Here is a 72089-nt window from a genome sequence, read left to right as displayed (position 1 = left end):
CATACCACACTGTAGCAAACAGTCTTCATTAAACCATCATTGATAGCTAAAAGAAGAAAAAGCCTTTCGATATTTGGTGGCAGAACATTTTATCAATGAGTGGACACATATACCTGTACAATGCCTTAACATCGTATCCTGGCGCTGAAGCGCCATTAGAAAAGGGACATGGTCTGACATAACAATCTCGCTAAGCTGTAGATTCAGAACCAAAGGAATCATAGAGTTAGAGAGTAGGAAGAATGATTTTAACCCCTTGTTGAAAGGTCGGAATAGGCACACACAAAAACAATTTAGCTTGTTGCTACACACCATTTTGTTTTTACCAAAATACTTTTTGAGGCTTTTGCTATTTTTTTCCCACCAACCACTGCAGGTGAAAATGTCTTCACATAATTGAAACTCTTGTTTAATTCGAGTGGAACACTAGCTTTGGAAACATATTAACTGGTGAAATATATTCATATCTTCAGATTTAACCTTCATTTAATCTTTTTCATTCATTTTTTATTACAATACACACATAAAGTCTTATACTCTTCCCCAGGAACAAAACAGATAAAACATCTTTATCAGTGTTTTACCAAAAACTCAAAAATACACATTAGGCAAAAGCAACCATTATCAGCTCTTGCTGTACTTTCTCGCCATTTTCCCTTTGAAGCAAATGCTGCAAGTGTGTTTGATTACTCTGAGGCAGGCACTCCACGAGAGCAGAGAAGCATTGCCCGCTAAAAGAACAACCCCAGAACTGAAAAATAAAATGGTAATAAACTTTCTTTATCATCATTTTATTTTTCAGCACCCTGTCCTGAACTGAGAGTCAGAACTGGGCAGGGCAATTGCTGTGGAGTGGCAGCAGGGAGTTGTGCCTGACATGCACACTTTGAACTTCTCTAACCCAGCTGGCTTAAGACAGCTGAGTAAGAGAAAGCACACGCCTACAGCACTCTCGTGAGTGCTAAGAGAGGCCACTCTCACCAATCCTTGCGCTGCTTTCATGCTGGTCACCAGCATGAAGCTAGGAGAGACGACAAGAGGAGAGGAGGGTGTCCTAAGGTAAGTGCATTTTTGTTATTATTATTGTACACCCCTTCCGTCCCCCCCCATTGTAAAAACAAGCTAGCCACCACTGTGATTACTCCACACTGTCTCCTCCCCTTTTATGTTACTCCATTGCACACTGTACAGGTTTCTAGCTCTTTAATGCCTTTTTCCTCACTCCTACTGTTCTCTCTCTGCATTTGAAGAGGTAACCCACGGAGCCTCAAAATTCAAAGATGGTTCTTACGGAGTATTAACATAAATCATTGTGCTTTGCTTGTGCTATGCAGAATAGCACTCCCCTGCTTAACCAACATGAACATAGGAATCCACTTCTACCACTATCTCATTCCTGCTTAGAAAGAAAAACCAGAAAAGGAGTGCCTTGCCTAACACTCCAGCATGCAGTCAGCCCCAGTGCATCATGGTAAATGCAGTACTAATTTATTTTATATCCCAAAAGAAAACTGTAGTTTTTCACCTTAATAGGTGCAGCAATTAATGTAAATCTCTGGACATGTGTTTCTGGGTTCTGCCCTTAATCAGCAGAGAGCTTCTTTGCCTGTGGGGTTGCTGGAAATGCTGCCAAAAGTCCTCTCAGGTTTATGTACCACATACTGGCACGCAGGTGCTTCAACCAGAGCTCATCAACTCATTGGCTCAAGGGAGCCTTCTTAGACAGAAAAACCAGAAATGGAGCACCCTGTCTCACACTCCAGCATGCAATCAGCCCCAATGAATCATGGTGAACGCAGTACAAGTTTGTTTTTCATCCATAAAGTAAACTAAAGTTTTTCACCTTAGTAGGAGCAGCAAGCGTTGTAAACCTCTGGACATGTGTTTCTGGATAAGCCCTTCATCAGCAGAGCAGCTTTGTCTGTGGGGTTGCGGGAAATGCTGCCAAAAGTCCTCTGAGGTTTGTGTACCACTCACTGGCCCGCAAGTGCTTCAACCAGAGCTTGTCTGCTTGTTGGCTCAAGGGAGCATTCTTTAACAGAAAAACCTGAAATGAGCACCCTGCCTCACACTCCAGCATGCAGCTGTCCCCAGTGCATCAAGGTAAATGCAGTAGGCAGTGTAGGCAGTGTGCTCCCTTTCTTTGAACCTGTCTAATTGACTGCTCTCTTGAGTCACGGCTGATGAGCCTTGGGAGGCACCTGTGCCGTGAGTGGTACTTTAACCCGAGAAGACATTTGGCGGCATTTCAAGCAAGCCCCTATACCATGCTGCTCCCTGCTGATAACAGGCTGAGCCCATGTGTACAGGGATATACAGCACTTGCTGCACCTAAGGAGGTGAAATACCTTTTTACTTTTTGAATGGACTACAAATTTGACTGCATTTACCATGATGCTGTGGTATCATACTTTGTTGTCGGATTGTAGGCAGTGTGCTCCCTTTCTTTGAAACTATCTCATTCTTGCTTGATCAACTGTGGTAAATCCCAGAAAGGGGAAGTTGTGGTCATGATCTTTCCATCCATATTGCTCTTCACAGCTATTAAGATAATTGGTTATGTCTAGAAATCGAGTCAGAATGAATGATTATAGGGCTAAATTAATTAAGCTAGGAAGTAATAAGGAGTGAATTACTGTATGTATTATCTCTGAGCTCTTTGCACATGTTTGGCATTATTTGGCATGACTTTGAAGACCTCTACAAATTATTATATATGATCAAAGTAAATGTTTACATTAACATTGCTTGATAAAAACTATCATTTCTTCATGTTAATTTCTCTACAGTCTATATTGTTTGTTTTCTGTTCCTTTTCCTTGTATCCTTGCTCAAGCAGTAAGGGTTATCTCAGAGGCAATGTGTAAAGTACACACACACGCACAGTAACACAGTGAAAATACCACAAAAGTACGTCACACCAGTTTAGAGTAAAACAAGACCAAATTGCTAAAGAAATTCAACATACACAAATAAAGATACACATTTTCAAAGATTGAATGTAGTATAGCATTTGGAAACACAATAGCTCAAACTCAAAATGGCTTGACGTAGTTGCTTCTAACAGTACGGCACCACCCTCAAGGGAGCGTGACCAGCTGTGTATACCCTGGTACATTACCTTGAAAAACAATGAGAAAAAAAAGATGTTGCAATCAGTCAGGGAGGTGAGGCGTCGCTGTAGCCGTTGCAGTGACAGTCCCTTACTGTCAGCAGGGAGACAGAGGAGGTGATGCAGGGTTGGCAGCGAGCATTTGCTTCCTTGCGACAAGGCGAGTCAATGAATCCTGCAGGTCAAGACTTGAGGCATTGACTTCATGCAGTTACAATCACGCCATAGGACCACAGGTGCTATGGTGGAGTCAAAGTCAGGTGTCACGGATGTCAGTGACATGGCACTCTGGCCCTTTCGGGGAGCGGCAGTGAGCCTGCATTGCAGGTTGTGGTTGTTTCACTCAGTTGCGCCCACGACTCCGATGCAGGCAGCTGCTTGGGGTCAGAGAGTATCATTGGTTCCGAAGTAGTTCTGGAAGTTGATGCACTAATTTCTTCTTTGTTGGCTCCCAAGTGACCAGGAACTGGATTTGACACCACTTGGCAAGTCAAGACTCTCAGCAAGAGAGCCTGGGTGCTGGCAGGTGAAGTCTTTGATGTCCTTGATACTCCTTAACAGGAGGCAAGATCAGTCCAAGCCAGTGGAGAACTTTGGAAGCGGAATGTAGAAAGCCAAGTCTAGTCCTTTCACTCCCAGGACAGAAGCAGAAGCAGCAAGCAGCAGGTCAACACAACAAAGCAGCAGGCCGAGTGGCACTCGCTCCTACAGCATCCAGCTCTTCTTCCTAGCAGAATTTTCTCAGTCCAGAAGGATTCAAACTATGTGGTGTCAGAGGTCCAATACGTACACTGATTTCTGTCTTTGAAGTAGGCAAACTTCAATGAGAAGTCTTTGTAGTGTACAAGACCCTGACTTTCCTCCAAAAACACTCCAGGAATTTGGGGACTGCTTTGTATGAGGATAGGCACAGCCCTATTCAGGTACAAGTGTCAGATCCTCCCACCTCTCTAGCTCAGGAAAAACCATCAGCCTGGTGATGGGCCATCAGGATATGCAAGACACACTTCAACTCCTTCCTGTGACTGTCTAGAGTGAATGCACAAACAGTCCAACTGTTGTCCTGACCCAGACGTGTATGCCACAGACAGGCAGAGGCACAGAAGGGTGAAGCAAAAAAATGCTCACTTTGTAAAACTGTCATTTTCAAACTCACAGTTCAAAAACCAACATCACCAAAAGATGTATTTTTAAATTGTGAGTTCAGAGACCCCAAGCTCCTTATCTCTATCTGCTCCCAATGGAAAATTACACTTAAAAGATATTTCAAGGCAATCCCTATGTTACCTTATGGGAGCAATAGGACTTGCAATAGTGAAAAACAAGTTTAGCAGTATTTCACTATTAGGACATGTAAAGCACACCAGTACATATTTGACCTTTTAAATACACTACACCCTGTCCATGGTGCTGCCTTGGACCTACTTTAGGGGTCACTTACATATAGTAAAAGGAAAGATTTGAGCCTGGCAAGTGGGTGCACTTGCCAGGCTGAAATGGCAGTTTAGAACTGCACACACAGACACTGCAGTGGCAGATCTGGGGCATGTTTACAGAGCTACTCATGTCAGTGGCACAATCAGTGCTGCAGGCCTGCTAGAAGTCTTTGATTTACATGACCTGGGCACACACTGTGCACTGTATTGGGGGACTTATCAGTAAATCAAGTATGCTAATCATGGAGGAACCAATCACCAATACATTTTAGAGGGCATATGCACTTTAGCGCTGGTTAGCTGCAGGAAAGTGCCCAGAGTCCAAAGCCAACAAAAACAAGTTAGAAAAAATAAGAGGAAGAATGCAAAAAGTTTGGGGACAACCCTGCAAAAAGGGCCAGGTCCAACAGTACCCTACCCTGTGTACAGATTAGTGGGCAGCAGACACTGAACTCTGAATATTGTGTTTATTTTGTTGACCTTAACCACATAAAAAGGGAGGTCAGGTCATTTTAGAGAAGCAAATTGTAGGAAACACTAAAATAGCAATGGGCAGATGGTCTAAGGGATGGTACAAGGGAAAATATACTCCTTAATTTTTTTAATTTTTTAATGCTTTTTCAGCAAAACTTAGCTTCCCTAGAAGTAACTTTCGTAAGCTCTTTTAACATTGAGATAAAAAGATGTTTATGTGCCAGCAATATATGTTTTTTTGGCCTTGAATTAATAATCTGGTTGTTTTTCATCTCTTTCAATTTAACGTACAATAAATGGGTTTCATGACAACCCACTCTGGATTTCACAACAGTGGTTGATTTGAACAAAATATTACTCATTCTGTCTGTGATGAGATTAAATGATTATTTTTAAGGAAAATGTCCTACTTACAAAAAGAACATCTGTTCATTTAATGAAGTTTGAGCTCACATTTGTTTGAAAACCGAGATCCCGGTCCATTTGTAAGGTCAGCAATCGATGAGGAATAAAGCAGAACATTAATGAAGAAGAGTTCAAACCAAATACTTGGCGTAAGACACTGAGCGAGTTAAGAATTCCTCATAAAAGAAACATCTAACAGTATTCTCTTTATTGAGGATTGAAAAACTTGCGCAAACCTTGTTGCAATAACTCAGGATGAAAAAAAAAACATGCTGCGGTGCAAGCACTTTAATTAAGTCTAATGCCATGAGTAGGGAAGCTGAGGTGTGGCATATCAGGTCTAGAGGGCTTTGTAAGGTACCGCAATGTGTTCCCTGGGATTGAAAACAAACTAGACAGGTGCTTGGTGTGTTTATGGGATACCTGGACACATCATATATACTAGTGAAAGACACCCATAGCCTTCATGAAGATGAGGGACAGCTAAAGCCGAGATAGACTGCTGCTGAAGGCTATAGCAGTACCCTGCTCTACTGTATAGAATACAATACCCTGGGAGGACGGATTACAGGCTGATATAATACCCTAAGCAAGATTCTACCAGACATCAAATGTCAGGTCTATTAGTAGACAGAAGATCATGTCGTCATGTCCACCGTTGAGTCATCTGGTGGCTTTCTTTCAAGTGATGTCAATGACTATGGGTTTCTCAATTCTTTTAATTATGGCATTCGTTCGGGAACTCCCCCCTCACTCTTCACTGTTTAACAAATTCCCTTTTCAAAAAGATTTCAGGGCCAGGTTAATCGCTCCTCACTTATTTCTGGCAGGTGGGATAACGGCTTGAATTACATGTATTCTCTGTCTTGTGATATCAGGCAAAAAGCAGGGTAACATCTATCTGCGCTTAAACTTAGCGATTTTGTTTCCTATCCAGTGTGGCTACCTTAGCCTCTTGGACGATTTGTTTATCAACCTGCTCCATCAGTCTAATGTTGCGACCTTCCGCCACACTCTTAATTTTCCTGCTCACCTAAAGGTAGGAGATTCTAACACAGCTCACTTACTTAATGATCGTCACAATTCACAGGAATGTCCTGAATAAGCTCAGAAGGCAGTCAACTGCTAGGACCCTGTGCTACATACTCACCACCTCTAATGTTGTCCAAGGATACCAACATGCACCGCCACTTGTGTGTAAAATGGCTCACCCCAGTGCTGCTCCTAATTTGGTGTCAAGTCTTTGTTCAGTAGGACCAAAACGTGCTATCGTATGAATATTGGTCCTGCTGTGAAGTTTTTACCATGATGTTTTGTTCTATCGCAGGTAACCATATATAAAGCACAAAAGTATGATGGACAAATTTCTTCTATCCAACCATGGTCCACTGATGGTCATCCTCTGCATATGCCTAGGTTCCAGTCAACTACAGTACATTGACATATTGATTTTTGAGTTCCAATTGTTTTTTTCTTGTTTTGTGGTACAATGTTTGCTTTTTTTAATGAGTCCTGATCCCTATATCCGATATTCGGTGTCATTTTATTATTAAATGTTTTTCTTCTTTTTGACCAAAATCTTTGAAATGCTAACCATATTGGAATTGCTGTCCATATACCACTAGCAATTTTCTCTGAGGACAGCCTTACTGCTTGTGCCAAGTGTGGCAAAACAAAACATATTTGCACTGAAAGAAGTAATTCCAGATGATTTTGAAATGTTTTCTCTCAGATTAAATTTTTATTACAAGACGAATGGTCAGTCACAGTAAGTCAGGCATCACTCCCCGTCTACCGCCCATCCTCCCCTACATGTCCCCTGTCCTCCCGTTCGCAAATACACCGCCTTTCGCAGGCCACCAGCCGCTCGAAGGCATCTCCTAAAATAGTTCCTTGCGGAGAATTTGTACGCAAACCAGGTACTTTGTGCTTGCAAGAGACACTTGCTACTTTTTAAAGACTAAATACACTTATTATCATTTTTACAATGATATCTCAATGTATACTTATTGCATCTTGATCGTTTTGACCTGCATCTTACCAGATAAATATATATTTTTCTAAACACTGAGGGGGTTATTCCAACTTTGGAGGAGGTGTTAATCCGTCCCAAAAGTGACGGTAAAGTGACAGATATACCACCAGCCGTATTACGAGTTCCATAGGATATAATGGACTCGTAATACGGCTGGTGGTATATCCGTCACTTTACCGTCACTTTTGGGACGGATTAACACCTCCTCCAAAGTTGTAATAACCCCCTGTGTGTTTTATTTTTGTGGTGTTATACTGTGTTATTGCATGATTTATTGCACAAATACTTTACACATTGCCTTCTAAATTAAGCCTGACTGCTCAGTGCCACGCTACCAGAGGGTGGGCACAGGATAATTTGGATTGTGTGTGACTTACCCTAACTAGAGAGAGGGTCCTTGCTTGGACAGGGTGGTAACTTGACTGCCAACCAAAGACCCCATTTCTAACACAGTGCAACATTTCCCATCAAAAGAACATTTTACTTTGATCACCATTGCTTCCTTTAATGCAGCACATGTACACCACTAGCTAGCTCTGACACAATATAAGCTGATGTGAATGGATGCTAGTAACAGAGGTACTTCACACATTCAGACTGTTTACTACCACCACTACATACAAGCCACCACTGTATGGAGTCTTACTCACTCACTTAATTTCTACCTTGGCTGTACAACAATTCACCAGCTCCTACATTTGCAAGGTTTATTTTAGCAATTACTATTTCATTAATGTTGTCAATGAAAATTGACAGTGATTTCACTACTTTTATCACACATGCAGCCAGATGTTGTTAGCCTGTGCAACAATTTCAACACGCATGTTTGGAGTTGCACTGGTCTCTCCACTTATGGTACTGCTATTAGGCATGCACTTAGTACCTCAATTTAAGATCCCACTCAGCTTTGGCTTTACAAGAGATAAGAATGAAGTTGGTTTAATTCCTCCTCATTGTTATCACCACATTCAGTTAGTTACACCTTTTAAAATAAACCTCTTCACAGTAGGAATTCAGTAGGAACATTGCATTTTGGTACAAATACAGAATTTCAGTTAGATATTTTCTTGGAATAACTGACAACACAATAGTTAAAAAAAACAAATAAGTTACAATTTACAAAGGATCACAAGTGAATAGAAGACATATCCGATTCCACATCAAATGCTATGTATAGTAAACTGACACCTATCTGTCAATGATTTGGTCGTCGATGTTTCAGCTATGAGATTATGGTAAACTGATAATCCCTACTAGATATTTCATAAAACCACCATACAGATAAAGATAGAAAACCTTTTGCTTTGAAGAATCCTTTTCTGCCTAATTAATACACTTTTCTCTGAATTTGAACGTGAATTTTTGGAACCTGACTATTTTCCTCTTCTCTAAGTCTATGATCATTTTATTTACTCCTAGGGACATGAGGGTCAAGGATAAAATCACCAACAAGTTCAAAACTTTTCAACCATCCACTGCATTTCGAATTTCTTCCAACCACTCCCCCTGTTGCTTTTACAGTTTCTTGTTTGGTCGAAAAGAGTTTCAGTTTGTTTCACCCTTTAATTAAAACAATCTATATGCAAGAATTACCTCTTTATCCTCAGGCTTGCCATGATCCTTGCTCAGTTATATTTCTGAAACTTTGGGCATCTCTTATTGCATCTCAATTAAGCATATACAATAGTTTTGCTCTGGGCCACTTTCCCTAAACATGAAACAGCCTTTTGTAGTGCCCTATTTAAAAATAGCATATAACTGATGCTCATTTCAAATTACAGGCCAGTCACTCTCTTCTTCCTGCATCCCCTACGATCATTCAGTCCAAGGTTAACTCTGACTTCTGTGCTTGTTTAGAGGCTTCACATTTCTGAACTCTCAGTAATCAGCCTTCTGTCCCAAACAGTTCTAATCTCTGTGATTAGTGAAATTACCATGTTGGGACGCCAGCAACAATGCAGCTCTCTATTTTTTGTGTGCAGCCTTGGGCTGGTTGTAGGACTGACTATTTGGCGAATGGGGGACCCCGTGTTCTAGAGTGGATCTCTTCTTCATTATCCATTGCTTGTAAGCAGTTTCTATTTTCCCCCTTCCAAATGGATTTCAAATCTACACTTGCAGTTTCACACAGGGCTGATCATTTAGCCAACATGTTCTATTATTCATGTGGCAATAATTTTGACTTATCCTTTTTCTCTAATAATGCTGATGAAACACAATTCTTCCATACACCTAGTCCCACCAATACCAGTTTAAAAATTGCATCTCACTATTTCCCACTGGATGGGTCAAAAATCGTTTTTGCTAGATTCTGCCAAAACCAGAATCTTGTGTTTTATACTCAATTGTGCTGGAAGTCAAATTGGTGATTGTCGAAAGCAGCGTCAGCCTCTATCTGTGTTTATCTACCAGGAATTTTGGGGTCACTTTTGAACTTGAATCTGACTTTTCAATTCCATGTTTACAAATGTGTCTCTCTCCTCCTGCTTCTGTCACCTTAAAGTTCCCAAAAATCAATCAGTAGATTTGTAGAGTGCTACTTGTCACCTGTGACGGTATCTAGATGGTGGCAGGTTCCAGTTCATTAGCTTAATAACCAGGCATTTACGGACTTTCAGAACTCTGCTAGAGATGGGGAGGTCTGTGGATGAAAGGGTAGCTCATTCAATGTCTTTGCTGCTAGGTAGGAAAAGGAGTGACCTCCGCTTCTGCTACGTTGGATGCAGGGTTATGGTTAGAGAAAGGGACACAAAGCAAAGGTGTCTGGAGGGCTGATGGAAGTTCAGGTGATGGTTCAAATAGGCAGGTCTGCAGTTGTGTTGGGGCTTGTATGCATGGGTCCGGAGCTTGAAACGGCATCCTTTCTGTACAGTAAGACACTTGAGTTCCCTGAGGGAGGGGGTGGTGTGAGTTTATCTAGGGAGACCCAGGATGAGTCTGGCAGTAGCTTTCTGTATGGTCTGTAGTCATCAGGAGAGATGAGCTACAATCCCTGAGTAAAGATCATTGTCATAGTCCACAGTTCTGCAAAGTCGATCGTGAAGAGCTGGGCCCATGCCAGATTTTTAGCATATCCACATTTAGAAAAAAGATGTTTCAGACATCTACAGTTTACTAAATGTGGATATGCTAAAAATCTGGCATGGACCCGGCTCTCTAGGACCGACTTTGCAGAACTCTGCCATATATACCAATCGGCTGGAGATCAGGACCTTGGTGATGGTGGAGCTTTGGGATAGCCATTTGACTATTTTATTAAGCATTCTGAGTATGAAGAAGCAGAAGGAGGAGACTGAGTTGACCTGAGTCATCATGGCTAGTTCAGAATGATACCTAGGCTCCTAGCATGGTCAGTGGGGTTAGGAGCAGGACCGAGTTTGAGGGCAACCAGTATGCGTCCGATGTGGAGCTTTTATTTTGAAAATCCATACCTCTGTCTTATCTGTGTTGAGCTACGGGAAGTTATCCTTTATCCAGATGGTGGCATCTGTCATGCAGCTGTGAAAGATGGTCTTGGTGTTGGTGGTGTCTTCATAAAGGGAGAGGGTGAGTTGTGCATCGCCAGCATAGGATATGATGTTGAGTCCATGGGTTTTGATGATGCTGGCCAGAGGTGTCATATAGGTGTTTGCCGAGAGTGGGGCTGAGCGAGGATCCTTGGGGTATTCCTGCGATAATTTCCTTGGCTTCAGAGGTGAAGGGGGGAAGGCTGACGTTTTGCATTTTTCCAGTGAGGAAAAAGTCGATGAATGTGAGGGCGGCTCCTTGGATGTCTATGTTGTGCAGTCTTTTTCTAGGAGCCACAGTCTCTCCTTCGTCGTGTAGAGCTTGGATGTCATTGGAAGCTGTGATGAGGGCTGCCATGGTGATGTGGTTGCTGTTGAATCTGGATTGGGAGGAGTGAGTTGGAGGTTCCATTCCAGATATGAGGAGAGGTGTTGGTTGATGGCTTTTTAAAATATTTTGGCCATGAATGGAAGCAGGGTGATTGGTCGGTAGTTGTGTAGTTCTCTGTCTTCTGCTGGTGGTTTCTTTAGTAGGATATTGACTTCTGCGTTTTTTCCAATCCTTGGGGAAGGTGACTGTGGCAAATGAGGTGTTGACCAAGGTGGTGAGTATGTGCCTGATTCTGGGTTTGCCTAGGTTTCAGATGTGGTAATAGCATTGGTCATTTGGGGCCTCTGAGTGGACCGATTTCATGATGGAGGCAGAGCCCTGTGGGGTGAATTGGCTCCATTTGGCTAGTCAGATGTCTGGGGTGGTAGCGGGGTCATTGTGTCACTTGAAAAAGCTGGTAGCCTAGGACTTGGGTTTGAAGTTTCTGCAGATTTTGGGGATCTTGTTTTTGAAAACATTTGCAGGGTTGTTGCAGAGTTCCTGTGATGGGGTAATGTTGTTTGTTTCAGTGGAGGGTTGAGAGACTTTTTTGATGATGTTGAAGAGTTTTTTGCTGTTATTGGAGCTTGATTTGATGCTTGAGGCTAAGGTCTTTTTCTTTAATTCTCTTAACTGTCTGTGGTAGAGGTCGAGGTCTGTCTTGAAGGTGGTCTTGTCGGTTGGGTCCTTGTTGGTGCGCCATCTTCTCTTCAGTTGTTTACAGTGTCATTTAGCAGTTCTGAAGTCTTCAGTGTACCTGCTAGCCTTCTTGGCGGACCTTCTGTGGGTGTTGTTGCTGATAGGAGTGACACTGTTGGTGGAGTTGGTTATCCAAATGTTGAAGTTTCTGACATTCTGGTCTAGGTTGTTAGAGGACATGGGGTGGGTAGTATTGAGGGGCTTGCCCCATGTGTCCTTTGAGACCTTGCTGCAGCTGCAGTAGGGGGCAGTCTGGGGGCAGAGGTAATTGACCAGTAGAATTTGAAGCAGTTGTGTCACTGGCTCAGGTGGAACAAGCAGGAACTGGAAGCCACATGCAAGTGGCAGGCTAGGTGCCCAGGCCCCTACATACAAATTCCTCTAGTTCTTTCTTTTGAACTTTGTAAAACAGTAATCCAGGCCACCATTATGGCTAGCAGGATTACTGTAACTCCATACTTACCTTTTTTGAAATACCGTCTTAGTCACTTCCAAGTCATTCAGAATGCATTGCCTGCCTAATTCTGAAAATGAATAGATTGTGCCACATATCACCCCACCTGCACACCATCTTTCTACTCCCCATTGAAAAACATTATTTATTTAGAGTACTTTGCATATGTCATTGGGCTCCCTAACAAACTGGTCCGGTCAATGTCCAAAATATGCTCATATGGTATTCTTCCCAGACACTGGCTTTCTGATTCTACCATCCCACTTTGCATGGATTGAAAAAGAGAGGAACAGTGGTCATTACATTTTTTTTTAAATAACAACTGTTTATTAGTTTTCATAAGACTGCAATCTATTACATCTATTATCAGTTGGTAATTATAGTTAGGTCAGCTTTTCAGAAGACAGAGCATTTTTTTGGTTTGCTACTAACTTTGGCCCGCTTTAACCATCTTCACAAAACTTTCCCAAAAAAGTTCATCCAACTCAGCTCGTTCCTGGAAAGTTTCGGGGTGATCCCTCAAACCGGGGCCAAGAAAAAATAAGGTCCCAAAATGTAAAATCCGTGTGCATTTTACATAGACTTCTTTAAAGACAGATACAGCAAAGACTGCTGAATGGAATTATACCAAATTTGGCGGGGAGCTAGACCTTGGTCCACAGATTGTGCTTTTTGTTATTTCGTGTAAATCCGTCCAGTAGTTTTTAAGACATTAATGGTAAAAAAGTATTATATGTTTGGATTGTTGGGCTCGTGAGAGTCTAGAGAGCCTCCCATAAGAGCTCAAAATTAAAAATAGTGGCATGTGATTGGTTGAGAGGCCCATTTTTCCAGTGAGCATTCATGTTTTCACATGAGTCTTGGAAGCACTCAGATTGGCTGGCTGCTGGAATGTTAGAAATGAAATGGCTGCCATTACTGTTAACTGTGAAAAATTGGTGGAATTGCGGAAATTAAGTAAAAACGTTTTTTAAGGGGGTAGCAGGAGGGAAGGCTGTTCCCCTGGATTTAGAGAGAAGATGTCTAAGGGATAACTACTGTGAAGATGATAAATGTGTATTGTTTTTAACTAAGTTTTACAATCTATAAGGACTATCATGGGATCGTAGATGGTAAAAATGTGTAGATGAGTTCACAATATCGTTTATTAGTAGGAATGGATACTGTGGTGCTTATTTTTGAAAGAAAGTGTGTAAGAGATAAGTGTTGTGCTGAGTAGATCCCAATTTTCCCCAAACATCCAGTGAATCTCTCTGGGGATCATCAACAGTAGAAAGGAGTAAGGTATTGTTAGAAATGGGTTTTTTGGTTGGCAGTCAGGTTACCATCTGTCCAAGCAAGAACCCTCACTCTAGTCAGGGTAAGTCACACACAATCCAAAATTATCCTGTGCCCACCCTCTGGTAGCTTGGCACGAGCAGTCAGGCTTAACTTAGAAGGCAATGTGTAAAGTATTTGTGCAATAAATCATACAATAACACAATATAGCACCACAAAAATACACCATACAGGGTTTAGAAATATATATAATATTTATCTGGATAATTGCAGGTCAAAACGAATAAAGATGCAATGTGAAATTGTAGAGCTATCACGGAAAAGTGATATGAAGTGTCTTAAGTCTTTAAAAAGCAAACAAAGTCTCTTTCAAGCACAAAGTACCTGGTTTAAAGTGGAAAATGTCCGCAAAGGGCCGCAGAAGAAGAGATACATGGAAAAATGGTGTGTGTGTCGATTTCTCCCCTGCACACACGGACTTGCGTCGTTATTTTTCACGCGGGGAAGTCATGCGTCGTTTTCCGGCACGCGGTCAGTCTCCTTCTGTGGTTCGCGGGATTACCAGATGTCCCGGGGTATGTGCGTGGATTCTTCGGCTTGTTTTCTGGCTGCGCGTCATTCCGGGAGGCTTTGTGTCGAAGTTTCGTTCTCACGGCAGGCGTCGCGTCGATTTCCCCTCTGGAAGTCGGGCGGCGTTGTCCTTGGGAGGCCATGCGTCGAAGTTCCGGTCGCCCCGAAGGCATCGCGTCGATCTGCGTCGGTGTGCGGCGATTTTCTCGCCGCGGAGCTAGCTGTGCATCGAAATTTTCAGCGCACGAAGAGTTCAAATGAAAAAGAGAAGACTTTTTGGTCCTGAGACTTCAGGGAACAGGAGGCAAGCCCTATCCAAGCCCTTGGAGAGCACTTTGACAGCCAGACAAGAGTTCAGCAAGGCAGCAGGCCAACAGCAAGGCAGCAGTCCTTTGTAGAAAGCAGACAGGTGAGTCCTTTGAGCAGCCAGGCAGTTCTTCTTAGCAGGATGTCGTTTCTGGTTCAGGTTTCTTCTCCAGCAAGTGTCTGATGAGGTAGGGCAGAGGCCCTGTTTTATACCCAAATGTGCCTTTGAAGTGCTGGAGACTTCAAAGAGTGGCTTAGAAGTGCACCAGGTCCCCTTTCAGTTCAATCCTGTCTGCCAGAGTCCCAGTAGGGGTTGTGGCAGTCCTTTGTGTCAGAGCAGGCCCTCCACCCTCCCAGCCCAAGAAGACCTATTCCAAATGCCGATGTATGCAAGTGAGGCTGAGTACCCTGTGTTTGGGGTGTGTCTGAGTGAATGCACAAGGAGCTGTCAGCTAAACCTAGCCAGCATGGATTGTAAGGCACAGAAAGATTTAAGTGCAGAGAAATGCTCACTTTCTAAAAGTGGCATTTCTAAAATAGTAATATTAAATCCAACTTCACCAGTCAGCAGGATTTTGTATTACCATTCTGGCCATACTAAATATGACCTTCCTACTCCCTTCAGATCAGCAGCTACCACTTCAACAATGTATGAGGGCAGCCCCAATGTTAGCCTATGAAGGGAGCAGGCCTCACAGTAGTGTAAAAACGAATTTAGGAGTTTTACACTACCAGGACACGTAACTACACAGGTACAGGTCCTGCCTTTTGCCCACACAGCACCTTGCTCTAGGGGCTACCTAGGGCACACATTAGAGGTGACTTATGTGTAGAAAAAGGGGAGCTTGAGGCTTGGCAAGTACTTTTAAATGCCAAGTCGAAGTGGCAGTGAAACTGCACACACAGGCCTTGCAATGGCAGGCCTGGGACAAGGCAAAGGGGCTACTTGAATGGGCCCACTAGTAGCATTTAATCTACAGGCCCTAGGCACATCCAGTGCACATTACTAGGGACATATAAGTAGATTAAATAGTCCAATTGGGTATGATCCAAGGTTACCATGTTTAAATGGAGAAAGCATATGCACTTTAGCACTGGTTAGCAGTGGTAAAGTGCGCAGAGTCTAAGAGCCAGCAAAAACAGAGTCCAAAAGTGGAGGGAGGCAGGCAAAAAGTTAGGGGTGACCACCCTAAAGCATGTCAGGTCTAACAGGTATCTTTGAATATACTGTAGTGCATACAGTTGCTACTCCATGAAATAGTATTACTGGAGATGATATATGTCAGAGTGTACTATTTACCTCCATTGGCTTTGTAAGAGTTGTGACTAGGGTATAGTCTTTTCCCACACCCTCCTATACACACCCATTATCAAAAACACGGGGTTTAGCAAGTAGGACAGTCCCTGGACAGATGCACACCTGTCATCCAAGAGAGAAGTCTCAATGGAGAAGTGTGGCACAATGGTTAGAGCATTAGACCCTGATGCAAATATCTAGCTCAGGACCAGGGTTCAATTCCCGCCTCGGCGGGTCTTGGGTTCAATTCCTTTGGACCAGCTAATTCTCGCCTTGGTGCCTAATCTAATTAATGGGTCCCACTCTGTAAATCTGGGCAATAACCTGCTTAATATCCACAATGGCCCTCACGACGCTTGGATGCGTGGCTTCACCCTGGGGCTGTCCAGGAGTGGGTCGCTCAGAGGGAAAAGCCAGGAGGGGTTCCACAGTGGTATGCGTACTGTGTGTTGAGACCCTAGTGGGTGAGTAGTGTGCTATACAAGTGCAAAGTTTTACATTCTCTTTCCACACACCCTACTACACACATTCATCTTCTGAAACAGAGTTGTGACAGAAGAGGCCAGTTGACGTACATAGCCTAATATGTCTTCCGAGAGAGAGGTCTGACAAGAGAGGCTCGTCATTGCACATGCCCTACTATGTACAGCCATCATCTAAGAGAAGAGGACATGTATACACCCTACTATGGAAATCTGTCATCTGATATAGAGGTCCCACTGGAGAGGCCAGTCTTTCTCCACACCTCCTACTGTGTGCCAAGGACAACTAATAATTACCATTCTTATTGCATGGTTGAAGAAATGCTGTGATTTGATTTTTTAACATTGGGAAGTTCATGTATAAAAGTGAACTTGCATCACTATTATCAAATTCCCCTGTCATGAACTCTCCATCAACCCTGACTCGGAAAAACATGGTCAGGCAGGTTCTGAGACTTAGGCCTGAGGTTACTGACTGACAAATCACAGGTGGGGCAGCACATAGCTGACAGACAAACGTGGAAACAAGAAACCACAGGTAGACATGGCAACGCCACAATTGTCCTAGGAGATTGGCCCCAACATAGCACATATGGATGGAAGGGTGCTCACATTCCCAAAAACACCATAAAGACATATGGCACACGGAGTTAGGAACACTCAGCCAGTAAGAACACAGAGTACATAGTAACATGCAATGCTCATGCGCCCCTCAGGCCAGACATCTGGACATATTACCTACTAACCCTCATTGTGGCCATGCAAGGTTGAGGCCCACCTACATTTGTTATCAGGGCCTTATTTACAACTCCAGGACAGTGACCCACATTCCTTACCTAGACAAGAATGCTAAAATTGTTTTATGGTTCACAGAGAAAGGTATAAAACACCACTCATATCATTTGTACTTTGAGACAGTCCCCGTTTCTGTCACTGTTCTCCTGGTCATAGTGTTTAACTACACCAACTGTTCCTGTTTTGCCCAATTCATCTTGTATTTTGTTTTCTTCAATTTTTACATTTGAGCAACAGATTGAATGCAGAACCAGGGATAGCTCAGATTGTTCTCCGTGATTTGGAAGAGAAGAAAGCCTGTTGGAGTTGTGCTCAGCGTAAGTGACTGAATTTGGAACTGAGGCAAACTGGTGTCTTCAGCTGTGTTGGAAATGGGGTTTCTGGTTGGCTAGGGTAGAGACCTCAGCCAGGTAGAACCCACCACTCTAGTCAGAGCGAGTGAGTTACACACAAAAGATAACCTGGGCTCACCCCTCGGTAGCTTGGCACAGAGCAGTCACGCTTATCCGCAGAGGTCATGTGTAAAGCGTTTGAGCAACACACTCACACTAGTGACAAAATAAATACACCACAAAAGTGATTATATAAAAATATAGGTGTTATATTGTAAGTATAGATCACAGACGAAGAACATCATAAATCATAGATACTGTGCATGAATCATCAATCACAATGCCATTATTCATAAATATTGTGCATGTTATAGATACTGTGCACAGCATTTCACTGAAGTGGTACTCATTATCTTGGTTATACCAGAATCAAAGTGTCAGAAATTACAACCTCAGGACATGAAACACAGCAGGTAGGTCATAGCAGCATATATGTGAGGCACCAAATATTACATGTACTGGGTACATCATGCCAATTGTGAACGGTGTTTGCTTTCCTGGCTGTGTAAGTATCCAAACGATATTTATGGTAGGATCAGAACAGCTAGCAATGAAGCAGGTACATCTTCATAATGTACAACACAAATTCCCCATGTTCTCCCTAAGTATCTGGTCCCCTAGGAATTCCTGGGGTGCCAGAATATGTCTGAGCCAACTAAGCACAATATGGTGGTCTTGCCGAAAAATTAAAAGCGAACTGGCCACCAGAGCATAGGCTGCAGAAGTTCCTGCGAACCTACTCAACAGATTATAGTATGGTGCAGGAATGTTAATAACATCCTTGTAGCACTTCCTGAGGTGGCGAGAGCCTCCATTGGGGTGTTGGCATGGGATCAGGGAAACTTCCACTTGGGAGGTCCCACACCTTTTGTCGGGTCCGTGGTCCTCTATGGAGTGAATGTCCACTTGACAATGTGCCTGGTAAGGAGTGGGTTATGGGGCACAAGCTCATGGTCCATGGTGGGCTGTCTCCTGCAGTCTCTACAGGAGGTGCCATGCCTGCTTGGGCGAAGTGCGGTTTCCCTTGTCATTTTCCACAGCCCCACTCACCTTCAGGGAAGGCCAGCGCCGGTTGTAAATAGTTACTTTAAGTGAGGCCATGAGTGTCGGCAAGCCTCAGGAGCATGGCTCTCGGCGTCAGACCTCAGTATTCCTAGTTGTGTGCGACCCTTGCTAACCGCTGAGAAGGCTGTGTTGGAAGGAGTACTGTCAAGTAGTCAGCACACCCGGTAGGGCTCTGGTCACATGTTAGGTATTCATCACAAGGCAAGTCAGTTTAATGGCAGTTTCTCCTGGCAGCACTCCTCTAGCAAATCAGAATCACGGAGCAGCTGGCAGTAGAGCAACAAGCAGGAAAGCAATCCAGTCTCCTTTGTGCCACCCAGCAGACACCAGGCAGCAGGGCAACAACAGAAGAGCAGATCAGGTGAGTCCTTTGTGCAGACCAGCCGTCCATCTGACAAAGGTTCAGTCCTAATTGCAAAAACGGACCACAAATCATGGGGCCAGAACTCCATTACTTACACTCCAAAAATGCCTTTGTTCAGGGTGTAACTTCAAAAGAGCTCTTCCAAGTGAAGCACAACACCCTTTCAACTCAGCACTCTCTCCAGACATCAGTAGGGGGCAATCAGTCCATTGTTTGAGGGCAGCTAACAGCCTATTCACAAGTAAGGTGTGAATGACTCTCCCTCTCCCCAGTCCAGGATAACTATTAGTATGCTGATGCCTCTTCTGTCATAGCCGGGTTGTTACCTGCTTGAGCAATGTGCACCTGGTGAGAAGTTGTATTTGCCAGTTGAAAGAATGTGTAGGCAGCTGAAGTGTAGTTTGGCTGCATGAGCTAAAGGTGTCCTAGCTATCCCTTTAGAATGACTGCATCTACAATATGTCTACACTCCTGTAAAGGATGTAACACACTGGTTGTTTCTAGTTTCCCGGCTGAACTCCTTTTTGCATATTTATTTCAACAGCCTGTTTTACCACCTAGTCTGAAAGAAAAAGTCTATTAAATGAAATTCTGTTTGGCAGGCTAACATGGCTGAAAGAAAGGAAAAGAAGATCTAAGTACACCAAAATCCAGTAGGCATCTGAAGCACAAGGGGAGGAGATATTGCTGCCTATTAATGAGAGAGATAAAAGATGTAAATAGTTTGTAAAGTTTTGTTGTTTTGTTTTTTATTGTGGTTGTTGTAGTTTGCTAATGTTGTTATTGTTTGTTATGTTAATAAACTGTATTTGCAGTAAATGTTTAAAGTTACTACAGATTTTTTCTGTAATAGCTTTTAGAGATTTTAAAATTACAACAGTCTTCAAATGTTGACTTACATTGGCAGTTCCTTCTTCAAGAGCTGTATCTGTTCTGTTGCATGTATATGCATGATTAAGGTACTATTGAGAGATTAGTACATCTTCCCACTGTAGAATAAAGATTTTTATACAAAAAGCAGATCTTTGCACAGAGATGAATGCATTCTTATGTTATACTATGCACTGCTGTTTGCTGGTGGAGAGGGGAAACAGCCATTACAATGCAGGTGTTTCCCTGACTATTCTTTACTACGCATGTGTTACAACGCATGTGTCATTAACATGCATAGCCTTTACCACGCATATCATTACAACAAATGATCTTGTAACGGTATGCATGGTAAAGTCTACCAAGATAATGCTGGTGAAGGCTATTGGCGTCGTTATAGGATCTTTCTGTTTCCTCAGAACGAGCTTTGCTGCGCTTTAGGAGTGAGGTAAGGGGGATTGGGGCTGGGTTTGGGGGGTACTATTTTAGGGAGGGAGCAGGGTGGGGGCTTACATACTGGGGGACAGTTTTCAAACTTAGGGTGGGGGGCACCATCAGTTTAGTGCAATACCCATGGGGTGGGGTGGGTTGGTTACTGTTTTGGGGGGGGGGCAGGTTAGGTATTAGGACGGGGCAGTTTTCAGAGTTAGGTTGGGAGCACCATCAGTTTAGTGCTATGTCCATAGGGATTGGGGTGGAGTGGGTACTGTTTTAGGAAGAAGTGGGGGTTAGGTTTTAGGGCGGGAGATGGTTTATGGGCTTAGGTCAGGGGGCACCATCAGTTTAGTGCTATGTCCATGGGGCGTGGGGTGGGTACTGCTTTAGGGAGGTGTTGGGGTTAGGATTTATGGAAGAGGACGGTTTTCAGGCATAGGGCGGGGCACCATCAGTTTAGTCCTATATCGGTGGGGGTAGGGTGGATACTGTTTTCGGGAGGGGGCAGGGATTAGAGGTTAGGTTTTAGAATGGGGGACGGTTTTTAGGCTTAGGGTGAGGGTGGAGTGACAATTTTAGGACTTAAGGAGGGGGATAGGGCTGTACTAATTTAGAGTTGGGGTGAGTGAGGGGTATTTTTTTGAATGCCTGGGGGTGTGTCGCGCTGGGACCTTTACCACTCATATGCCTTTGAGACACATGCTTTTACAATGTAACCTGTTGTTTAGACATGCATGGTAATAGACATGGGTAGTAATGGCATTGCCGTTGTAATGCGTGAATGATAACGACGTGTGTTGCAACAGAATATGTAGTTCCATCATGCAACCACTGGAGAGGGAAGTTCTTTTGCACATCTTAGTATATATGCTTGTCACTCTGGAGAGACGTTTCTGTGCAGAGCTCTGTCTTTGTGTATACTGTACTACATATGCCTGTCCCCATAAGGACATGTCTGAGAGTGAGGTGAATGTGCACACTGGTTGTCCAAGACACGCTTGTCAAGAGAGAGGATACTACATTTTACACTCCACTAATGACATTCATTATCCTGAAGAAAAGTATGAGCAGAAACAGCAGTCACAACCCAAAGCATATTTTGCACATGTGTTACTCTGGGGAGATGTCTCAGCTGAGAGGCATAGTCTGTTTTCATATCATAGTGTCTATAGCTGTTATACAAGATATACGTTTGAGAGTACGGGTAATTTCAACTCTATACTTGTACTTCATTCATAATTGAGAGAGGTGACCACAAAGGTAAGCCACTTTTCACACCCTAATTTGCACAAGTATTATCCAAGAGATGCTTCACAGGAGAGAGGTCGGTCTCTCTACACACTATACTATGCAGAATTATCATGCAAGAGACTTGTCTTGGGAAACAGGGCTGTTTCTCCCCACAGCCTAATAGGCATACTTATCAGCATGAGAAGAGGTATGAGTAGGGAGATACATTTATCTCAAACCATACTTGAGACACAGATGTGTTTGCAGAGAGATGACTTCCTTTCCAGACATCACTACATATCACCTTTGTTCTAAGGAGAGGTATGAGCACAGATGCCACTGGTTCACTACACCGCACTGTATATGAAATTTGTCTTGGAGATAGGTGTTAATGCAGAACACAAAGTTTCCCTACATACTATTTTATACGCTACTGTCATGCTGGGGAGAGCTGTGAGTGGACTGGGAAATCCATTCCCACACACTAATGAATATGGTTACTATGGAGCAGTGTCAGGTAGCACTTGGTAGACTTAGTATGGAATAGTTGGGTCTCACAGGTGAGGTGAGTACAATTCCCACCCTTCTATGCATACTACTGAGCATGGGAAAGATGTGAAAGGAGAGGTAGTGTCTCTTTACACCTTACTGTACACAGTAGTTATCTTAATGCAAGGTATCAGTGAAGAGGCCAATCTCTCCCCATAGTCTAGTAGGGGGAACTATAAAGGGTAACTATTGTAACAAAGGAACAAAGGAAAATGTACAATTTAAATCTAAACAGTTTTTACTGTCTTGCGAGATTCTTGTGGGATTGCAGAAATAAAGTGGAGCGGTAGCGAAAATCTGGTGCATCTAAATTATACCTATTACAACAGGATATGTTCAATGAAAAAGTACGGGTTCACAAGATGCTCATGAACCCCTCCGCAGTGGACACGAGGACTGTCTGCCTGAATGTCATGAGAGGCCCACAGGAGCATTGTGGCTCTCTTGAGTGTCTCACAAGAGTCATCAAGAAGAAAAAAAAGGAAACATAGTATAAACAACATAGATAATGAAAGTATAGGGTAGCTCTAGAAAGACCTTTTCAAGTAAAATTTTGAACAACTATTTTTTTTTTTTTTTTTGGCATTTTTAACTTTCATCGTATTTTTTTTTAAAAAGGGGATTGAACAAAAATGAAACTGGGAGTGAAAAACAAAGAGTAGAAAAATGTAGACAATACTTTTTAAAAACTTCTGCTTAGGTGAGCATTTATGATCCTGGATAAGAATGTCCTGTGCAGCCCTGCTTGTCTCAGAAGAATAAATAATATGCAGGGCTCTTATCACCTTGAGAGGAGAGTACCTAGGCAGGCACAGAGTCACCAGGGTTAAAAGATGTGGACACCCCTGATGAGTTAAGAAGTTCTACAGCATGGGCTAATTCAGCCCGAGCAAGACATTCAGGGTGCATAATCCTCAAATGTCTCCACATCCTAGTGGCAATCATGGAATATTGCTTGTTCTGGCTGCCCCAACTGAACTCATTTTTTGCACATGTGACAAATTACATATTTGGCAGATACTTTCTTCCCACCAGGCCTCATCTGAAAAGGACTCTTTGGGTGGCTAAGATGGCTGACTTGCAGGAACAGGAGTAGGGTTCCCATCTGAATAAGAGGATGATATTCTGATCACAGAAATTCAGCAAAGTCAGAGAGGTAGCCAAAAAGGTGTAATCACAGAAAATCCCACTAGGCAGATGATGCAAGAAGGAAGGAATATTTCTTTGCTAATTAAAGACATCCATATGAAGAAATCGTAATCCTTCCTTCGGATATGTTTGCTCTCGCAGGTGTCTCGCAAGTGTCTTGCCAAAGACCCACAAGATCGTAAAAAACATTGAACATTCTTAATATCTCAAAGGCAATAATACATTAACTTTTAACTGTTTTTGTACTTTCTTTAGAACTACAAAAAGACACTGTTCTGAATTCCAAATGTATGATCGCGTGAGGTAATAGAACTTGGCGGACGGGTTACTCCTTCACAAAGGTGAGAGATATCCTGTCCGCCAAAAATCTAAATCCTACAAGATAGAATGGGATTTAGATTTCAGTGGACGGGGTATCCATCACTGTTGTGACAGAGTAACCCATCTGCCATTTTCTAAATCAGGCCCTTTATTATTAGAAAATAGCATTTAATAATAACTGACAAGATGAAAAAGAACTCTGTGCAACAGATTAGAACAAAATGTATAACTCTATCATCTCCCAGTCTCTTGTAAGCCACACACCAGCTTCCCTTGACAGCAATCACACACATAAAAAATTGATGCATATAGTATAAACACAAAGGGCCATATTATGAACTTGGCGGACCGGAAAGCCCATTTGCCAAACTCCTGACAGGGTGATCGCCACATATGCGGTGACCTCCCTGCCAGTGTTATTAAGGCTTTCCTGCTAGGTCGGTGGGCAGAAACCTGAATTTCTGCCCACTGGCCTAGCGGAAAAGAGGCTACAGCATTGTTTCCAGCTCGTAATCGAGGTGGCGGCAGTGCTGTAGCCTGCAGGGTGCACCAGCACCCTCGCAATATTCACTGTCTGAAGAACAGACAGTGAATATTGCAATGGTGCTGGCCAAATAGCCCTTGTACCGGTTCTCTGCCAGCCTTTTCATGGCGATACTACTGCCATGAAACCACTGTCGGAGAAGGAGGTCGTAATCCCCAGGGTAGAGCTGCATGTAACGCTGCTCTGGCAGGCTAGGACCACCACCAACCTCCAGACCGCCAGGATCGGAGAACCTAGTAGAGCTGACAGTTCCCTGGCAGCCCGACCGTCACAGAGACTGCCACACTTGTAATCGGGCCCTTAGTTTCCAGTATAAGTAAAACTAATCAGTGCTTTTCTGAAATATAAACATCATGTTTATGTAAAGATAGATAAAACGACTATGAAATGTATGCTCGGAATATGGCTGGATATGTTAATTACAATAACTAAGAAGTTGAATAGTCTCAGTACAAACTTTGTTGGAGTAGTTTCTAAGTACTTATAAATATATTTTTATTTTAAAAAATCCCTGGAAATTCACTGAAAAAAACAAAGGTTAAAGTAACGTTATAGCGAGGTGTAACAAAAATATGAGGTTTTGGCTTGTGGAGCTTGTTGTATTCCTTTAGCTGACATAGGAGGTCAGCCAACTGGTTGTCCCTCAGGCTAGCTTGGGTTTAAGGTAAGATGGTCAGTCTTTTTCCTCAATCATCAAGGCAGTTCTGAAGTAGCAGGGTAGTGCTGTGGCAGCCAGGCAGTTCTTCTTCAGTAATGTCCACAGGTCTAGGAGTGTTCTGAAGAATAATTCTGGAGGTCCAATATTTATACCAGGTGCAGGCCTTTGTGTGGGGGAATTCCGTGTCCTAACCCCACATTTGGTTTTGGAAGTTCCTTCCCCTCTCCCTGCCAAGGTTCCAAACTGTCTAAGTGTGAAACAGTGCAGACAAGTGCTGTGTCAGATTCCTTTGTGGGTGCAAGATGTAAAACCCTTTGAAACGTAAGTGAGGGTGGGTACAGTTCCACACCTAGCCAATTTTCCGGGACGGTCTATCCTGTCCACACCTAAGCCCCCTTTGTGTCACTGTTTGGATTTTTTTATTTTTTATTTATTAATTTATACAAATTTACTATACAACAACAAAAACAGACCAATGAGCTGGATAGTGAACAAAGGAAATACAGTAGTGTACACATAATATCGCAAGGGACCGCCAAAGGTAAAGTACAATAAATCAAGGATCCCAGCATGTCTAGATCAACAGATTCTGACAGCCTCCCAACCACCCAGGAACACAGCCTCAAAAAGCACACCACTAGGGTGAATCGCCCGCAGCGCTCTCCAGGGCACAAACACAACCAACATCAACCGACATAAATGTAGAGGCGGCAGAGCGGACACAAACAGCAGGGACCACCATCGAGCAGCACATACAGCACTCGCAGGAAATAACATCCGATCCAATCAATGCAAGTGTGCGACATGTCATAGAGAGCCAAAGCCCTCACAATTCAAACATGGGAGTCCAAGAAAGCGCGAAAAGGTGCCCAGATATCTCTAGGGCGAGAGCCCGTGGGGCCTTCTCCCAAAAGATTGACAACTGTTCCTGACAAAACGCAGCATCACGCAGCAGGTCAAACACTTTGTGGCGCCCTGCCCCGCCCCCAACACATTGCCACTCTTCTCTTTGCCAGTAAACACAACATGCCCACCAGACGTCTCCATACCTGTGGCACCCCATCCAGCAGCCCAAGCAATGCCAGCACAGGAGAAAAAGGCAAAACCAAGCCAGTCATTCAAGCAATGGCATGCACCACTTCTTCCCAAAAGGCACTCACCTCAGCACAGTTCCACGCCAGATGCAGAAAATCAGCATCCGGCGCATGGCAGCGCTCACAGCGTGCATCAGCCCGCAGGCCCATATCACACAAGCCACGAGGAGTATAATATAACCGGTGAAGGAATTTAAAGTGGATGAGCCGCAGTCTGTAATTAGGCGACAACATTCGCATGTGCGCACAGCAGCTTCTCCACATTTCCTCAGTAAGCATCTCCCCAACATCCAGCTCCCATTTAGCCTTAGCAGCCACAACCACTGCCTTCCGCTGCTCCTGCATGCACACATATAATCTAGTGATTCGTGGTGACTGCGCCCGCCACAGCAATTTGAGCGCCTGACAGGTCTTAGGCATGGCCGGGAGACCAGGAAACAGCGCACAGAGCGTCGCGTAGACACTAAATATAACCTGTGCAGCGCATTGTCATCTCCAGACCGCAACGCCTCCTCCGGAGAGAGCAGGCACTCGTTCACAAACCAGTTCCCCAGCAATGACAACTCAAAGACATCAAGGAACTCTCGCAGGCAAACATCACAAGACATCCTCTCATCTGCCACATCCAACACCAGCATCGTGGGGGAAAAGGGCGCACCCGTCCCAGACCGGCCCACCAAAGCAGCCAAAGCCCCCGCAGTGCACGCCACGGTATCCATCCCCCTTGCACGAGTCCGAGACATACATCCAAGAACTCTCGTTAGTCGATGCGGCCACACTGAATCGCTCTCAGGCGCAAGATAAGGCAAATATCTTATAGGACGAATCCAAAATTACGCAAAGTGGGCCTGCACACAGTAACAATAAAGCTCCAGGTCTGGGGCAGCAAGGCCCCCTATTTCAAACAGCAGCGTCAGCTTCTCCCAAGCAATCCTAGGCTGCCCATCCTCCCACACTAATCGCACCAAAACAGATCTGAGCCTCCTATGGAAACTCACAGTGAGCACCAACGGAAGATTGACGAAAAGATACAGGAACTTTGGCAGCACAGCCATCTTAGCAATGCCAATGCGCCCAATAAGCGAAAGCAGCAACATACGCCACACCTCGAGCCTATCTTCCAGCCAAGCCACTAACCTGCCGTAATTGGCAAGCCACAGAGTCTCTACATCGCAGCTTAGCCATACTCCCAGATAACGGACTGGGCCCTCCGCCCATTCGACGGGGTACTGCGACAAGCAACGTGCAGTACCACTAGTGAGGGGAAGCACCACCGAATTAGACCAATTTATTGTGATGCCAGAGAAGCCACTGAATCTAATGACTTCAGTCAGCAGGACATCCAGGTTCATACCCGGCTCCCGCACATACAACGCGATATCATCCGCATACATCGAAATTAGAATCGGTCGTTGCAGAAACTGCAGCCCCCTGTGGTTGTGATGCTGCTGTAAATAGGCTGCTAATAGTTCCATGGCGATAAAAAAAAGCAGCGGGGACAAAGGGCATCCCTGACGAGCTCCCCAGGCCACAGGAAAGGGGCATGAAATGCAACCATTCAGCCTCAACCTCACAACCGGATCCGTATACAACAGGCGAATCAATTTTATAAATTGGACACTCATGCCCACCCTGCCCAAGAGCGCAAACAAATATGGCCAGGCTAAGGAATCAAATGCCTTAGTCGCGTCCAAAAACACAGCAGCAGCCTCATCGTCTGCCGAAAGGCCACCCAGCACCGCAAAAAAGGTACGCAAATTATGCATCGTCGAGCACTCCGGTATGAAACCAGACTGGTCTGAAAGCACCAGGTGCGACATCAGGGGCTGCAAAGCCTCGGCGTAGACGTCCAGCAGATACGGAGCCAGAATATCGGAGTACTCTTTATAAAAGGCAGGAGTTAAGCCGTCCAATCCCCGGGACCTTATCACCAGGCAGCCCACCAATAACTGCCTTAACCTCTTCCACCGAGAAGGGTTCATCAAAGTAAGCTCTATGAGCCTCATCGAACCAAAGCAGACTAATCTCTGGGAAATAGGCCTGCGCCGCATCAAGATTTTGCCCAGCGGGGGCAGAGTATAGTTCCGCAAATTATTTCGTAAAGACCTTCATGACACCTTCCATGCCTAGCACCCATTCGCCCCCCTGCCAATCTATTCCAGTAACGTAACCACTCACCCAAGGCTTACGCAACATATTCGCCAGCATCCGACCCGCTCGGTCCCCCTCACCATAGCGCCGGGCCCTGGCATATTTACCCAAAAAACAAACTTCCCGGTGAGCAGCCTCCTCATATCGAGAGATCGCCGCACGTAGAGCCGCAACCGTCTCGCCAGCCCAGTCTGCCACCAATTTCAGCTCCAGCTCCGATATCTGCAGCTCCAGCTCAGCCTACTCCCGTCGTAACGCACGAAGCACCCCATGCTGCTTGGAAAGGCACTCTCCTCGAATAACCGCCTTAAAGGCCTCCCAAAGCGCTCCCGCCAAATCAACCGACCCACGATTCTCAGTAAAGAAATTCAAGATGGCCTCACGAATCTCTTCTCGAAACACCTCATCACGAAGTGCCCCCCGCGGTAGACGCCAGGCAAATGCAGTACTCGGGCCCCAGTTATGGAAATCCGCAACCTGACTGAGGAATGATCTGAGAGGGTCCGAGCCAAATGCTCCACCGATTGCGTCCACATCTCCACATCCCTAGTGCCCAGCCATCGGTCTAAACAAGACCAGCTATTATGAACATAGTTGATACACGTGCGCTCTCTCTTATTCCCATCCTTCACCCTCCATAGGTCAACCAGGGCTCAACATTGAAATCGCCTCCCCAAATCACATTCCCACTTCCAATTGAGTCAATCAGGCGTCACACCTCACAGAAAAAGCCAGGGTCATCAACATTCGGACCATACACCGACACCAGCCGACAGGGCCAATCCAACAGGGTGCCACTCAACAAAACATAATGCCCATCTGGATCTACTATCACTCGATGAGTTCGCCACTGCAGCCCCTTATGTAACAGAATCGCCACTCCACTGGCGTATCACGAGAACCCCGCACCATGACACTCACCAATCCACCCAGCCCTCAGCCGATGTACCATGGAAGCATCCAAATGCGTCTCCTGGAGCATACATATATCTATATGATGGCGCTGAAGGTAAGCAGACATGAGCCGCACCTTGCGCTGATCATTCAAGCCATGCACATTCCATGGAAGACAGTTAACCGCCACCATCATCTCCTGCCATGACCCAGCAACATGTCCATACACCCCGCTAGCGGACCACTCGTTGCCTGCCAGATCTATTTACTACAAATAGACAATAGCAATATCTCCAACCAACACATAAACAGCCAACCAAAGAACACACCCTCCCCCACCCACGCAGACCCCCAAACGGGTCAAAGCAGATATCCCACCCATCCCCCAAGGAAAACTATCAAGGGCCCACAACATAGTTAAGGGACTCATCCAAGGGTCGTGAGCTAGCCATCCAGCCCATCCGCGGAGCAGACAGGCAGGAGAGGATGAAGGGCAAAAAAGACAAAGATGCAGACATAGCAGCTTCGAAATAGGAAATTAAGAGCAATACGACAACAACTCCAAACAGGAGTCGGGGTCCAGCTGCGCCTCAGCGCAGAGGCAGTCAGTCAGTGTCACTAAGGTTCGCCCTCTCCGAGCCAGGGTCTCTAGCCCCCTCAGTCGGGGAGCGCCACGGAAGCGTTTCAACAAACTTGGCCGCCAGCTTGCTGTATCCGAAGCTTAGCCGGATATATAAGCGAAAAACGAGCTGCAGTCAGGCTTAAAGAGCGCTTAATTGGCAAAAACGCCTTATGTGCCACCTGCACAGACGGAGTATAGTCAGGAAAAACATTTAACTCTGTGTTCCCATAGAGCACCGGGCAACGCTCCCGGGCCAGTCGCAGCACACTATCACGGCCACGATAGTTTAAGAGGCAGAAAATGACAGGACGCAGCGGGGTTACCGGGGGGTGGCCGAGGTCCCAACGATCGATGAGCCCTTTCCACCACCAGCATACGAGAAGGCTCGCCTAGAAACAGGTCAGCAATCAGCTTCTCCATGAAGTCCTCCATTCTGCCCATGTCCATGGACTCAGGAAGACCAAGCATCCTGACGTTATGGTGCCGGGACCGCGCTTCCAAATCTTCATTTTTAATCCTGATAACCTCCAGCACCCACTCCATCTGCAGCAAGCGCTCTCTCTCACCATGTATCTGGTCTTCCATCTCCGAGGTACGTGACTCAAGTTGCTCGAAGCGGGTATCATGCTCGTCCACACGGGCCCGGATGCGATCCATCTGCTCTGTCAAACGGTCCAGCCTGGCATCAATTCCCGCCAAACTGCTCTTGAGGTCCGAGAACATGGACCGAACGGAAGCGTCCGAGGCCCCTTCCTCCATCTGCACCTCTCCAATCGATGGCCCGGGGGTGCCCCCCTTCTGTCTACCGCCATCAAAAGAAAGCTTTGCCTGCCGCTGCTCTGCCTTACCCATAGCACACTCCACTGGGAGCCCAGCCGACGACGAACCACCCAACTCCAATGAACTGGAATTTCAAACAGATAGTGCAGAGCTCAGTCAGGGACCCCCAGTAGAACTCCCAGCAGCCACCAACCGGGGCAGCGCTCCTGCAGAATCAGGTAAGTACCAGAGGTCCCCAAGCCAATCAATGAGCTCCGCAGAAGCGTCGAGTGCAAGCCAGGAAGCTCCTTCACACCACCATCTCCTCCAGCGTGTCCTCAGCCACCTCCGGCAGCCCAACCAGCAACGGCAGCACTTCAATACAGGGGCCAAAGTCTTCAAAAGGCCTAAAAAGGCCCAAGCGGCGCCAAGCAATGCAGGCCGCGCCCCCCCCGCCCGATCCGGCCGGCGACCAAGACTATTGGGCCCTCCAACAAGTCCCATGTCAGAAGGTCCAGAGCAGGCCAGCCTATCCCCGGGGCCAGGTCTCCCGCCCCACTGGATGGAGCCTCAGCTTGGAATCACGGGGGCCCCCGCACCCTGATATGAGCACAAAACCACGGGGCCCCCGCCAGCCTCCACCAAGCCAGCACAGCGCGGCCGCCAACTGCACCGCTCCCAGGGCGGGGCAGGCCTAGCTGCCCGGCCGCAAAACCGCGTGGCTACCCACCATCAGGTTGCGCACCCGAGGCCGGGGCAGCGCAAATCTCTCTCGGGGGGCGCGGCCTGAAGATACCGCCGAGGGATCCCCCCAGGCAGCACTCATCAAGCTCCAGTGGGACACCAAAGCCCTTTCCCGGCCGCCCGCTAAAGTGCACGGCAGCCCGCGCGGCCGAACGGGTCTCCAAAGGCAGGCCCGCCTCCGACCGAGCCCGCTCCACGCCGCTCCCCCGCTGGCACGCCTGCAGCCGAAAACCAGCGACAGGCAGCAGCACCCCGGTAATCTGGAGGGCTCCCGGTCCAGGGGGGCCCTCCCAGTGCCACCACGTCAGGAGAAATGTAAACTTAAAGCCGTTAGTCCGGCAGAGCCTCACACAGTGACGGCCATCTTGCTGGCAGGCTAGCTCCGCCCCGGTGTCACTGTTTGGATTTAATACACAAATCCTAACAGCGGAGCCATTAACAGTCATGTGAACCAGGACACTGGCAGAAGGCAGAAAATGTTGGGACAAGAAATTGCCATGTTTCTAAATGTTTAACATTCGAAATTGTGACCTAAAATATGACTTTACCTTTAAAAAGGATCTTGAATTACGATTTATTTGAGTGTGAAGACAATGGACCAGATATATCAAGCATTTTTCTGGGGCACAAACAACCCGTTTTGCAGAATTGAGCTGTTTCCGACCAGAAAAATGCATTTTGGTTTGTATTATTCCCATATTTGAATTCAGTAATATGTTAGTGAATCACACTTTGGAATTGTGAATGCATACCGATTCGGTATTTGGAGGGGATGTGTTTAGGGTGTCCCTTCCTAATACCGAATCACAGTGGTATGTAAGAATCTTTTGTGACCAAAATTTAATCTCAATATATTCTCATTTTACTACCTACTTCAAGTAAGGGGTAACCCATTCACAAATGGGAAGGGTCCCTAAGGTAGCCCTTCCCCTTTGTGAATGTTTGTAAAACCTTTTTTAAAGGGCATGCAGTGGTCCCACAGACCACTGTCTACATTTAAAAAAAGAAAAGAAAACTTTCCTTTTTTTTTTTTTAAACAATCACAAACATGGTGTCCTGCTGTGCCCAGCTGGCCACCATCCCTCTGATGGCTGAGATTCTTAATGGATTGCAAACTGAAACCTACCTCATTAATATTCATGAGGTAGGTCTGTTTGCGACACACTAGGAATTACTAATGAAACTCAAAGGAGTTTCATACTCTAGGAATACCAATTTCATAATTGTGATTCAGAGAGAATCGCCACTAGGAAATTGGTATTTTCATTGTTAGTACATATGCCCCCAAATCTTTAATTGCTCGCAATCTAAAGTCATCACTTATTAAATGTAAAAAGGTAACCCAGTGTTAGTTAATAGGACAGATAGCCCTACATCAGTGAAAAACTACTTTTCCCTGTCAGTACATGTAAGCCATAAGTACACATGTCCTACTTTTTAAATACAATGCACCCTGCTTTATGAACCTTCAGGGCCTAATTTAGGGGTGACATATAAATATTAAAAAGGAAGGTTTAAGCTAGGCAAAAGGTTCAAAACTTAAATACAAGCTAAATTGGCTGACCTGAGAAAGGGTTTAAAGGCTATTTTAGTATGTGCCACAATGAGTGCTACAGACCCACTAGGTCATTTAATTTTATGGGCCCTGGCTACTGGTAGTATAATTTATTGGAGTCTAAAAGTACATTAAATGTGCTAACTAGGTGTAGTCCAATTTTACCATATTTGAAGGGGAGAGCACTTTATCACTGGTTAGCAGTGGTAAAGTACTCCTTGTCCAATTTTCCAAAAAAAAACAAATTCAGTGAAACAGGGAGAGTGAAGGGAAGAGATTGGAGGAATACCACACCAAGGATGTTAGGTCTTAAAAGTGCCACCTCCACTCTATTATAGAATGGCAAACATCCAACCTCACCAAAAATTGACATTTTCTACAGCAACCAGAGTGCAAGACTTAGCCCTGCTGTATATCTCTTGCCCAAGAGGAAAATTGCAGATATAGACCAGGATGGAGCATGAATACTTCGAGCCAGACCATCATAATTTACTCTGCTGAAGTGGAAACTGATGGTACTGAAAGGAAAACTCTCTGAAACAAACTGACCACTAATTGTCAGATGTTGTTTTTTCTGCATTGTCAGTATGCTATCATCTTGTGCATCCAAAGATTATTGAATGCAGTTCCCCGCTCCCTCATTCTCAACTGTTCTCTGTTTAAGCTCTTTGATGTAGTCAGCAATCAGAGCAATGTCTTGTGTAACTAGACTCAGTCTGTTGTGTCTTGCGGTCATTGTTCCTGATCTCTACGTATTGAGCTAAGGATTCCATTTTATGTTATTGAATTAGCTGGAAGACATCCTTTAAAGAGAGATCTCATGAATCATGAGCCAGGGAGTGTAAGCATCAGTTACTCTATGTGTGCTACAAACACAAATCAATCCCAGTCAGCTGTCAAGTGAAGATCCTGAAATTATTGATAGAGGAGGAGAAGGATGAGCCATGGTCACTGTCTGAGGAATCGCTGCACTGTTTGAGCTTCCACTGATCAGTGACGAAAGAGACAGTTCGAGACACTTGAGACCCATGATAATTGCTGAGCTTTTTACACTGGGATTGGATAAGAACAGAAGCAGATCTCAATATTGCAGATTGTTTTGGACCAATATTAGCAGAAAAAGTCAAATTAGGCGGTTAGTCACTGTCTTTGAGCACAGGATTTTTAGAAAGGGTCATGGATAAGGGTTCTTTCCTGGGACCAATCAATGTGCTGGTGCAGAGCATCTTACAGTTCCGTGCCTTACACCGACTAGGCAGGATAGCGAAGGATTCAGAGCTAATAAGTGGGTCAGCACTACTAGAACAGAAGGAGCTAAGACAGGTGGGTACCAACATTTCAAAGGCAGGTACAGGGGCCGGTGTGTTAATGGAAGGATGAACCCTCAATAGTAGCCCCTGTGTTGCTATTATCAGGTAACATAGACCAGGGCAAAGATGAAGCAGGTGATGCTGATAAGGCAAATGCAGGTGCACCAGAATAACTCATGTCCCTATCAGATAAATCCACAGACAATGACACAGCGGGGAAATATTAACATGAGATTCATCACATGAACTTTAGGTTGCATGACTTCCTGAATCACAAGCACACCCCCAGTGGTAGGACAGTTTTTAAAGATGGGGTTCGGAGTCAATGGTTTGCTTACTTGAGTGTCCACAGCACCAAATCCATTCAGCCTCGTGTCAAGAGAGAGCAATGGTTCCAGGAGTGCAGGAAATGGCCTGGTGGCTCGGCAACTGCATACCAGCATCTGCAACATTCTCCCGGGTAGGAAAAGACCGATTGCTGTCTTTGCCATTTTCGACCACCATCATAAGCTGGGAAGCCTGCTCACCCTGATCATAAAATTGACACATGCTACACTAGATGTCAATGTCTAACTCAGTGTCCAGCTAAGCTTTACAGTTCTTAACAGTGCCAACACTTTCCTCTTCATGGGGAATTAAGCACCTGCCTCTGTCTCTTTTTCTTTAATCAATGAAAGTGCTGTCAAGATCCAATCCATAGTGTCCATCCTTACACTGTGGTCTTTTGGACAAATGAGGGCCCCACCTCTGACTGCACGATCTTTTTTTGGGAAGAGAGATAGGGTTGCCAGGAAGTCAATGGAATCCCAATTGCAAGATTGCCGGGGAGGCAATGATTAATCACCACAATGTCCTCAGTTAAGCATCCACTACAGTGTCTGCTCTTGTGCTGCTTACAGCAACTCACTTGGTGAGTTATATGACAAATGATTACATCAGGAGAGTATGTCACATCACCTCTCATACTGCAGTATTATGGTGATGGCACACTTACCATGCTTTATTCTGGCAAAGTCTCCCCAGTGGGGTGGATGAGGGAGTGAAGCAGCTCAGCCTCGAGCCACCATCATTTTTATCCCAATTTCAGATGAATGAGCAGTCTTCGTGGACCTACTAGTCATTCATAGTTATAGTTAGGACCAGGTTTCTATAGGAAAAGCATTTCTTGTTTCGCTTATAACTTTGGTGCCACTTGACGAATATCTACAAAACTATTAAAAAAAAATGCTCACCCACCTCAGCTCTTCCTTGAAAGTTTTGTGGAAATTGGTGAAGTATGTGTCCAGTCTCTTGCAGTCAGCCAGCCCCTGCGCCCCTGCAACCCCAGCTCATTCAGCGGAGCTTTACCATTGCCAGACGACAGGAAATATGCACAAAGGAGGAGTAAATTATGCAGCAAGGGTATTTAAAGTATGCAGCAGAGATCGCAAAGGATGCTGTACAATATCAGACAGTATTGTTTTCATCCATTTGAAACAGAAACAATTTTTTGAAGTCTGCAAATTATGCACCTTATCTGACAAATTATGCGATGAATAGGATAAATAAATACATCTGATTTTTACCCTGCAGCCACTAAATTGCATAAATCCCCTGATCCCCACCTTTGCCCACTGTTTTATCAAAAATGCATTCATAAAAGAGGTAAATAAAATCTAAAGACTGTATTTTCATCTTATGTCCTTTGGCAGCTGCATTTTAGAAAACAAACTGTTTTTTAAGGCTAACGATCCCAAAATAAATATGGGCTATAGAAAAGAGAGCAGAACGTGCAATGCTGTCTTATATTGTGTTCTCGGGGTTCCCAGAACATTTACAAATGTCACCAGAATCTCTCGAAGGCAGTCTTGGACCATTTTATTCAATTATCCGTAATCCGTTATTTATCGTCTCTATCATATACGGGCAGCAGTATGTGGATACAATCACATACTGGTCTGACTAAGGTGTATAGAAAGACTGATAGGTTTTACATCAGTCTAGAATTATGCATGGTATAAAATACATGTCACCGGTACAGGTTGTTGCTCAGAGTACTGCTCCTTAGCCAGGCGATTATTTGGAGGCTGATTTGAGAAATATATCGCTTTATTTCACAAAGTACAAAGTAGTGAAATTGCCCACCTCCCCCTCATATATCTAAGCGTACCTCCACCCATGCTAGGCCTGGCATGAATTTACCAAACCGGAAATAAAGAGGAACTTGGGTCTGCTGTGCAGTGTGTATGGGGGCAAAAACTCACCACTTTTAAACAAAGCTATTTTGCTTCTTTGCAAATGTACCTCAGTGATTAGACTACATTGTGAACTTCCATAACACATCAAAACGCTTTCAGCATATCAGTTTTTCCACGAGTCCTCTAGTCTTCGAACACCATGTCTTCTTATATTTCGTTGTAAGTAGTCAAATGAAATATTTTTACTACTGCAACTTGCATTTTTTTATGCTCCATTTTTCAGAACGTTCTAGACATCCACTTCTATCACAATCCTTCGTTTGCTTTCCCTGATTCTGAGACCTCCTTTATAATTTAAAGATTGTCAAATCTTTTTATGCACGTATAGGACAAAACCAGATGTGAGTCATTGGCTTCCCGGCCTGATTACTCGACGTTTTGGGTTTCTCCACCTGCTTGCAAACATACGTTTAAGGTGCTCAGTATATTATTGTTATGTAAATTAATTTCTCGATAATGCATGCCAGTATATGAAATTCATCATAAATCAAACAAGCATTTGCAATGCAATGGGTCTCGCGTTTGCTCGAGTTAGAGCTGTTACCATTGTAAACTCCTAACCGGACTTTTCTTGCCACATAAATTGTGGCAGTATTGTTGCACTTTATCGCCTCGGGGCGCCTCCCAAGTGGCACTGGCACGCGCTACCATCACCCATGGAAGAACTGTTTTTACCTGTGCTATGTGGGGCATACTGGCTGCGGCATAGGCCACAGAGAAAGGAGGCCAGGAATGTGCCAGGCTGCCATCGCGCCTGCTCTCACCCCCTACCCCATGTATTTATTTGTGGTGCTTTTCAAGGCATGAAATATAATGAAATGTTTATGTACAGAAGTTAGATGCCACCGAATTAAAGTTTGATAATGCTACAAGGAACAGGTGGTACTATGAAGCCACCAAATGGTATTCATGTTATCAGCCTTAGAGGGATGAAGCTCTGAGGTGGCCCAGTCAGGATTGGAATCTGTGACCCAGTGATTGCAAACACATTCTGTTTAGGCGGACAAGCGCATAACTCACGAATTTGTCTCAGTCACTGTACGACTCAGAGCGCTATGTGAATCTTAGGAGAGAAGAGACAGTGGGGTAGAGGCGCGGGTGGCACAGGAGGAATGGTGCAAGCGGACGACCATGCATTCACCATGCGCCTTCGTGTAGTTTTAGTGCAGCAAAGCTGGAGGCATTAATGCGTTCATTGGTCCTGATGAGAGAGACTGTACCCTCTAGTGACATAATACATCGCTTCACCTATATTTCATGTTTACTGTGATATTCAATTGCACATAGTTGCATCTATTTACTGATTCAGGAGAAGGTAATAATATGCAGTAGATCAGTGGGTGCTGTGCCTGCTGCAGATGGCTGTGACCTTGCCATCACATGTTTTAAAGCCGCTGGTCAAAGTCTGCCTTTCATCTTTTCACTGTTGGTAAAAAAAAAAAAAAGTGGATCACTACATGACGTGGAGATGGGGTTGGATGCAGAACAGATACCCAAGTAATATGACCTCTACTTAAAAAAAAAACTTACTACTTCCCTTAATGAACACACAAAAAATGAAGAGCGCGGACCTAACACAACTAGTGCACAAAGGAATTACAAAAGTACTACTTTACTATTAACCGCTAATGTTGGGCTCCGAAGTAGGGTGTTACTCGCTGCAAAATGCTTCTCTTCAGGGGTAGTAAGCGCTGTACAACTACAATTTACAAAATGGGATGGACGTGCATCGCTTAGCAGTACACCTTCAGTCGCTGTATGAAGCTTCATAACAACATTTCCGATCCCTTTGTGAGAGTAATTTTGCTAATGTCATTTTCATGCCACTTAGTGCTGCATGTTTGCAGGTTCCAAGTGCTGTTCAGAACAGGTGTTATTATTTCGTGGCATCTAGTGGTACGGGTTTCATTGACATCAGCTGATGAAAGGCTGAGGTTACACGTGACTTGCTGTTTGCACACGGAGGTGAGCAATTACTGAGTTTCTTTCACCTTCTCAGTGCTTGAACTGACGCTTGTTATGTGCACTGCTTTTTGCAACCTACTGCTTTTGGGATGGGCGGGCTTCTTTTTCTTTAAAGGTGCTTTAAGTAGCCAGGCAAGTGCTCATCGCTGCAAAATGTGACACTTCCAGCCTGTAATACAGTGTGTCAGATCGACTTGGTTAAATATCCAAACCAACTATTATATATGAGCGCTTTTTACATGTTTTGGTGTGATTTGGTACAATTAGAATAACCAATTTTGCAAAAATACCCGTTTCTTGTTTACACCTATAAATTAAGCATATTGGAGTCATGCTGATTATAATAGTAATAACACATGTTTGCTTATGCTGGGGTAAGCATACCAAATCCACAACACAAACAGGGTAATATTTCCCAGACCAGCATGCGCAACTGCAATTACTGATACTCTTCCAGCATTGAAGACAGGAGTTAACAATAAAGGGCCAGGGATAGATGAACAGCATTTTTTCGAGGCATAATATAGTCACCTGTGTGAAAATTTTGCTCAAGGGGGTACTACACGTACACAAACATTTTCAATGCAACGGGTCTCGCATTTGCTCGAGTTAGAGCTATTAGGGTTGTAAACTCCTCACTGGACTTTTCTTGCCACACATATTACAAGAAAAAAAAAAAACAGCGCGATGGTGCTTGTTGGACTTTTGCTTATGCAGGGTCATCCCCAGTCTTTTTCGCCTCCTGCCTCCTATTTTTTCTGACATGTTGCTGTTGGCTTTTCAACTCTGAGCACTTTACCACTGCTAACCAGTGCTAAAGTGCATATGCTCTCCTGTTTAAATTGTATGTAAGTGGTTTATCCATGATTGGCATATTTGATTTACTAGTAAGTCCCTAGTAAGGTGCACTAGAGGTGCCAGGGCCTGTAAATCAAATGCTACTAGTGGGCCTGCAGCACTGGTTGTGCCACCCACATAAGTAGCTCTGTAATCATGTCTCAGACCTGCCACTGCAGTGTCTGTGTGTGTATTCTTACACTGTAAATTCGACTTGGCAAGTGTACCCACTTGCCAGGCCTAAACCTTCCCTTTCCTTACATGTAAGGCACCCCTAAGGTAGGCCCTAGGTAGCCCCAAGGGCAGGGTGCAGTGTATGGATAAGGTAGGACATATAGTAATGTGGTTTATATGTCCTGACAGTGAAATACTGCCAATTTCGTTTTCACTGTTGCAAGGTCTGTCTCTCTCTCATAGGATAATATGGGGGCTACCTTTAAATATGATTAAAGTGTAGATTCCCCTAGAGAGTAGATGGACATGTGGAGTTTGGGATCCCTGAACTCACAATTTAAAAATACATCTTTTAGTAAAGTTGATTTTAAGATTGTGCGTTTGGAAATGCCACTTTTAGAAAGTGAGCATTTTCTTGCTTAAACCATTCTGTGACTCTGCCTGGTTTGTGGATTCCCTGTCTGGGTCAGTTTGACAGTTGGGTTGTTTTTCACCTCACACCAGACAGTGACACAAAGGGAGCTGGGGTGTGATCTGCATTTCCTGATTAGCCATCTCTGCTAGGAGGGAGGGGTGGAGTGGTCACTCTCATCTGAAAGGACTGTGCCTGCCTCTGACAATGCTGTCTCCAGCCCCCTGGTGTGTGTCTGAGGCCTTGCCTGGGCAAGGCAGGATTTCACAAGAAGGTGTGAGTCCCCTTTGAAGAAAGGTGACTTCAAAGACTAAAATGGGTATAAGAAGGGCACCCAAACTTACAAACTTCAGAAACACTTCTGGAACCAAGAGGAACCTCTGCCTGGAGAAGAGCTGATAGCTGAGGAAAACGTGCTGCCCTGCCTGTGACTGTGCTTTGTGGAGCTTTCCTGCAGTGCTGCTTCTGCCAGAGTAAGAGGGCAAAGACTGGACTTTGTGTGCCTTCCATCTTGAAGAAGAAATCTCCAAGGGCTTGATGTAGAGCTTGCCTCCTGTTGTTGAAGTCTCAGGGATAGCAAAGACTTCTTCCTGCCAGCACCTGGAGTCTCTGGAGAGACCCCTACTCTGCTCTGTGGTGCCCTTCCAGTTCCTGGGACCCTGAAAGGAGAGGCTGGCAGCCTAAGGACAAAGATACACGCACCGAGCGCCGTGCGGAGAAAAGATCGACGCAAATCCGATCGCGGCTGAGAAAACGACGCGACGCCGGTTCCGCAGCTGAGAAACGACGCCGCAGGAAACGCGACCGAAAAACCGACGCCCGGAGCAGGAGAAACGACGTGCAGCATCGCTGACGGAGGCTGAGAGATCGCACCCTGCGCCGCGGGACTTTCGGATCGTCGTGTGGCTGGCTTTTTCAACGCGCACCGCCGTGCCGAGTTGTTTTCGACGCACACAGCCGTGCAGGGTTACTTTCGACGCCCACCGCCCGTGCGGGGTTATTTTTGACGCAAACCAGGTACATTTTCACGCTAGCAGCGCTAGTGTGGTGTTACAACTACCTAAAGACTCTTTTTATTTTAAACCTTTAAAAAATCATAACTTGACTTGTGTATGTTGGATTTTTGTCGTTCTGGTCTTGTTTTGTCTAGATAAATATTTCCTATTTTTCTAAACTGGTGTTGTGTAATTTTGTAGTGTTTTCATTAAGTTACTGTGTGTGTTGGTACAAATACTTTACGCCCAGCACTCTGAGGTTAAGCCTACTGCTCTGCCAAGCTACCAAGGGGGTAAGCAGGGGTTAGCTGAGGGTGATTCTCTTTTATCCTAACTAGAGTGAGGGTCCTTGCTTGAACAGGGGGTAACCTGACTGTCAACCAGAGACCCCATTTCTAACATTGGTGACCAGCGGTCGGGATTGGACTTGTATTTGTACTTGACATACAGTAATTAAGTGTACACTACTGTTTTGATCTCAGACCACTACGTGACCACATACTACTTGTTTGGTGATCTTTTGATTTTTCTCTTAAGGACTCTTTTTATTCTACTTCCATGATTTTGCTGATCCCTTGACTGATTCTTTTTACTTCATTGGGAAATTATTTTTTTCTGCCTTTTGGAACTTTGCACTTGTGACCATCATGTCTCAATCTGGAGATGCAACAGCTGGAGCTGTGTTTGAAATGGAGAAACTGAAGGAGTACTCAGTTGCTCAATTGAAACAGTTCCTTAAAGATCTTGACTGTCCCACTGAGAGCTCCACCAGGGAGGGGGAGCTGCAACAGGCACAGAGGGCCTGGGTGACAATCAAGAAGGCTGGAAGGCACACAGAGGAGGAGAATATGGGGGGGGAAGTGCAGAGGATACACAGTGGTGTAGTGGAGGAACCTGTTACGCCTGGGGGGAGGGTCCCCAGGAGGGGTGGCAGGGTGTCACCCAAGGGTCTGACTCCTGAAGAGTTACAGGACAGACAGGCAGAGAGGGAGTACCAATGGGAGATGAAAAAGCTCAATTGGGAGTTGGAAGAAAGGAGGAGGAACTTAGAGATTAAAAAAATGATTTATGCTTACGAGCTTAAATTGAAAGAGCTGGAAGTCATGAGGGCTGAGTCCAGCTGGAATGGTGGCAGCAACAATTGTATATCCAGTGATGCTGCAGAAGTGCACATGCCCAGAGAGGTGGTGCCCTACTTGAAGGAGGGAGTTAACACACGCCAGGAGGTTCAGGGGTATGAGGTAGCTCCAGTGATGCACAGGGTCCCTGAGGTGGATTGGGGAACTGGCATGGGGAGTCATATTCCTACTGGTGGGAGGGACACTCTACTGACTCTAGGTGAGAGTGACAGGGAGAGGGGTTCCCCCCAGGTAGAAGTCCTGGTTATGGAGTGTGAAAACATCCCAGAAGAGTGTGGGTTGAGTGTCAGGGACAGTCAGGTACTGTCTCACCAGTCTCAGGAGGGTGATGTGGGGTGCTTTTTCAAAGCAGAGTCACTGGATGGTTGGGTGAAGGGTACTTTGGTTAATTCATGTAAGGGGCTGAGTGATGTAATTGCTGGAGAGCATATGTCTAGTCCTTATTTTCCAGAGCTATGCCAACACCAGGTGGAGTGTGAGTTCTCTGACCCCAGGGAGCTTACAATGGAGGCAGACTTCTGGGTGAGTACCAGAGAGTCTGAAGAGGCATTTGGGGGTGCTCCTGAGAGGAGTGGTCTAGGTAGTTCCCAACCAGGTGAGGTAGGGAAGGATTGTAGTGTCCCAGGTAGGTCCCAGTGTAGTGGGATGGGTGAGGGACCCCATGTCCAGTCTCAGAGGAGAGGGAATGGGGATGGGTTGAGGCCCAAGGTGCCCGAGATCCGGTCCCAGGTCCTGGAGGGTTCCCTGCGGGAACACCAGGAGGGGAGCCTAGCCTGTACCATAGGGCCATCTGTTGAGGGAGACCCCACAGTGTCAGGAGAACTTGGGGGGGCGGCTGTAGCCAGCGTCCCACCAGTTCTGGTGTCTGGCAGTACCACTCCTAGTGAGGGGGTGCAGAAGTCCAGACAGAGGGTTGAGAGGGGGTTGCGGACCCCAGTGGAGAACCTGGAGGGTCAGGGGTCAGCTCTGAGAGCAGAGCCCCCCATGAATGACCTTGGTAAGACCATTTCTGGGTTGGGGGGAATCCAGACTCTGTCAGATGGGCAGAGGTCAGGAGACCTGCGCCAGCCAGACTCTTGTGTGGCCCTTCGGGACAGTGTGTCCCTTGAGGGGGGTAAGTGTGCCCCCCTGGAAGTCCTGGTGTGCCAGGCAATGGTTCAACCGCAGGGTGGTGACCCTGGGTTGGATGACCAGGTTCAGAGGGTAAACTCTGACCTGGTAGGGGGTAGGTATGCCCCCCAGGAAGTCCTGGTTTGCCAGGCAGTGATCCAGTCTGTGGGTACAGACCCTGGATTGGGAGGCCAGGTTAAGGGTGTCCCCCCTGACCTGGAGGAAGGGGCTACTGCTAACAGTGCCCCTACCATGTTGTCTTCTGGGGGGGCCACTCCTAGTTGGGTGGTTCAGGACCCCAGAGGAGAGGGCAGGGGGAGGGAAGCCTCACCCCTGGCCCTGGTCCAACCTGAAGGTACAGACCCCAGGTTGGAGGATCAGTTGCAGGTTAACATCCCTGCACTGGTGGAAGAATTGTGCAGGACTGCTTCTACATGCACCCTGACAGTTTTTGACTCTGGGGGAGCCGCTTCTGCAGGGAGGTTACAGAGCCCCAGAGGGGAGGACCAGGGTCAGGTTGTCATCCCTGACCTGGTGGAAGAGAGAGTGGTCAAAGGGTGCCAGGCACCTGGGGCTACCACCCCCCACTCTCCACAGTCACAGTGGTTAGAGAGGCCTGAGGTTGGGCTCTCATCCCTGACAGTTGTCTGGGGCCACTGTGGCTTGCTGTCCTGGTGGACAGAGTTGCCCCTGGGGGGGGGAGGACGAGAGTCACACCCCGGGGGTGGAGTGGGCAACACCACTGTGTTGGCCCTGGTGGTACTATCTGCCCATTGCAATACATCTGTGAGCAAAGTAAAGTTAGGTGTTGCACAGATGGTGTCTGTAGATGTGGAGAAGGGTTCCCCATGGGTTAGCTTAGTGGGCCCTGAGAGTATGGACAGAGGGATCCAACTGGAGTCAGGAAGGCGTAGAACTGGAACATGCCCCTGCTGTTGTGGGCCTGGGTCCCTGTTCTATCGCCCCAATCAGGGAAGTACATCAAGGTATTGATTGTTCTCCCCTGGCTTTAGGCTGGTAGGGGGTCGTGTTGGACTTTTGCTTATGCAGGGTCATCCCCAGTCTTTTTCGCCTCCTGCCTCCTATTTTTTCTGACATGTTGCTGTTGGCTTTTCAACTCTGAGCACTTTACCACTGCTAACCAGTGCTAAAGTGCATATGCTCTCCTGTTTAAATTGTATGTAAGTGGTTTATCCATGATTGGCATATTTGATTTACTAGTAAGTCCCTACTAAGGTGCACTAGAGGTGCCAGGGCCTGTAAATCAAATGCTACTAGTGGGCCTGCAGCACTGGTTGTGCCACCCACATAAGTAGCTCTGTAATCATGTCTCAGACCTGCCATTGCAGTGTCTGTGTGTGTATTCTTACACTGTAAATTCGACTTGGCAAGTGTACCCACTTGCCAGGCCTAAACCTTCCCTTTCCTTACATGTAAGGCACCCCTAAGGTAGGCCCTAGGTAGCCCCAAGGGCAGGGTGCAGTGTATGGATAAGGTAGGACATATAGTAATGTGGTTTATATGTCCTGACAGTGAAATACTGCCAATTTCGTTTTCACTGTTGCAAGGTCTGTCTCTCTCTCATAGGATAATATGGGGGCTACCTTTAAATATGATTAAAGTGTAGATTCCCCTAGAGAGTAGATGGACATGTGGAGTTTGGGATCCCTGAACTCACAATTTAAAAATACATCTTTTAGTAAAGTTGATTTTAAGATTGTGCGTTTGGAAATGCCACTTTTAGAAAGTGAGCATTTTCTTGCTTAAACCATTCTGTGACTCTGCCTGGTTTGTGGATTCCCTGTCTGGGTCAGTTTGACAGTTGGGTTGTTTTTCACCTCACACCAGACAGTGACACAAAGGGAGCTGGGGTGTGATCTGCATTTCCTGATTAGCCATCTCTGCTAGGAGGGAGGGGTGGAGTGGTCACTCTCATCTGAAAGGACTGTGCCTGCCTCTGACAATGCTGTCTCCAGCCCCCTGGTGTGTGTCTGAGGCCTTGCCTGGGCAAGGCAGGATTTCACAAGAAGGTGTGAGTCCCCTTTGAAGAAAGGTGACTTCAAAGACTAAAATGGGTATAAGAAGGGCACCCAAACTTACAAACTTCAGAAACACTTCTGGAACCAAGAGGAACCTCTGCCTGGAGAAGAGCTGATAGCTGAGGAAAACGTGCTGCCCTGCCTGTGACTGTGCTTTGTGGAGCTTTCCTGCAGTGCTGCTTCTGCCAGAGTAAGAGGGCAAAGACTGGACTTTGTGTGCCTTCCATCTTGAAGAAGAAATCTCCAAGGGCTTGATGTAGAGCTTGCCTCCTGTTGTTGAAGTCTCAGGGATAGCAAAGACTTCTTCCTGCCAGCACCTGGAGTCTCTGGAGAGACCCCTACTCTGCTCTGTGGTGCCCTTCCAGTTCCTGGGACCCTGAAAGGAGAGGCTGGCAGCCTAAGGACAAAGATACACGCACCGAGCGCCGTGCGGAGAAAAGATCGACGCGAATCCGATCGCGGCTGAGAAAACGACACGACGCCGGTTCCGCAGCTGAGAAACGACGCCGCAGGAAACGCGACCGAAAAACCGACGCCCGGAGCAGGAGAAACGACGCGCAGCATCGCTGACGGAGGCTGAGAGATCGCACCCTGCGCCGCGGGACTTTCGGATCGTCGTGTGGCTGGCTTTTTCAACGCGCACCGCTGTGCCGAGTTGTTTTCGACGCACACAGCCGTGCAGGGTTACTTTCGACGCCCACCGCCCGTGCGGGGTTATTTTTGACGCAAACCAGGTAAATTTTCACGCTAGCAGCGCTAGTGTGGTGTTACAACTACCTAAAGACTCTTTTTATTTTAAACCTTTAAAAAATCATAACTTGACTTGTGTATGTTGGATTTTTGTCGTTCTGGTCTTGTTTTGTCTAGATAAATATTTCCTATTTTTCTAAACTGGTGTTGTGTCATTTTGTAGTGTTTTCATTAAGTTACTGTGTGTGTTGGTACAAATACTTTACGCCCAGCACTCTGAGGTTAAGCCTACTGCTCTGCCAAGCTACCAAGGGGGTAAGCAGGGGTTAGCTGAGGGTGATTCTCTTTTATCCTAACTAGAGTGAGGGTCCTTGCTTGAACAGGGGGTAACCTGACTGTCAACCAGAGACCCCATTTCTAACAGTGCTCAAATCGAAAATGGAAAAAACAAGCAATCGCGCTATGTAAACCCCAGCGTGATCGCGCTGTGTGGAAAATAAACAGATAAAGTATTCTGGACCCCAGGCTAAAAACATGCAGCCTCGTATGTTTTTAGCAGTTTACCAGTGCTGTGTAGGAGGGCTAAACACCGGAAAAGGCATGAAGTATGCATGCCTTTCACAAATGAAACCAAGCGGATTTTAGAAGACAAGCCCACGAACCAATGAAAGTGACTGATGTGACATGGGCATAGTTTGAAGCTCAAAGAGAGATCACAAAATGGACAGAGCGCTTTGCCCATAAAAAGGACAGACTTTGTGACTATGTTGTTACATGTTCATCTTTTTCTCTCCCCTCATAGGTTCCCCAGTCAGTGTGCAGTGTGAGCTGCACTCCTGGATTCCATAAGATTCTGCGTGAAGGACAGCCAGCCTGCTGCTATGACTGTGTGCCCTGTGCTGATGGTGAAATCACAAATGGAACAGGTTAGTAATATGCTTACATGGTAACTATTGCCCTCTACTGCATCGCCCTACTTTAGGTACTTTACTTGTTGTTTACACAATTTTAAAACTATAAACTACACACAGGTGTTCACCAAGTAAGAGTGTGTAAAGGTAGACACTTTAGAATACGTTTACAAAATAATTGCTGTAGTGCAAACAGAAACCGCAAATTTGTATTTTTTGAGTTTCAGAAATCTGTAGATCTGCAGGAAGGTACGTCCACTAACGTATTTATGAAATGTACAAATAAAAATGTGAATCTTTGTGCAAATATGCACATTTGTTCCTAAAGGAGAGAGAAGTGTGTCGCGTTCAGTAACCTTCACATTGCGTCGGGTCAAACGTTCGTGGTGCACGAATCCTGTGCCCGGCTGGTTCTGACGTACCTTGCAGGTTTTCCTGTTCCTCAGTCTCAAGTCTCGAATCACCTGAAAGAAAATGCTCTTATTTGACTCTGCAGGCGACGGTCCATCCGAACAGAACCTCCTGTTAACATGGGTGGCTACAGTTCCCTGTGCAAGGTATGTCACCATTGAGAGCTGGTGGCATTTGATTGATAGTCATTGGTTGCAGGCCTCTGCCTGCACATAAAGCTAGGGATTCTGCCTACTCGACCTCCCTGGCACAGCTTGATGTTTGTCACTCTTTTCTTTCGCCCTGCCGTAGATGTGGGGCATGCTTCGATGGAGAAAGCTCCCAGAGTGTTGAGGTAATTCACTGGCTTGGTTTTTGAAAACTGAAAAAATATTGGTGCATGGCAACTGGAAAGACTGCAGCTGCACTCTGAACTCATAGGGCCTGATTTTTGAAAAGTTTGTGCCACCTTTGGGTCATTTTTTGACTCAAAAGTAGTGCAAACTTACAAAATGTAAATATATATTTACTAACTTTTCATAAATCAGGCCCATAGCGCCTTCAGATAAACAGCTGTGGCAGCTTTTATTTTGATGGCACAGAGATCACCACTGAACTGGCAGTGATCTCCAAATATGGCAAGTGGAGTCCAGCCACGGTGTCAGATGTAATGTGCTCCATCACCATGATGGACAACAGACCACCCACCGAACTTAAAATCAGACCTAAAGAAATTGGGCATGTGCTTTAGGTTGCCACTCAGTTGATTTTAGCCACCAACTGGAGCAAGTAGAGACAATTTGAACTGGGTCAAAGCACACTTCCAGATTAACTGAGTCCACACGTGCTATTGCTGTGCACTACGAAAGAGGCAGAGCAACACTTCAAACCGATTGCCCTGCCAAAAGCTGCAATTTGATCCAAAGGAACACAGTGCTGTCAGTAATTGTACATCGAAACTAGACATTAGTTACGTTTCAACCTACACGTAGGGCGGACAGCGAAGTGCGAAAGGGTGGATGAAACTTTAAAGTGACACTTTTATACATAAAGCATGAACCAGCAAATGGGGCTCAAGCAGTTCACATGTCAGCCAGGAATGAAATGTAAATGTACCCACCTGCACCTCTCCACCACCCATGGCATATAGTCCTCCTGTCAGCATTATCAAGGGCTCCTCTACATGGCAAGCAATTGAGACCCAAATACATCAGGAGATACGGTGAGTGAAGCCTTAACTTGAGCAATCAAAATAAAGGTTTGACCTTGCCTAACTGACCAGGACAAGGACGTTGTGCTTGGAGGTATCATGGATTCAGAACAATTAAGGCCGGGACAAAATAAAATAATATTTGTTTTCAAAAGGGACTTTGCCTGAGTGTCTGTGGTGTGTCTCTTTGAAGAGGCGGGTGACCTTCAGCTGTGTGCAGTAAGGTATTGGCAAAAGCTGTACATGGTGTGTGGTTGGCTGCCTGTGGGGGGGCTGGATGTGGGGCCTGGCTGCTAGCCAGACCCTGCGGCCAACCCACACCACGCATGGCCAAAGACCCCGCAAAGAGTCTGATTGGCATTACATATGGAAATAAAATATTAATAAACATAAAAACTCTAGAAATAAACAAAAAAAACAAAAGAAAGGTTAAAGTGACTATATAGTTAGCTATGCTAATAATATTGCACTTTCCATAAAAAAACTTCAGAAATTCACTGACAAAACAAAGGTTAAAGTGAAGTTATAGTTAGGTGAAAATGTCTGTTTCAATGCAAATTTTAACCTAAAAAAACACTAGAATTCAATTGTTATATTTATTTTGACTAACTTTAACTCTCGCCCTTGCCAAGCACTTCTCATGAACTCACATATTACAACACTAATGCATTTCTATGACATCATTGCTAAAATTACTGTTGACAATTTAACTCACATCAGTGAATATATATATCTATATATATATATATATATATATATATATATATATATATATATATATATATATATAGATGATATAGATATAGATGTACATGTTATAGTTAGGCCCTTTTTTTCCATAGACAGAGCATTTTTTGTTTTGCCATAAACTTTGGCACTATTTGATGAATCTCCACAGAGTTTTCAACATGTAAACGTTAGTCAGTTCAGCTGCTGTCTTGAAAGTTTTTGGGTGATCTGTCAAGCAGGGGCCAAGAAAAAGGAGGGGGCCCAAAACACTTTCCCCCATTCTATATCAATAGGATTTTCCACATTTTTCAACAACACTAATTTCTGATCCTGATCCACTTAACGGAATACACCAAATTTTGCAGAAAGCTAGCACCTGGTCCAGAGAGCAATATTTTTTTGATTTGGTAGAAATCTTTTCATTAGTTTTTGAGATATTAGAGTTTAAAAAATATAGATATATAGGGACGTGGATCCTCCATGGATTTGGACCCACAGACCCTGTCCAGATCTGCAGATCCAGGGAAGAGCAAAGTCCCATTGGGCTGGCTGCATCCTGACAGAAAAGTTGCAGCTCCCATTTTGTTTGTCGCATCAGCTCAGGGGTTGGAAAAGAAGATTGCAAATACACATAAGGAGTCAGGATACAGGTATAGGGACCCCTTGTGGGTAGAAAAAAAAAATCCCTATTATTTTTATTTTCATCCAATCCACAAATCTGCGGACCCATGGGTGAATCCACAGGTCCGCGGTCCTGCGGACCCACTGGTGGATTCACAGATAGAGAAAAATTGAAAACAAAAAAACCTTAGGGTGCGAGTTATAGTTACTTTAGTTAACCATAACTTACCGCTGTATACTTACATACTTACCTTGTCAATATATTGGCTACAATATTTTGGCCCCACTATAATTAAACTCAGTATCCTGGTGGAAAACCCTGGTAGGATCACATAGTGAGCAAGATCAGAGTGAGTTCCTAAAACAAATTATTTTCTCTAAAAGGGATCAACTGCAGATGTGCCCTAAACATGATATAGGAAATAAATTCATTTATGAGAGCTCAGTACATTAATGTAGATTAAAGTAAAGAGTTGCTAGAATGGAGAAGGAGGCTTACTATGCCAAAAGAATTAATGAGGTTTCCCAACTCCAGGAATAAAAATGGAAAACCCTTAAAGAATTACCAAAATAGAATGACTGACAAGATCAAACAGATAAATCACAGGCAAAAAGTGTTGCCATGGTAAAATGGTGCTTAGATAACATTGAAAAATTATGTGGGGAGATCAAGGAAGGAGAAATAGATTAGAAACTCTTCGATCTGAAGATTTGGAACATCAGGTGTACCCTTTTAAGATAGCTTCTTCAGACCATTTCTGAAGTTAGTGCAAATAGTTAAGGTCTCTGGGTCCCTGAGTGATATGGTACTAGCAAGACTGTTCAAAGACAAAGCATCAATTCTTGAGGGATGCATCTTTTCAGAAAGATAATTAATCAATCCTTAATAGAGGGTAACGTATCAAGTACTTTGGAACAAGGCTACAGTGATACCAACCCCTTATGGACAGCCAAAACAAATCAGGTGATGTTTATTCTTCTCTATCTGGGAAAAACTGGATAAATGACAGAGGTTACAAAACATATTAGAAGACTGGAATGTTGGGCACGAATTCTAATAGCTGTTAGAAGCCTGAAGTTCCAACATTCCAAGGTTTTCGCTCAGAGTTGTTGCTGTGAACAAAGGCGTTACAGAGCCCGAGGGGATTTCAATCCCCTCTGGCTCCGTGAGGCCTTTGTTTTATTTATTAGAACATTCTGCCCACTAGTGCTGAATGATCTGATAGCCTTAAAGCCCTCCGTAGCTGGACTATACCAGCATTAAAATCCTGCTCCCTTGTATAGGCCCTCACCTTTGACCTCAGCCTTTAACATTGGAGCGGGCCTTTAATGGCTGCTATAGGCTGCTCTGGCAGGCTATAAGGTCATAGTAGCTCATGCCCTGATGGAACATAAGAGGTAGAATCATGGCCTCAACTTTCAAAAGTCTACAATGGCTTCTAATTAGGAAGAAGATTCTGTTTAAGATATCTTGAATAGTACATTGTGTAAAGGGGAGGATCATGGGTTTGTCAATGATATGCTTTAGCAATACAAGCCTTTGAAAACACTCCAGTTGGAGAGCAGCATTTGGAAGCAGCATTTGGAAGTGAGACCTAAATTCTGGATGACCAAATTTGTACATTACTCCTTCTCTGTCCAGACACCAAACACACAGAACAAACTCCAAACAAAAATCAAAAGTAAGGGGACCGAGGAAGGTGATGATTATTCTAAAAAAGCTGAAAACGTGGCTCTTTTCACATCAATAAAAAGGCTTCATTTAGGAGCTGGTAGAAAGGGTGATATTTTGGTGCCTAGGTCTCTCGAAGTGTTAAGGCCATATACACTAGCTAATAGGCCTCGATGTAGCTAATATAGCATGACTAACATATCATATTATTTAATAACATAACACAACATAACAATGTTATCATTTAGAGCTTAAAATCTGCTTTGACAGAGTTAATAATGTTTGTGAAGAAGCCACATGGCGTGAGTTCATGTTGCAGACCTAAAAAGACATGAATTTTCGGGCAAGTCGCTGAACATTTTATTGTCCCAGTTACTCAATTGTAAAACTGAAGTTGAAAAAATTAAATGCTTATTCATAATTTGTTGTATCTCAATATAAACACCTTTGATTATACTCTTGAATGATTAAATAACTAGTACTAGACTTTTTTTCTTTTTTTCCTTCTTAGACCTCTCTGTTTGTTTGAAGTGTGGAGAAGATGCTTGGTCCAATGAAGTAAAAGACATGTGTATACCGAGGGCCATTGATTTCCTGTCCTATGAGGAGCCCATGGGTGCAACACTTGCTTCCATCTCAGCACTCTTATCCTTGCTAACTCTGCTAACCTTATGTATCTTTTCCATTTACCGGGACACACCAATTGTCAGAGCCAATAACCAAAACCTAAGTTACCTCCTCCTGGTGTCACTCATGTTGTGTTTCCTCTGTCCCTTCTTATTTATTGGACGCCCTAGCGGATGGACATGCTTGCTTCGGCAAATTACATTTGGGCTTGTATTTTCACTCAGTGTCTCATGTATTTTGGCCAAAACCCTAACAGTCATTGTTGCATTCAAAGCCACCAAACCAAACAACAGTTTGAAAAAATGGTTTGGTACGAGGACATCCATTTACCTAATCATTTTGTGTTCCATGTTTCAGCTTATCATCTGCACAATGTGGTTGTCAACAAAGCCCCCTTATTCAGGTGTCAATGCATCATCTTCTTTGAAAATCATCATACAATGTTATGAAGGATCAATGCTGCTTTTCTGCTTCATGCTGGGATACATGGGCTTCTTGGCTGGATTCAGCTTTATATTGGCCTTCCTGGCCAGGAACTTACCTGATAGTTTTAATGAAGCTAGGCATATCACTTTCAGCCTGCTTGTGTTTGTAAGTGTGTGGCTCTCCTTCATTCCAGCTTACCTGAGCACACAGGGGAAAAATATGGTGGCTGTTGAGGTGTTTGCTATACTAGCATCTAGTTCAGGGCTTCTGGCTTGCATATTCCTCCCCAAGGTTTATATTATTCTACTCAGACCTGCTATGAATTCGAAAAGCTACTTGCTAAATAAAAAGTAAAAAGTAAGTGACTGCAAGACATAAAAATGATGGGACTGATTTAGGGTTTGGCAGATGGGTACTCCATCACAAACGTGACGGATATCCCACTCATCCTATTACGACAAGCTTTCAATCACATTTGTGACAGTGTACCTGTATGCTAAACTCTAAACTAGGCCCTCTATGTTTGATGGCCACACATTTCATAAACATGTACTATATTAAGCAATATTAACTTCAAAAAAGAAAATTAAACTCTGCAGGAAATCCCATATGTACTTCAAATGTAATGAAATTAACAGCAAGAAAAAATGTATCTGACAATATCAGATTTGGTAAAATAACTGGATGTTCCTCAAAATTTGATTTGTTGTATTTTCTGAACATAATACCATATTTCTGTGTACTGTTTATGTCAGTAAATGGTTGTTACTTCTTTATTAGACAGCACAATAAATGGGCATTAAATTCCTGCTTAAAAAATCAGATTTGCCTATGGATTTAATTTTTTATTGTATCATGTAGACCGTGATTACGAATCGGCTACTAATGCACCCATTTTCACCTTGCACGTTTTGCGAAATGTGTGCTCTCTTTATAATGTTCCCAAAACAAATTTCTTCAGGTAATTCCTAGAGAAACCATGCATATGGTCACAGCAAAGAAAATCAGTTGTAATTGAGTGGGGGCAGGAATATAGCACTGGCGAAATCCTCAAACGACCATAGTCGGATTTTATCCAATATGAAATGAATTCACTCTGCTTGGCGTGTGGACTCTGATGTCCATAGAGAAAATCTCTATAGGTAAGGAGAGAGTCAGGGTGTTCAACTTCCAACAGATGTCTTTGAATCGATGTTCAAGTTGCTCTAAAATTTCAAAGTGCTCAAGGTTGTCAGTGATGGAGGTGAAATGTGTGAAAACTGATGCTTTGGAGTTCTTTATTACAGGGAACAATTGGCAACAATCAGACACTAAGACAACAAATCTCTCAAATGCCCCTTCAGTCCAAGCTGACCTCATTCCATGTTTTGAGCCTTTTAAAGCAATAACCCCTCCCTCACCTGGCACTGGGGCTATTCAGTAATCATCCAATCCAGGTTCCAGGTGGCAAGTTGTAGTTCAGCGTGAAGGGGTAAAGTGCTACCCACAGAAGGCTTCCAGGGACGTCAATATGCAGGGACTCTTCCACAGAATTTCTTCATGTTCAAGCTGACATGCTGCAGCTCAAAGGGGGCGGACCAGAGTCAGAGGCCAGAAGCAAGGAGATGCACTATGGCAGCAGCGTCATTCGCAACAATCCAATTGGGATACTAGGGGTTAGCTAACACAGTGATGTAATTCTGCTTGGCCTATACTGACACTGGTGTGGGCTACCTTCATGTAGGGCCCAGAAGAGATTGATAAATAGTCACCTGTGACCTTTGTTGCCAGTGCTACTTGTGATGCCTGCCCTGACCTGACTTGTGATTGCTTTGATTGCCTCAAGACTGCCTTGAGAGTGCCTTGTGTTTGTCATCGCCTCTTGCCCGCCCCCCTTTTTTGTTTGCTCACCTTCCCTTGCCCCTGTTTTTTGGCTTCTCTGCTAAGTTGCTGGTTTGGCCTGATTGCTTGATAGCATGCACAAGCTGAGCAAGAATTATTAATGCATTTAATGAAAAGATGCCAGCAAAAATCCCTAAATCAGTTCAACCTGCCAATCTCTCTTTGTAGCATTGGAAGCATTTCGGCCCGTATTTATACTTTTTTAGTGCCGCATTTATGCCGCTTTTTTATTGAAAAGCGGCGCAAACTTACAAAACAAAATTTTATTTTGTAAGTTTGCGCCGCTTTTGAGTCAAAATATTACGCTAATGCGGCGCTAAAAAAGTATAAATATGGGCCTTCATGTCAGAGCCAAGGAGTGACCAGGAGAGGATCCTGGGGTCTATTAAGGGGTCTGCAGTGGGTTCAGCTCCACAATTGCATATTTAGCAAAGGAAGGGCTTGTTGTTCAGTTCCTCTTATAACACATTTTTATGTACCCCCGATAGCTCCCCCAGTACCTCATCCCTAAAAACAGTGGAAGCTGGAGGTACATCAGCAAGATCTGGAGATACATCAGTAAGAGAATGAGGGGTTGAGTTGTGGTTCTAAAAATTCTGGACCCATGTAATTTACTTTGCCACAGCAGTACGATTTTAGTATCAAAAGACCGATAATGACTAGTACACTAAGCATGAGCATTTTCGCTCAATTCCAGCAGCGTTTTCACCTCGAAATCGCCATTTTCGTCCTGCACTCGTGGCTCCCATTTTATACACGGCAGCCATTTTTAAAAGTTGCCCTCACATAGGCTTATGATACAGTCAGATTTGATTCCAAGGACACGTACACCTTGATTGACTTTTCTCTGACCTGGGCAAGCTGGAACCATTGCCTCAGGCCAAACCTGTTTGGTCAGTCCCTCTCCCAGTGGCCGAATCAGATAGCATCAAGGCACACCATGCCATAAAACCCTTATTATCGCTCACACACCCTGCCTAATCTTGCTCACACCTGCACCTGCTCTTTTCTTCTTCTTACTTTACGAGGGGGAGGTGCCCGTTTTTATTGGGGGTCCACACTTATCTGATGTAAAATACTAGGCCTTGCCGGGTAATTTATTATGGGTTGGCTGACATGAAATATGAGGTTTCATCATGACACTGTTTTTTCCTTTGTAGTGAAAACATGTGAATGACCAACCAAAATGTCAAGAATGTTTGCCTGAAGCTTAAAAAACTGTATATAAGGAAACCTGACTTTGCATTGACACAGTCTCCTGAGAACATACAAACCGTGCTGTTGTACTTCTAGGACGCTTGTTACTTGGTTGCAGCCAATAAATTCGATCTTTGACTTCACCTAGAAGACTCTGAGTTTCTGTGGTCTGAATCAGGAAAGTACCCGAGGTCTTTGGGTGTACCCTGGCACTGCTGGGTTACCGGATCAGTACCGGTTCTGAAAAACCCAGTACCTCAGTTGGCGCCCAACGTGGGGCGATACCAGCGGTACCGGTCCAAGCCTGAGGTCCGTGAGGAGCTTCGTGTGAGAATTCTGGAGGAAGGCCGTCACTTCATCGACCCCTGCATGTCGACGTGGTCCGAAAGTCTTTGCTACGAGGTTCCCCGCTTCCCGACGGCTACGAAGGACTGCTGCCCTGGCTATCGCCCTGATTTGGACCCTTGATGTTTGGTAGAGCGAAACGATAAGACGAGTCTTCTGGTGACGTCATCGATATTTTCAGTTAAGTATAAGTGGAGCGTCTCCCAGTCCTTAGTTGGACACTTGGTTTGGTCCTTAGTTGGACATTTGGTTTGGTGTACCTTCGGGATCACTTTGATTTGGAACTTGCAAGTACCAAAGCCGAAGGACTCGTGTATTCACGAGACTATCGTAAACGATAATCCTTTGAAGTTTGAAGCTAGACTAGTGAGCGAAGATGCCTGGTCTTAGCAGACTTGGAAATTTGTTTTGTCTTGGTTGTAAAAGGGACTCCCGGTTGGAGGACTCATGTCCGGTTCCTCCGATTGGAACTCCAACCTATGAACTATATGTGAAGCACGGAGTAGGCCCCATCACATATAATGAAGTATGGATCCGTTACACCAGAAAAGATGGTGTTTTAAAATGGCCCCAAAATGGTAGCTTTGACACAGAAATCTTAGATAACCTCGAAGTTAGACTTTTTAAGAAGAAAGCCCGGCCGGCAATGCTTGATTCTTTCCGCTTATCGCGTAAGGAAGCCAAGCAAAAGGAAATTAAATTAGCTAAGAAAAATAAGAGAGAAAAAGGTATTTCGATTATGCAAGCTGCTATACAATTTAAAGATAACGAAGTAGAACAGTTGAATGAGCAGTTGCATAGGCGACATAAAATGACAGTAGATAAGTGCTATCCAGTTTTGCCGCCTCTTCGGCAAGGGATGCAGCTTGCTTTTATATGTGGAATTATCACAAAAAAAAGAATAATTGGTTTTCTTTTTTTAAAGAAAATTATTAATTATGGAAAAATTATTTTAAAAAAATAAGTGCCTTTCAAAATCGTTTTGTAATATTTATAAAGCTTAATACCTATACTATGACCTCCTAGCATTAAAATTTAATTTAAGTTATGTTGCACCGCTAAAATGACATTTGTATGTGCAATTTTCCCTTGGCGCAGGAGCAAACAAGCTCATTTCTATAAAGTATAAGTTAATATTTTCAATGGCTGACTCATGGATTGTGTAATAGACATTCTGGTAATGCATATTATGCAAGAAAATTGTAGGATATTGATTTTTTAATGCCTAAAATATCAAAGTCGATTTTGGGCAAAAGCACTGTTTAAGCTGCATTTTCTTTCATTCGGAGTACTTTTTAAAGTGTCTCAGGCTTCAGTAAATGCATACATTTAGGTTTGATATATATTTGCAGTTTGTGCCTTCTTGTGATTCAATGAGTCAATGTGCCAGTACAAAGGGTTGTTTTAATATCAAGGTTGAAGGTTCTAACTTCAGCTGGGCCTACTGAGACGTTCATTCATTCGAGGTTGATGAAATATGTACCATTGCATGGGATTGCAACAAGCATTTATTCTAACAACTGGTATGTGTGTTATTAAGGTTTGTGAATTATTCACAGTAAATGTAGTTTAATAATCTGGAAATAGAGATAATTTTTTTTAGCGCCTAAAAAGGAAAAATTATTTTTTTAAATTGAGTGAATTATTGCAGGTTAGAAGGAAAATAGGAAGGCCTACTGTCTTTGACAGATTCAGAGTGGCAGAAGCTAGGAGAGCTACAGAGGCTGGCTCAAGTCACGCTGCTGAGGTGCTATCTTTAGTTTTCCCATGAAGATGGAGGAGGCTGTCATGTTGACACTTGTGACCTTTTAAATTAGGGCCTTGTCTCTGTGAAATGCAGAATGACCCTATGGGCCTCTAAAAGTGGGATTTCTGGTTTCTCCAGAAGAACATCAATACAATTAAAGAACTTAATTCCAAAGGGAAAATATAAAAAAAAGGGGTTTCTTCGAAGGTCCCAACATCATGTTAAATGCTCTGCAGAACTGATACATTTGTGTCTCCGCTCTAAAAAAATAAAATGATGCCTGCTAGTTGCTTTTATTTGACAGAAAACGAAGTGTTGCATTAAGTCTTAGACAGAAAATAAGATGCAGCCCTTTTCTAAAATTTTGAAGGCTACATGCCTTAATGAGAACGATTTGCCAATTAAGACTTATTTTTCACAGTGGAAATTGTAGGTGCCAAATTAAAATGGAGTGTCAGTGTAACAATTTTTACTTTTAGAAAGGTAAAACTAAGGTGGCTTGATGTTGCGAAGTAACTGACAAGAGGGTAACAGTTAAGTAATGGAAATTTATTTTCGTGTATTTGGTCCTATCATGAATTGTTCTTGCTGGTCCTGTATGTTAGAAGAGAAACAGTAAAGTTATATTTGACAGCAGATTTCCATTGCCTGGTGATCTACTGTCAAAAGAAGGGTAAGGATTTTAAACCTGACAAATTAAACAGGCCCAAATATTGGGTTTTGGGCTGCAGGTTTACAGTGCATAAAGTACATGACATGGTGTTGTGTGTCACCGCTTATTCACACATGCTATTGTTTTGTCTATGCTTTTTGTGCTTGATACACAGCAATTATATCTGATGGCTTGACGTTTTGTGCGTTTTTATTATTTTTTATTTGTTTTTTTTCATGTTTGTTGCTGCTTTTGATACTATTACAAGCTCCCCTGTGTTGTGAGGGGATGGTCATGACGATGCCCATCGCTATGCAACAGTTGGTTGAACTTGTTCTGGTTACTAAATTCCACAGATAATGATATTTCATGCTGTGAACATAAGAGACAACACTTCACCAGTGCATGTCTATTTGGCTATAATGGTATTGAAGGAAAATAAAAAGAGATATGCAGGATCAAAGTGCGTCACCTGCAGTTAGTCACGTTACTGCCCCTTCCCTTAAAGGAACAGGCAGCCCTACATTTATGTAGCCTTGATTGGACCTAAGGATGAAATTATAGATCTGTGACTCAAGGTGGCCTAATTTCTATATTACATTAGTTAATGATGTTCTGTTTCCTAAGTAGCATATGGCTTTTGTTTCTTAAAAGAAAACCAGGTTTTCATTTTTTCCTGAAGAAGGAACTGAAACATTAGCTAGGAGTACCGTATATGGTGTAGTCGCCAACGGTAGAGTTAAAATTTGTGTAACTTTGGCCTTTGTGTATCACCCGTACTCTTCGTGTTGTGTCACATGCCTGACTATCACCCAAATAATTTTTTGTTCTTCCTATAGATTTTTTTCTTTTGTTACTTCCCCTGACCAATGTCGCATCATGCTTAGTTATTGAGATTTTAGCTATGTCCTAGTCCCATTTCTCTTTTTCGAATTCCTTTCACCAGTCAGCCCTTTTATTATTATTGATGTATTGTTCAGGTTCACATTTCCAGACTGCAGTGATGTACCAGGGACCCCCATGTTATGTATAATTCCCTTTGGTATGACCAGACTGGTTTTCAAGAATTTGCCTTAGGCCTGCTTCAATGTTTTCCAGCCTGACTATCAGGGTAGCGATAGACTGGTTAACTGACTCAATATTATAGTAAGACAAGTTTTCCATCTCAATAGGAGATATCTTATGTTTACCTTTTTGAACATGACAAATTTTCAATGTCTATTTTAATTTGGTTTTCGGTTCCCTTCTGTTCCTGTTACTTTAATTTTTGGTGGGATCAGATGTGTCCTAATCATGCAAATGTCAGGACCCTCTAGTTCTTGTCTTTTTGTTTGCACATTTGACTATTAGCCTGTGTATTGCATAGTGCACCTGATGCACAGTTTTTAAAGGAAGGTTTCTACATGTCCCTGATAATCGGTATCATGTGATTTCTCTATTGAGATGTTCTAAGATAAGGAGGAACACCTAGACTTAATCATTGAGGAAAATATGTGTTTACCCCATTAGACAATGCCACTGTGTGAGGAAATCCATTCAGATAGAATTCTCATGTAGCTATAGATGGCAGAGAATAATGGAAAGAACCCAATTAAAGATGCTAGAGACCCTGTTTTGCCCTTCTGCCTTTGTCTTTGTATTTTATGCCCATGGTGTATGGCTACTCCTTTGAAGATTGCAGACCACCTGCTTGCAGTCCCCTTGTTAAAAACCATGAACTGTGTTTGTACTAAATTGAAGGAAACTAACAACTGTGGCACATTTCCTACGTCACTAGATTCTGCGGGTATCAAGTCATAATAACCTGCAGGACATTGATTTAAGCCTAATTACCATCAGTGACAGCTACAGATGAAAGACGGACGTCTTGGCCCTACAGTCTCAGCACCCAGAAAGTAGCAAAGCTGGACAGCGATCGCCAGCGCATGGTATCGTACTTGCTCCATCAGACGGCGTTGGACATCACAAAACCAAAGTTTCAGTGTAAAAGAGCTAAAGAGAAGGATTCCTGTTGTTGATGGCAGAGCTGTTTTGAGGTTCCATTTCTCTACCTGTCATGTGCTGGTAACCTCTGACAGTGTGCAATCCCTTGAGCCCCTTGGCCTGAGTTTTGGCTACACCCCCCCTTTTCTTTGCTCCAACGGAAGAAGGGCAGTGCACCGGAGATTTCAAGTTTGGAAAAAGGCACTATATTGTGGTGCCCATGTGTTAGGGTTTGTGCACAGCAAAGAGCATGTCCCCTCTCACTGCACTAGTGGGTTCTGTAATAGCTCCCTTTTAAACTTACTATTGGAATCCTTTCTTGTTATCTCACCTTCCCCCCCTCTAGGCTTCTGTGTATGTTGTTTAATGTGCTGTTTTGTTTACACATTGGGCCTTGCTTTTACCAAGGCTTCTTTAAAACACTCCTCTCTAGGCCATGTGTTAATTTAACTCATTTGCATAATAACTGAAACTCTGCACACCTTTCAAGAACATGTGCAGCATGTGAGGACCACACCCAGCTCTTCAAACCACACCCAGCTCTGCACACCTTTCAAGAACATGTGCAGCATGTGAGGACCACACCCAGCCCTGTCTATAAAAGGCAGCCCCCGAGCCTCACCCAGTGCTTGTGCTCGTCTACCTCCCGCTTACCTGAGGACAGATCCCTCGGCGCTGGCACTCCTGCTCTCTACAGACTTTCATTGGCTTCAATGGGTGCAGCTGCTGGTTCTTCCTTCTTCCGGTTTCCGGTTCCTCCTTGCCTCAGCCTCTCTCCTACAAGCAACCTGCAAAAGAGAAAGAAGACAAGGTTAGACTGATCAGTATCTCTTGCCAGCAACAAGTAAGTGCAAAACTTTTATTACCTGAAAGAACTTTGACAACAATTTCTGGAAACAAGATACCTTCCACGAACATTGTGATTCAAACTCTTTGTTACAAGAATACTTTGCGGAACTTTGTGAAGCAAACATTTTTTATGGAACTTTTAAGAATCGAACCGTGGAAACCGTTAACAGCAAGGCAAACAGTCAATCAAGGACTTGCACAAATTACATGCTGTATTTTGACGTAAAAGTACAGTATTTGTTTTATAAAAGATTCTGGAAATATGGGAAAAGTGAGTCTGCTATTGGGAATTTAGGCTTTAGTTATATTAAGATGAATGTTTGATATTAGTAATTCTGATAACGGTATTTGTTTAATGTTTTAGAAGCTTTAGAGTAATAGAAAGCACATCCCAGAGCAGTAACACATTCCAAACCTGGAAACTAGAGACCAGGATCCAAGAGGTACTTTTAGAAGAAAATTTCTAAAAAATAAAGGGATAGTCAGGAACCCAGTTAGGAATAGGTTGTACTTATCTATTCTTTGTTTATGTTTCATTAGGCACCAGTTTCTACAGAAGTCAGAGAGGGCCGCAGATTTGTGCAGCACTTCAACAGTGGAAACGCGAGAACGGTGTTGTCTCTTTATTTTATTTTATCCACTTCCCCCCTTCCCTTGAGCTTCTGTTCTTAGTGCACTGTTTTAAAAACTAGTGTGCTGGAACAAGCAGTTTCAGGGTGGTGTCGGATTGTCTTCAACCTCCATCAGAACTGAACAAGGACTCAGGTGAGCTGGGCTTTGACAGAAGCACAAGCCTTAAAAAAAAAAAAAATTCAGTTCTGGTGGACGATGAATATCGGGGAAGAAATAGAGGGCATTGACGTCACGGATATGGCGCAGGCCCTAAATGAGGACTTGGCTCATAATGAATCAGTGTCTGGCATCTTGCAACATATGCAAGAGGAAATAGAGAGATTAAAGATGGAGAATACCTCTTTAAAACAGGATTTAAGCAGGTATAAATTTAGGGTATCTCAGTGGAACACAGCTTTTACGCCTTTATTTAAAACCTCCTCAGAGACAGGGGCGCCATCAAAACATACAACTTTGCCTCCCCCAGTTGAGGTCACTGTTAATGTTCCTAATGCTGTGCCCTTAGCAGCACCTGAACGTTTTCATGGAGATAGTAACAAATTCCATGTTTTTATCAATCAATGTCAATTACACTTCGTTTGTAAGCCACAACAGTTCCCTACTGATGCTACGAAAGTGGCATTCGTCTTGTCTTATTTGGGTGGCACAGCAGCCAATTGGTCAATTCCTTTCGTGGAGAGAGATGATCCCATCCTCCATAATTGAATCAATTTAAACGTACCATGACCAGCCTTTTTGCAAAACACACTTTCATGCAGGCAAGTGATAATGAGCTTTTAAATCTTAAACAAGGTAACAAGGATTTATTGACCTATCTCACTAGTTTTAATCGTTTACTCACCGAGACACAGTGGCCAGAAGACAAGCGTGTCTCCCTTTTCTATAAAGGTTTGAGAGACGAGTTAAAAGACGCGCTGGCTCATATCATTGATTTGCCAGAAGACTATTCGGACTTTGTAGATTTAGTTGTGAAATTAGAACATAGACTAGGAGAAAGAAAGGGAGATAAATACAAACTGGAATCACGGTTAACTTTTATTAGACACGAGAAGAAAGACCCAGATAATAAACTCCCTGAACCTGAGCCTATGCAAATAGGGACACTCAGAGGTCCACTCACATCAGAGGAAAAAGAAAGAAGGAGAAAACTTCAATTATGTTTATATTGTGGAAGGGCAGGTCACTTTGCCAGAGAATGTCCAGTAAAGCCTAAAAATCCACGAAAGGGTGCTGTTTTCTCCACCTCCTCAACTGAATCGGGAAACGATTAAGCTCGACAAGGGGGAGAGGTTACTTGTTCGAGAAAACATCTTAATCAAACCTCTAATGCTGCAGCCTTCATGGTACCGCACATACCTAGACATTTCATAATTCAGGTCGTTTTAATTGTTACTACCCAAGTGAGGCATTCTCTCCCTGTCCTACTGGACTCAGGCGCAACAGGAAATTTTGTGGATAATAAGTTAGCTGAAAACTTAGGACTTCCTATGTGCCTAAAGCCTTGTCCAGAAGCAGTATGTACAGTGGATGGGTCAGAATTGACCTCTGGATTAATCACAAAACAAACAAGTCCACTTGTTATGGTCTGTCAGAACGGGCACACAGAGGTGATTAGCTTTGATCTGATAGATACTCCTAATTTTGGTTTGATTCTCGGGGTACCCTGGTTAACAACTCATAACCCAAAAATTGATTGGGTGAATAGAAATGTTACTTTGGATTCCTCTTTCTGTAGAACCAATTGCTATCAAGAAGCAGGTACAGAACAGAGCACAGTATTACACTGTGCTAGTGTTTACAAGATTAACCAAGTCTCCCTCCTGAATATTCTGACTTTAAAGACGTCTTTGATCCAGTAAAGGCTAGTGTGCTGCCCCCACATAGGTCTTATGACTGTCGTATAGATCTTATCCCAGGGGCCCCTTTACCTAATAACAGAGTATATGCTTTGACTGACGAAGAAACCAAATACTTAAGAACCTACCTAGATGACCTACTACAGTCTGGGTTCATCCGTCATTCCACATCTCCGGTGTCATCTCCACTCTTTTTTATCCCGAAGCCAGATAAATCCCTGCGCGCGTGTATCGATTATAGAGGACTAAATAAGGCTACAATAAAGAATAAATATCCTCTTCCTCTAATACCTGTGTTGTTGGATCAATTAAGACATTCTACTGTAAACACTAAACTAGATCTGCGGGGAGCTTACCACCTGGTCCGAGTAAAAGAGGGGGATGAGTGGAAGACAGCTTTCAAGACAAAGTTTGGTTTATTTGAGTACACAGTAATGCCCTTTGGGTTATGTAATGCCCCTGCGGCCTTTCAGTTCTTTATAAATGAGGTCCTACACGAATTCCTGTACGTTTGTGTCATGGTATACATAGACGACATCCTCATTTACTCTAAGAACTCAGAAGAACATTCCCAACATGTTCGTGCAGTATTATCAAAGTTAAAAGAAAATCATCTTTTTGCTAAGTTAGAAAAGTGTACTTTTAATGTCAGCAAGGTGGACTTTTTAGGATACTGCCTGTCACCCCAAGGAATAACTATGGATGTAAAGAAAATCAGTGCTATTGCTGATTGGCCAGAACCATCCTCTGCAAAAGATATTCAGAAATTTCTGGGTTTCGCCAATTTTTATAGGAGGTTTATTGCACATTTTGCAGACATTGCGGCCCCAATAACTACCTTGTTGCGGAAAGGTCAACGATTTCTTTGGACTGATGAGGCGGCACACGCCTTTCAACTCCTAAAACAAAAGTTCACTTCAGCCCCAATTCTGAAACATCCTGACTTGCCTGTTTTTGTTGAAGCGGATGCTTCACAAGTAGCTTTAGGAGGAGTTCTCTCTCAACGAGATGCAGTAGATGGCCAGTTACATCCTATAGCCTTCTATTCCAAAAAGTTATTACCAGCTGAACAAAATTACACTGTGGCTGAAAGGGAACTACTAGCTATCAAAGTAGCCTTTTCAGAATGGAGGCACCATTTAATGGGAGCCAAGTACCCAGTTACAATCTTTTCTGACCATAGGAACCTACAGTTTTTTGGATCACTTAAAGCACTAACACCACGTCAGATGCGCTGGTTAAATTTTTTTAGCACATTTGACTTTGTAATAACCTATAGACCAGGTGCACAACAAATTCAATCTGATGTGTTATCTAGATACGTACATACTTCAGACATGAAACAAGATAAAATAGGAGAACCCATTATTCCTCCCCAAAAGTTTTTGGCACCAGTACAACAGAAGGATTTCATCACAGATCTATATAATGCACACATGCAAATAGCACCTCAGGATTGGTTAAAGGATTCCCATAACACAATACAACGAGGTTTATTGTATCACGACAACATGTTGTTAGTGCCCACCTCTGAATTACAAACACAGGTGATAATTTGGCATCACGCCTCACCGTTAGCAGGTCATCCTGGTTGGGTAAAAACCCTGGAAAATGTGCAAAAACACTTTTGGTGGGACACTATAAGAAAGGACATTAAGCAATTTGTCACTACCTGTCCAATTTGTGCAAGACATAAATCTTCTCATAAGGCCCCTGACGGCTTGTTAATACCAATGCCAACACCCAAGCAACCTTGGCACACTGTGAGCGTAGACTTTATTGTAGGTTTACCATCTGTAAAATCTTTCACAACAGTGTTGGTTATAGTGGATTTTTTATCTAAAATGGCACATTTTGTACCATTACGGAAATTACCCATGGCGGCAGAATTTGCCGATATTTTTATAAGGGAAATTGTGCGTTTACATGGTTTGCCAAGCAAAGTGGTGTCAGACCGAGGGAGCCAGTTCAACTCTAAATTTTGGAAAAAAGTATGTAAAAAACTGAAAATAGATGTGGCATTATCCACTGCTTTCCACCCAGAGACAGATGGACAGACTGAACGACTGAACCAAACCTTACTTCAAACGCTACGTTGTTTATTGGCTGATTATTCTAGTGAATGGTTGGAAGCTCTCCCTGAAGCGGAGTTTGTTTATAATAATACTGAGCATTCAGCTCTACTTTGCTCACCATTCTATTTCTTGCAGGGGTATCATCCAAGAGCTATACCCATTTTGTTAGAAGATTCTCTGTTACCTACAGTAACGGATAGACTAACGAGGTTAGGTGACATACAAGACAAAGCCAGGAAACATTTATTAAAGTACAAGGAAAGCATGAAAAGACAAGCAGACAAACACAGATCTGAGGCCCCAATGTATAAAATCGGTGACCAGGTATGGCTCTCCACAAAGAACCTAAACATAGAGGGATCCCGAAAGCTGCAACCACGTTTCATTGGACCCTTTAGTATAACTACCATAGTAAACCCGGTAACAGTAAAATTAGATTTACCAAAAGAATATCCAGTACATACTACATTCCATGTGTCCTTGCTTAAGCCGTACAATCCAAAAACCCGACCTGAACCACCACCTCCACCCATACCAATTAAGGGAAATCTAGAATATGAAGTGAAAAACATAAAAGACTCAAAAAGAATTAGTGGACGTCTGTTTTATTTAGTAGAATGGAAAGGATATGATGAATCTGAGAATTAATGGGAACCAGCATCATATGTACATGCCCCACAGCTGATTAGACGGTTTTATTTAAAAAATCCAGGAAAACCCCGTCCTGTAGGAGGGCCTTTGAGGGGGGCAACTGTTAGGGTTTGTGCACAGCAAAGAGCATGTCCCCTCTCACTGCACTAGTGGGTTCTGTAATAGCTCCCTTTTAAACTTACTATTGAAATCCTTTCTTGTTATCTCACCTTCCCCCCCCCCTAGGCTTCTGTGTATGTTGTTTAATGTGCTGTTTTGTTTACACATTGGGCCTTGCTTTTACCAAGGCTTCTTTAAAACACTCCTCTCTAGGCCATGTGTTAATTTAACTCATTTGCATAATAACTGAAACTCTGCACACCTTTCAAGAACATGTGCAGCATGTGAGGACCACACCCAGCTCTTCAAACCACACCCAGCTCTGCACACCTTTCAAGAACATGTGCAGCATGTGAGGACCACACCCAGCCCTGTCTATAAAAGGCAGCCCCCGAGCCTCACCCAGTGCTTGTGCTCGTCTACCTCCCGCTTACCTGAGGACAGATCCCTCGGCGCTGGCACTCCTGCTCTCTACAGACTTTCATTGGCTTCAATGGGCGCAGCTGCTGGTTCTTCCTTCTTCCGGTTTCCGGTTCCTCCTTGCCTCAGCCTCTCTCCTACAAGCAACCTGCAAAAGAGAAAGAAGACAATGTTAGACTGATCAGTATCTCTTGCCAGCAACAAGTAAGTGCAAAACTTTTATTACCTGAAAGAACTTTGACAACAATTTCTGGAAACAAGATACCTTCCACGAACATTGTGATTCAAACTCTTTGTTACAAGAATACTTTGCGGAACTTTGTGAAGCAAACATTTTTTATGGAACTTTTAAGAATCGAACCGTGGAAACCATTAACAGCAAGGCAAACAGTCAATCAAGGACTTGCACAAATTACATGCTGTATTTTGACGTAAAAGTACAGTATTTGTTTTATAAAAGATTCTGGAAATATGGGAAAAGTGAGTCTGCTATTGGGAATTTAGGCTTTAGTTATATTAAGATGAATGTTTGATATTAGTAATTCTGATAACGGTATTTGTTTAATGTTTTAGAAGCTTTAGAGTAATAGAAAGCACATCCCAGAGCAGTAACACATTCCAAACCTGGAAACTAGAGACCAGGATCCAAGAGGTACTTTTAGAAGAACATTTCTAAAAAATAAAGGGATAGTCAGGAACCCAGTTAGGAATAGGTTGTACTTATCTGTTCTTTGTTTATGTTTCATTAGGCACCAGTTTCTACAGAAGTCAGAGAGGGCCGCAGATTTGTGCAGCACTTCAACAGTGGAAACGCAAGAACGGTGTTGTCTCTTTATTTTATTTTATCCACTTCCCCCCTTCCCTTGAGCTTCTGTTCTTAGTGCACTGTTTTAAAAACTAGTGTGCTGGAACAAGCAGTTTCAGGGTGGGGTTGGATTGTCTTCAACCTCCATCAGAACTGAACAAGGACTCAGGTGAGCTGGGCTTTGACACCATGAAAGAGCAGCTTGAGCGTCCTCTGACACTAAATAATGAGTGTTGGAGTCTGAAAGTGCTGCTGAGCTTAAGCTATTTCCCAATTAATGGTGCTTGGGTCTGCACGAGATGATTTGTGCCCTTGATCAATGAAGAGCACATTGTTTGTAGTGTCTGCCACAGAGGAGACACACTGGTGCATTGCTTTAAGACATTGAGACTTTCGAGTGAGCTGTGGGTGTTTGCCAGGAGGGCACTCCAACTAAGCAGTACTTTTCTCACGAAGAGGCCTGAATTGAGAGGCCCATGCGAAAGAAAACAACAAAAGAAAATGTGATGGACAATAGAAGCCTGCCAGAGAGGCTTTTTGAACGGACTCTGGGCATAGTTGGTTTCACAAGAGGTTTCCGTGTGATTGTATAGACTAGGTGTTAGGAGACTGATTGTTTTGCTGCCATTGTTTTAAAGTACTATTCTGTTTAGTAAAAGCAGAATAAAGTCCATTTTCTGTGGAAAGAGTACCCCCTTTTCACCTTAGAGCATTGATGAGAGTCACCACTGTTCCACCTGAACATACAAAAATTACTGAAATGCAGAGGAGCCCTAAAAATGTTACTAGATAATTTTAGGATTTGCTTTTTGGTTAGGGTTGTGAAAAATTATTATTTCATTTGTAATAGGGTCACTACTTTCTCCCGTTGTCTATATGTTCTTAATAACGTGTTTTCTAGTGTCTTTTAAACATGACGTTGTCATTTATGGGTGGGATTGTTTTTCTCTACTCAATTGACTTCTGCACCCACTTCCCAACCTATGTCTTTTCCTACTATTGTTTCTTTGCACTCTTTTCACCCTTTTCCTGAACATGAGCAGGTTAGAAGATCAGAATTCGTAAGCAATTCTTTTGTACAGCTTCTGCATCAACACTAGTTAGTAGTGAACATCACTAATTGTTGGGTGTGTGATCTTATGCCACCTACTGCAGATAGAGGTATTCCTTATTTTGTCCTGCCATATGTGGCCTTTTGTGCTACTTCATGTTCGAGGAGACCTGTCCAGAAGAGAGTTACCAAGTACTAGAATTTTGCTCCAGCAACATCTCAACGACTTTAGAAACATAGACCTGGACTCAGATTAGCATGAGAATAGGTTTATTGCCTATGTAAGGGCAAAAGGAGGGTTTGTGGTTCTAAAAATTCTGGACCCATGTAATTTACTTTGCCACAGCAGTACGATTTTAGTATCAAAAGACCGATAATGACTAGTACACTAAGCATGAGCATTTTCGCTCAATTCCAGCAGCGTTTTCACCTCGAAATCGCCATTTTCGTCCTGCACTCGTGGCTCCCATTTTATACACGGCAGCCATTTTTAAAAGTTGCCCTCACATAGGCTTATGATACAGTCAGATTTGATTCCAAGGACACGTACACCTTGATTGACTTTTCTCTGACCTGGGCAAGCTGGAACCATTGCCTCAGGCCAAACCTGTTTGGTCAGTCCCTCTCCCAGTGGCCGAATCAGATAGCATCAAGGCACACCATGCCATAAAACCCTTATTATCGCTCACACACCCTGCCTAATCTTGCTCACACCTGCACCTGTTCTTTTCTTCTTCTTACTTTACGAGGGGGAGGTGCCCGTTTTTATTGGGGGTCCACACTTATCTGATGTAAAATACTAGGCCTTGCCGGGTAATTCATTATGGGTTGGCTGACATGAAATATGAGGTTTCATCATGACACTGTTTTTTCCTTTGTAGTGAAAACATGTGAATGACCAACCAAAATGTCAAGAATGTTTGCCTGAAGCTTAAAAAACTGTATATAAGGAAACCTGACTTTGCATTGACACAGTCTCCTGAGAACATACAAACCGTGCTGTTGTACTTCTAGGACGCTTGTTACTTGGTTGCAGCCAATAAATTCGATCTTTGACTTCACCTAGAAGACTATGAGTTTCTGTGGTCTGAATCAGGAAAGTACCCGAGGTCTTTGGGTGTACCCTGGCACCGCTGGGTTACCGGATCAGTACCGGTTCTGAAAAACCCAGTACCTCAGAGTTCTCAGGAGATCAGAGGCCATGAGAGAAGCCCAAAAATGTGGAGGTTGGGACTCGGGGACAAGATCTACGAGGAGTTTGTCCAGGACAGCAGCTACAGGTCATGGAGGGGCAAGAGGTGGAGCAAGGTGTGAAAGGTGATCAACGAGATCAACACGATTAGATAAATCTACCAAAGGAGGGTGGTAGAAAATGTGGTTCTATTACTGAAAATTCTGAGGGTGGATGTGGAGGCTTGTATCCCTTATTCCAAATTAACCAGGACAGTATTAAGACTGTCAAGATCAAAACTGTTGTTGAGACAGAGAAACCTAGATCAAGAAGTTGTCAGCAGTAACCAGATTAATGTTGGTTTGGAGTAGAAGGGGGCATTGGCACTGGAGCAGGGGTAGAGTGGTACTACAGACTTAATTGGCAGGGGCTGAGGCTCCCTACGGTTTGATTTCCATTCTCTTGGAGTTCCTAACCGATAAAACCTATTAAAGCCACACAGGTAAAAATGTCATGATGATTTGAGAGAACGGCTAGACTCAGTCAGTGTACGGCTGGGAGACCTCTCTATTGGACTGAACGAGATGGAACAAAGTGTGTCTGACTGCGAGGATAAGGTACATAACTTGGGAAAGAGTAATCAATACCTTGAGAGGGAGGTAGTCTGGCTGAAACAAAAACAGGAGCAGATGGGGAATCATGCAATGTGATCCAACCTTCGAATCACTTAGTGTAGGATGCTGGACTGGCTTGTAGTGAGTACCAAGGGGTACTTGCACCTTGCACCAGGCCCAGTTATCCCTTATTAGTGTATAGGGTGTCTAGCAGCTTAGGCTGATAGATAATGGTAGCTTAGCAGAGCAGCTTAGGCTGAACTAGGAGACGTGTGAAGCTACTACAGTACCACAAGTGCCACTTGCACAATATCATAAGAAAACACAATACACAGTTATACTAAAAATAAAGGTACTTTATTTTTATGACAATATGCCAAAGTATCTTAGAGTGTACCCTCAGTGAGAGGATAGGAAATATACACAAGATATATATACACAATAGCAAAAATATGCAGTATAGTCTTAGAAAACAGTGCAAACAATGTATAGTTACAATAGGATGCAATGGGGAAACATAGGGATAGGGGCAACACAAACCATATACTCCAAAAGTGGAATGCGAACCACGAATGGACCCCAAACCTATGTGACCTTGTAGAGGGTCGCTGGGACTATTAGAAAATAGTGAGAGTTAGAAAAATAACCCTCCCCAAGACCCTGAAAAGTGAGTGCAAAGTGCACTAAAGTTCCCCTAAGGATAAAGAAGTCGTGTTAGAGGAATAATGCAGGAAAGACACAAACCAACAATGCAACAATTGTGGATTTCCAATCTAGGGTACCTGTGGAACAAGGGGACCAAGTCCAAAAGTCACAAGCAAGTCGGAGATGGGCAGATGCCCAGGAAATGCCAGCTGCGGGTGCAAAGAAGCTTCTACTGGACAGAAGAAGCTGCGGTTTCTGCAGGAACGCAAAGGGCTAGAGACTTCCCCTTTGGAGGACCGATTCCTCTCACCTTGTAGAGTCGTGCAGAAGTGTTTTTCCGGCGAAAAACCGCCAACAAGCCTTGGTAGCTGCAAATCGTGCGGTTAGCGTTTTTGGATGCTGCTGTGGCCCAGGAGGGACCAGGAGGTCGCAAATTGGACCAGAAGGTAGAGGGGACGTAGAGCAAGACAAAAAGCCCTCTTAGCAGCAGGTAGCACCCAGAGAAGTGCCAGAAACAGGCACTACGAGGATGTGTGAAATGGTGCTCACCCGAAGTCGCACAAAGAAGTCCCACGTCGCCGGAGAACAACTTAGGAGGTCGTGCAATGCAGGTTAGAGTGCCGTGGACCCAGGCTGGACTGTGCACAAAGGATTTCCGCCAGAAGTGCACGGAGGCCGGAGTAGCTGCAAAAGTCGCGGTTCCCAGCAATGCAGTCTAGCGAGGTGAGGCAAGGACTTACCTCCACCAAACTTGGACTGAAGAGTCACTGGACTGTGGGGGCCACTTGGACAGAGTTGCTGGATTCGAGGGACCTCGCTCGTCGTGCTGAGAGGAGACCCAAGGCACCGGTAATGCAGCTTTTTGGTGCCTGCGGTTGCAGGGGGAAGATTCCGTCGACCCACGGGAGATTTCTTCGGAGCTTCTAGTGCAGAGAGGAGGCAGACTACCCCCACAGCATGCACCACCAGGAAAACAGTAGAGAAGGCGGCAGGATCAGCGTTACAGAGTTGCAGTAGTCGTCTTTGCTACTTTGTTGCAGTGTTGCAGGCTTCCAGCGCGGTCAGCAGTCGATTCCTTGGCAGAAGGTGAAGAGAGAGATGCAGAGGAACTCGGATGAGCTCTTGCATTCGTTATCTAAAGTTTCCCCAGAGACAGAGACCCTAAATAGCCAGAAAAGAGGGTTTGGCTACTTAGGAGAGAGGATAGGCTAGCAACACCTGAAGGAGCCTATCACAAGGAGTCTCTGACGTCACCTGGTGGCACTGGCCACTCAGAGCAGTCCAGTGTGCCAGCAGCACCTCTGTT

Source organism: Pleurodeles waltl, chromosome 6 (assembly GCF_031143425.1).
Source record: "Pleurodeles waltl isolate 20211129_DDA chromosome 6, aPleWal1.hap1.20221129, whole genome shotgun sequence".
In the NCBI taxonomy this organism is placed as follows: domain Eukaryota; kingdom Metazoa; phylum Chordata; class Amphibia; order Caudata; family Salamandridae; genus Pleurodeles; species Pleurodeles waltl.
The sequence above is the reverse complement of the archived record's forward strand: the minus strand, read 5'-3'. Positions refer to the sequence as shown.